Source organism: Opisthorchis viverrini, assembly GCF_000715545.1.
Source record: "Opisthorchis viverrini unplaced genomic scaffold opera_v5_27, whole genome shotgun sequence".
NCBI classification, from domain to species: domain Eukaryota; kingdom Metazoa; phylum Platyhelminthes; class Trematoda; order Opisthorchiida; family Opisthorchiidae; genus Opisthorchis; species Opisthorchis viverrini.
Genome location: NW_008751682.1, coordinates 869,700 through 941,788, shown reverse-complemented (window position 1 = coordinate 941,788; position 72,089 = coordinate 869,700). Strand labels below are relative to the sequence as shown.

At 41.2% G+C, this 72,089-nt stretch overlaps 2 protein-coding genes across 2 annotated transcripts; both read right to left on the bottom strand.

The window, feature by feature from the left end:
• Positions 1-44,653: 44,653 nt before the first annotated feature.
• Positions 44,654-62,309, bottom strand: T265_02203 (hypothetical protein; the record flags this gene model as incomplete). The annotated part of the gene is made up of 4 exons (XM_009166391.1): positions 44,654-44,922; positions 45,009-45,232; positions 45,648-45,861; positions 61,283-62,309. 4 exons carry the CDS (start codon positions 62,307-62,309, stop codon positions 44,654-44,656), a joined length of 1,734 nt encoding a protein of 577 aa, XP_009164655.1.
• Positions 62,310-64,434: 2,125 nt separating this feature from the next.
• On the bottom strand, positions 64,435-65,472 carry T265_02202 (hypothetical protein; the record flags this gene model as incomplete). Its single annotated transcript, XM_009166390.1, has 1 exon — positions 64,435-65,472. One exon carries the CDS (start codon positions 65,470-65,472, stop codon positions 64,435-64,437), a length of 1,038 nt encoding a protein of 345 aa, XP_009164654.1.
• Positions 65,473-72,089: the final 6,617 nt, after the last annotated feature.

The window sequence follows — 72,089 nt, the reverse complement described above, 5'->3', positions numbered from 1 at the left end:
CTGATTGTTCATACAGGTACCTCCTCAGAAATAGAAACTTTGGGTCTCCATAGTTTCGACTTTCGATCCTACAAGAACTGTCCTGTGAACATATGCTTGAGTTCTCTCAATATGCCGGAAACAGAATGAGATCATCACAGACTTCTGGTTTTAACGGCCACATTTTTGAGAGCTCAGGTCGAAAACACCTTAGTCTTCCACTGGTTTTGCACGTCTGAAAAGCAAAACAGCTATGATAATGTCGTAAATCAGGCATGATATGGAACTCGTAGGTTTCCATCCAGTTTGTAAGGAGGAGGAACTTCACCAGTAAGTCTACATAATAATCAGAATTTTACTGGGCACACCATGAGCTACTAGAATATTCCATAGCGATTTAGCAATACTGGGCTAAAAAGCTGAGTGAAATTCAACGCAGCGGGTTGTTTGCATTTAATTAGGATTTCTATGATCCACAGAGCAGCAAAATGGTCGTACACAAAAAACCTCACATGAGAGATGATAAGTTCACTTGGGGTGAGGTTGAGTCGACTGAAATATTCAACACTGGATGCAGACGCCATGCTCAACGGCATTTCCCACCATCATAATGCGAACTGTCCTGATGGAATTCATGTTTAGTTACGGCAGTGTACGATATTCAGCTTGTTTAACAGGATATGCCTCTGTTAGCTTTAGATAACGATACATTGTACTGTGTTATGCAGTCTCTGATGTTAGCAATACAGCTGGTCAGCAGTGACTTATTCTACCTGGATCTTTGAAAAATCCCACTGATAATTCGGACGAAATAACTGCTTTTCTGAGCGTCTTCTTCTCCTAATGCGTACTTTTTGATGTAAGACCACAAAGGGCTCCTTCATTTTTCCGGTTGATAACGTAGTGCAGGTTTGCACACTTTGACAGATACGTAAAATACGGATATTGTTCCTTTCCATCCTGTGTATATTCCAACGCTGTCATCACTGTACTCCTGGTGCCGACTAACCTCCATCCGCTCTCTTCCCTGTCAGTCGAGAACTCCTTGGTCATCATCTATATAACCCATCTGAGTCTACCTGGAAGAAAGAAGCCGTCCGAAACAACCAGGGTTGGGAGATAATAGTGCCATTCCAAACGAATACTAGTAACCGCAGTTACGTTGGTCTGACTCCCATTTTAACAAGAATTCAGGCGTCGTTACTTCATGAGTTTCACAAGGTAGCACACAAAAACATAACCCATGAGTATCAGGGAAGGTTTTTGACCGGGTGCATGCCGCACCTAAAATATCATACATCAGGCATTGGAGCAACGTTGTGTGGACAGATTACCCACAGTCTTGATGTTCCTTGAATTTAAGAATGCATTCGACATTGACCATCACTCAGTAGATCTAATCGCACTTTTCTGCAAGTGGTACCCTTATATATTCGCATATATTCACATATTTTCAGATGTTTTTGAGTACAGTGATGTCTCTCTAAATGTTTCCTTAAAAATTTGTGCCCGGCAGGCATTTTATTAAGCTTTGCCATGGATCAGCTAATGAGGCAAACACTGGAAGGCTTTCAGTACTCTAGTGTTCAAATTCTTCCTACTTGGAAGCCTGTCAACTGGAATATAAAGACGGCAGCATCCCAAGTTCATAAGATGAACACAGCGCAAGTGTGGTTGGATAGACATACCATGCGTGTGCCTTGCACACAAAATAGTGGTTTCGCACATGGAAGCGTGGTCTCTGAACGTATCCCCAAGAAGTCATTGCAACGGATGCTAATGGGAGTTTTGCAAGTTCTGTTGGTGGTATTAGCTTTGACGGAAGTCCCGATGAAGTTAGTGCACGAATCTCTAAAGTCCGAACAAGGTTTGCCAATGTGCATCACCTATGGTGTCAAAAAAGCCATCAAGAATTCTCAGGGGTTGCGTACGCCTAACCACAGTATGAGCTGTGATTTTTTACGACTACGAGACACACGCTCCGTGGGCAGATGAGCTGAGGCATCTTCAGACAATCGATCATCGATGTTACAAAATCAGTCACGGAATTGGATGGCGTTGAAGATTTTGCAACAAAGCAACTAAAAAACGGGAATCTGGTTGTGTAGCGGCTAATTTAGCTGCAAAGAAGCTTCCACTGTCATCATCTACGATAGCCGGACAATGTACAACGCATGACAAATCCTCCACAAAGACAAATATTGCTCTTCGTGCCTCCTCCAAAATGGCATACTGAGAGGTATGCAACATGTGGTTTGGCAGAGACTTGTCAAAGAAATTACGAGGGACTTGATGTAGATGCGCGCTGCCTTCCAGGATGGAGTCCTCATGATTCCTACGCTTGGCTAAAGGCGTTACAAGAAATGGCGGTTAATCGAATTTAGTTGAGTTCGTGCTGTTAGTTTCTATCCATATTTTTTCATCAAACGTTTGAAGGTGTGAGGACCCCAGGATGCTTGAGGTAGGCTAGCTCCGGGTCCTTTGACTTCTGTCCTCTTCTTTTGGTCTTCAGACGTATTCAAATGAAATTTATATTTGTAAGACACTGGAGAATCAGTGTCATTGATGATCCTTCTGTCTCTGATAATGCTAGCAGTAATTTAAGTGCATTTGGGACGCATTCTTGGTTAAAGGATGAGGCGAATTTTGGACCTTGTTCTCATAGACCCATGGTCCTTGTTTCCTGCGCTTCTGTTATTAAAGACTCCACCAAACCCATTTCCATAGATATTGAGGCCATGCAATATTTAATAAGGCCTTTGCAACATTATCACCTGGGAACCTGTTCCATCGGGTGCCATAATTATGCACCTTCGAGTTGGTTCGTGGCCCCGAATTGAGTAGAAATAGGGGCCTTGGCCTCCACCAATCTGAGTGAATGTCTACTGCGTACTGTCATCCCTTTTACCTATTAGATTGTGCAGTAAAACGCGATTTTTAAGACAACTTGTCTGGACATTTGTTGAACTGGTTTGTAGTATTCATTCTTAATGGCTGGGTATGAAACAGACACGGCACCTATTAGCAAATTATCAAGAGTACCTTTAGGACGAGTCACTAAGAACTTTAGAAACATTAGGAGATGTCCGTACCAGTCAAAAGGAAACCTCTGCTACAGTGGTCCGGTACTCGAGCATCCGAGAACCAGGTCATCTTCTCTGTTTAATAAGGTTGCGGGAAGCCAAGAGTAATACTGATATTTCACAGCTTGTTCATCCGTTGTTGTTGGTGCTGCAGTGCGAACGAAAACAAAAGGAGCCAGTAAGATTTCCTGAAGATTTATTATGGGTCACAATCCTGCTTTGCAATACACCGTTTCCATATTGGTTTGGACATATTGGTTTCTACATTTAAGGCGCACCTTGTTCGAGATCAACCTGAAAAACCGGATTTTAGCTGGAGGTTGGGGACTCCGGGTCTTTATTGAAATGTGATAGCAATAAGCCTCTTCCAGGAACACCAGCTGTGCCTCGATTCATGGTCATTGTAGCGTTTTATTACAAAAATTATTTGACAACTGTGGTCAGTACCTCAACTTTGGAAATCGCAAACGATATAATGGCTTTTCGAAGACGATAAGTAATCACCACGAGTCTGCTGGTTAGGCCACTGTTTACTGAGAAATCAAGGTAGATATGCACGGTTTTGCCGGTGTATCCTTCAGTAACTGCAACCTCTATTCTGTCAGGTCCTTCTGCGCATAAATTTGAACGGAGTTTCAAGTGAATTTTAACTGTTGTTTAATAAGCGTGAAACTCAATATTTGGGTAACATATGCCCACTCTGACTATCCTAGTAAGCCCTGAGATTATGGCATCTATTCACATTTGATCGGCTTTACGTCTAGAAGATATATTTGAATTCTCCCATTGAATGTGATCTCCTGTGAGCCTTGTTGAATGGGTAGCGATATTCCAGAATCCGAGGCTACCTTTTGCATAAACCTGAAAGTTCTAGTCGATATACCGTTTGTACGCTCACCATTAACACCATCACTAAAATCACCGTTGACGGTAACACAATCCCAGTGTTGCTCGCAATTACTGGTTACCGCAAACGATGATTTGTTTAAGAAACTTGCTCTAGAAGGAAACAAGAATGAATGTGAGGAGAGCTAGTATCACCGTATTCCAGTTACCTTGATTTGCGCCACCTTAAGACACTCATTCACCTAATGTGCACAGCCCACATTAGAATCGATTAGGGCCCATAGTTTGAAGCATTTCCTACTAAGCTGAATAAGAATATGAGAAACGATTTGCGCTGAAGATTTCTGAAACTTTAGTGGTCAAGTACAAAGCCTTTAGCATGGTCAAAGTTTGGCCACCTTGATCAATCTGTCCCACTCAAAATTTTTTTATGTAAATCAGAGGTGGTTTCGGTAGGCGGTACTCCACCTATATAATGCATGACAGATCCATTGCGGCTTTTGTCATGTGTAAATCGTTCATATGGAGTCTCTGCCAAACACGCGTTTTTTAGTTATTTGGTTGCTTATTCGTTGACACCAGTCTACATGAGCGGTAGTTCGCCCACTTAATTCTTGGATTCCGACGAATACAGTGCCTCGCAACTGTTCAAACAATATCTGCATTACGGTCACTTGTTTACCAAAGCTGTCTGAGAAGATGACTACCCAATCTGTCCCAAACATTTTTCAGTTGATTGAAAGTCGTACCATTTTACTGCAACAAGGTTCCCAGATTACGATATCAGGATTAATGGAGGACGTCACCAGTCACTTCATACTGAGAGCCAAAACAACTGCCATGACATCTGAAACGCCAAAAAGACTTGAGGTAATTTTTATCACTTTCTGGCGCTTTCTTCAGGGACCACAAGTCTACATATATGATCTGTGTAGGTTGGATGCAGAAGACTATAGGAGTTCAGGGATGGGACACAAGAGCACGTGACATTCTGGATTCGCCTGGCCTTTTCTCTTCAGACACACATGAAGATTTCGGTGGTAAATCAAGTACAAGTAAAGAAAATAAGGAAAATAAAGTGAATGAGGTAAATAAAAATAATGTGACTAAACAAAGTGCGAGAACGGAACAACTACCGTATCTCATGATTGCAACGCAGTTCACGACGGTGAACAGTACGTCTAGTTTTGAATCCCTTATGTGAATCTTTGAAGCGCTAAGTTGACAATATCCTGACCACGTGCCAATGCTAAGCTTGATTTGAAATCCGAAGCAGTGACTTTCTGTTCTTCGGTGTTCTGATGCTACACAGAAGTGACGGAACCATTTAAAGATCGTGATTGCGCGAGTAAACATGAACAGTACACTACCTGAATTTCACCAGTTTCGAAAAGCTGCACAACCGAGTAGCACAATTTTGCACAAAATGACACACCTTGGCTGCACTTCTAGTGAATCTGGATATACTCTAAAGTGGTAATCACTAGAAAACACTAAGCTGGCTCACTTCAGCACTGACTTGAACTGAACTTGAATTTCCCATTAATCTTCCGTTCAAAAGGATGGTGAATGCTAGAACATATAAGATAAAATGACGACTACCGTGCTGAGGACATACTGAACAACAAACCCACATTACTCATGAGACAAATCACGTTTCATTGCAACCAGTCGAACTTCGATTAGTACCACCCGCGAGATTTATTTTATTTTAACCTACCATTATTATTGATTTTATTTCATTTATTTTGTATTCTTTATTTTTTTGTTTTCATTATTTATTTATTTATTTATTTATTTATTTATTTATTTCATTAATTTTTCCTACATGAACTTTACCACTGTACGTGTAGGTACACGGCTGTCCACCTAAACTGAAAGTACCAAGCTAGGTGAACAAATAAGATGCACTGACACCAACAAAGCTAAACTGGGTCACGTTCTCCCATACTATTGGTCTCGTCTGTTTCTCGTCATCTATTTGATGGAAAGCGCCTCACTGACTCAGTGGCTGCAACTCATGTTCTGTTCAATACTGCAGACAAGAGAGTTTTGAAACTTGCTGAGGCCTTAACCACACAAATAAAACCTTGGCTTATACGGACAGAAGAAATGCACCACCGTGGTAAAGTGCAGACCAAGCACTTTTCATGGCATTTTTGCTTTTGATTATGTTATTTAGATTGAGAAGTGCAGTGCGCGTCTGACGAGATCCAGTGAAGTAGATATGGATTATAATGCAGACATGCTCAGTTGCATTCCACCACCCTTTTCTGGGAAATGACGCAGTCAGATACCAAAAGGTAATTATTTTTTTCAGTTTTTACAATGGCCCCAGTGTCCTCTTCCACTGTTTGAAAACGAGAACAATCCTATCCATAAAATTCGGGATTTCGTCAGCAACGACGCCCTTGTTTCTCATTGGTAATCAGTGTCAGTTACCACTGTTAAGATGAAACTCAATGACAGCATAACCAGAACCATCACAGTAGAACTGAGTGGAATTTGACCTCCACTTTGAGCTACAATAGTTGATCACGGAAGTGTCGCTTGCAATCAATGTTTGCGAGATCACGCAGGCTAGTTGTGTACTATACTGATGTTAACGACTAGCCCAACATGAGGGATTGTTCAAAGTAGGATACCCTAGAGTCGTTCGGTGACTGAAAACTGTCGTCAGCTGAATTCTGGGATGCCATGAGTAAAATTAACGGTCGTTTTGTGGTGTTCACGAAGCAATGAGTTGTTACTTACAATAAGGAGGTGTCCTGGTCAGACAAGCTCCCCAGGTTTACAAGATTTATAGGTTTGAAATGTTCGGATAAAATTAATTATGACATTGCAAAAGCTGTTCTCACACACACTCCGCTTTGTTTTGATTCTGCTCACTGTAGAAGCCCTCTGTTGCCTTTTGATGTGTTTGGGTCTTTTGTGTCGCGGTATACGGGGGAGTCAATATTTAAAGCAATAACGAACTTCAGCCAAGGCCCAGGGACCCAAATCTGATTTAAGTTTATGAAAATCTTTCAGTCTGTTGAAGAGATCGGTGAAACATTCAGGATAAATTTATTCGCTTATGCACCACCCTCAGGTGTGCATAGTTTTGCCACACACAGCATATCTCGTCGCTCATTAAAACCTTCAGTGCATAACTTTTCATCTTCTTAGGGGGGGGAGGTGCACGAATGCAGGCTTCTGGGATGTTGAAGTTTTCTGGTCGGAGGAACTTTACTTATTTCGTTTTCAGCATCCACAGAAAAAATCACAGGTAATTCATCCGTCAAATGGTATGCCCAGAGGTAACACAGAGTCGTCTTCATGAGGGTTTTTTATGTGAATAACATATACCTACGTTGGATGAACAATCCCTATGACAGAGAACCATCGCATTGATAACCACAGACATCTGGCTGCTTTAACAGTCCTGAAAGTTGGGTATAAAATTTCGCCTCCTGGGTAAGACTTGCCAGGATCCGAGTATTGAAATTGCATTGAATTACAATTGAAATTTCATCTGTGAATTGCGTTCAACTCTTGTCTGGTGTAATCAGAAGGCACCTGATGAAATTGTTTTGATAATCATTCAGTGAAATTCACAATTGTAACGTCCCATTGACTGTAGATGAAGTAGAGGTTGAACGACAAATATATTAAATGTATCTAAACTTTCGCCAACATTTCTACCTCATACATATTCTGTAGTGATTCAAATAAAACATGTAGTTAAAAATATTTTCCTGTCTGTTCAGGAACATGGTGGTGGTGGGCTCAACTACGCAACTGGCTAACAGTTTCCAAAACTGACCAAGATCTATCAAGGTCAAATGTAGGCCCTTATCAGATATCATAACTTCTGGCCCGCTGAATTCCATGACTTAGAGGTGAAATTTTTTAGGTATTCTTAACAGTACGTGAGAGGTCAACACCTGGCTGATCGAAAATAAACCCATACTGATAAGAATGTGCCCCTCGTGTGTCTCTTTGACGACAATTATCTAGATTCCGCTCAATTGTCGCTGTTTAGATATAAATAAGATTCCTATCCAACAATGGGGCTTTTGTCGTGCAGAAACATTCTCCCCATATTTCACCCAGCTGTTTGGTATCACGTGTATTATATCGGCTTCTAGGTTAGTGAGCGGTGGCCTCCAAAGGTGTAAAGTGTGGACCGTAGGGGTTTCAATTGTTCCTGATTTCGCTGCTTTAAGTGCCCCGTAATCACAACCAATCTACTGAAGCCCAGACAACTATCCATGCCTGTGACTGCGGAAATTTTGATCTGCAATGCCATGCTGTACTTATCCACAAACAGAAAAAACAAGATTAAAAGATGTAATCCCACTGAACAGAGTGAGAGAAATGCATGGAAATTTTTTTTCTTTTTACATGCATAAGATTACTGTCTCCTTTTTCGCTTGATTACTATGAGCCAATGGGAATGGCAGTGTAGCAGCATGGGCGAAACTTTTGTTTGGAACGTAATACTGTATAGAATTATGACCATTCACCGGAAATCCCAGTGTTGCGGCTCATTTGAATGAATCTGAATGGTAGTGGCTGCTGATATTCAACCTTTTAGACTAAATGATGGTCCCGTTTTCCGTGGGTTGCCCGTTCACAGGTGCGTAACTTGACTCGTCCAATGCAAATGCCACTGCTACTGAAAAGCCATATTGTACAAACTGGTTCTTTTGAAAAGTTCATTGGAAATCGCTTCTGTTGCGCCTGACTACTATATATATACATATATATATATATGCATATTCTATAGAATGTCACAAACACCAACAAGAAGCACCAATCCTCAACTTTATGGACTTGTTTTGGAATTCATAGTGTGAATGCCTGAAAAGATTTTACTTCCATATTAAACCTCAAAGTGGGGATTCGGTGCATGGAGGATACTGTTGTCATCCTCAGAATGACTGAAAGACAGCAAACAATTCGATTAGAAAACAATGGTTTCAGTGATGTGGACTTTAAATCGAAAGAATAATGATCGGAAGCTGGCATTCTTAGACGTTCCTATCATTAGATCACCCTAAGGACAACTACGCACCGCTGTTCAGAAAAAGCGGATGCGTTCACATGAACCGCCAAAAAAATGCATCTGGACCCTTGTTAGGCAAACTGGCAAGCAATCAGCATTTGGAAGCCAAGGATCGGGGAAGAGAAACAATCGGACAAAGCTTCCCAAAGAGGGGAATACCTGCCACATTCCTCTGGCTAAGCCTCACGTTAATCAACTTAGCAGTACAACCGGAAAGCAAATGGATCAACAGCTTTTCTTAAAGGAGTTCAAGACTGTTAAGGCAGCATATCACAACGCTGGCTCATGAACTTGCGAAAACATTGAGCAACTGCACTGATGAGCGGTACAACGTCATATGCAAGATTTAATGCGAAGGTTGTAAAAACACAATATGCAACAAAGCTAAAGTAATCTTCATACCAGACTGTGCGAACACATATTCGTAATTGAAAGGCCCGGCCAACGTGTCTCCGTCTCCATGCACGAAAATCGGGATGGACACAAACTAGACAGGAACATAGCTCAGGTATTGGCCCGAGACAGAAAAAAGACAGCCTAAAATCACGAAAGTTACCCTACTGCAAAGACTATCAACACATATTGAAAGCAGGTGCATCTAAATCCAAGGCACCTGTCCCTTCACCCGATTTACACACCCACCTCATAGGTTGGAGAACCAAATAAAATACAGACAGAGGGAGGATTTAACAAGGCAGTATAACGAAATAACCAGTCGAAGGACAGTATGACAAGTCAGTGGAGCTCAACTGTATCAGACAACGATTCGGAAGGGGAACTGAACGATCAAACATGATGGCTGCTAAAAATGAGATTCGCCATAATAGTTCACCAGATTATTGAGGGAAGATGATAAAATAATACCAGTTGAGAGCAAGCCTGTCGGAAGGGAGCGCAAAACCCTCCAGAGGTCCCTATTCAGCGAACAAGTGGAATGCAGAAATACAGACCACAAAGCAAAATAAACTATGAATTGACTGAAAAGCTCGCTAAAACGGAACGTACCAACTCACCACAAGCCAGTGAATATTGCATAAAAACCAGCAGGCAATTACAAGGTACGAATTGAACTGCACGTTGATGACGTCTCCACATGTGATGACGCAGAGTGTAAGATAATTGGCAAACTCAACGAGCAGAAAAACGGCCGCCTGAGCAACCACGGTGATATCCATAGTTTACTGAAAATTGTTGGCGCATGTCTATAGCAGTTATACGCAAACTATACCCGGTTTATGTTTACTACCGACAGTTATTGGGAGCAGCAAAGTTCGCTTCTTTGGAAATTTCTGTGGTGCATCATTCAACCTTTGCATTCAAAGCAAGGTCGACCTAGCACCGATTATTAGCTCACTGTAGGCTGAACAGTGAATCTTTGCTTGCACACCAGTATTTTCACTTGGTAAAGCTCGACGCTTAACAATCAACACGTAAAGTAGAGTACCGGATGTAGTAGGCGGAACACAGGTTACATACATTGGTTGTCGAAGAGCTGTTCCTAGAAGTCAGTAAGCATTCCCCGATTTCCCTGGAAATTTCACCACGTGCTACTTTCGAAAGTCAAATTATAGCCCCAACTACTTACGAAATAACTGGTAAACTATTCCAATAAGGATCAATCAAAACTTTGTTTTGTAGCTTACCCAAAGATCACCCCGGAGGTTCAGGTATCATACCCAGTTCAAACCACTTTACCTAAGACATGAACACAGGCACACGTGACACCGGTCAAATTCACTGAAAATTCCATGCTATCTTTGAGGTGTAAAGACAAACTGGACTTTCTAAGGAAATTCAGGTGGAGTGTAAGATTAGAGTTATGTTCAGTGGTGAGTATCTTGTGTACCTAGTAAAGGCGTGATTTAAGTGCGACAAATGTAAAGAACTAATGCAATGCGACACACGGCGTCCAAAACGGCTACAATCTTGGCATGGGTAAAAACAAGTAAAATGTGTTCACCCAAAATACCTAGCGTTTTCTTAGATCTTCTGGATGCCTTACGTTGGGAACGCACTGATATTGGAAAAAATTTAAAAATTTAAAAAAATGAAAGAAGAATAGGAAAAAATCGGAAAATTCGACGTTTTCGTTTTATCCTCTAGTCTCTACTAGTTGTATCACTGTCGCTCATTCGAAATACTCTTTCAACCGTTCCACTGTAACCACTGACTATACATCAATCTCTTCAACAAGTTGAATGACGAAATCGACTACTTCCGCTTGATTCTAATAGCTCACACTGATGAGTCGAAGGACGTAGCCTAAGATGAGGTGGGTTCCCAGCTTTACTTGGTTTCGGGGTGCATGCGATGCATATTCACAAAAGTTCCGGTTCGTATGGGCCAGTAGGCAGATTAGGGTTGAAGAAAATTGAGTGAATTTTGATCGGATTTCACGGTTATATTAGTTCCTAACTGATTGTGTAGTAAAATCAGAATTGCTGGTGACTGCGTGCCACCATAAGTCTCTTTGTTTAATCTAACTCCCCTTTTCATACGTTTGCAAGTTCCATGTCCTTTACTCTTGGAAATCAATCAGAATTATAGCTCGTTCACTTTCTCTGATGAGGTTATTCAGTGGAAATCAAAATGTCGCCCAGACATAAATTAACAGAATTGTTCAACATACCTTTTTCGGATGGTGGCTTCTCTATCGGTATCAAACATTTTCAAAAAAAGCCTTTACTATTTTTCAGTGTCAGCTATTCTAGTTTGCGTAAGACAGGCAAATTGAAGGCGTTGTCCGTTAGGGCTAAGAAGACTTAGAAGCTACCTCCGCTGCAGTTACGTCATGCGAAGGCCGTTTTACCCTGGTTAAAGGTGTTCACAAATTGTCGAGCACACGTTGAGAATGTAGGAGCCAGCAGGTGTAGGAATCTGGTACTAATCCGTAAGTGCAGAATCACAATGAAAGAGAAACCATGATTTCGTACTGTCGTCACAACACAACACTTGAATACAAGCTGATCAATCAGCTTGGTGTAACCCGAAATTTGCACCGAGTTTCTTCCAGACACACAAGGTCTGATGGAAATGAAAAACTTGAGATCATGAAAATTTCAGTGATTTCGTGTTTAGTAATAAATACATTGGTCAGTTTAGCATGATGGATTGTGGCCAAAGAATGTCAGTCAAAGACGTTGATCCGACTGCAAAATGAATGCACAATTTATATAAAAGACCGGTTTTTGACGCTTTGATCAGCAAGAGAAAACAAAATAAAAAAGAAAGCTTAAAATAAACTGCGCATCTAGTAGTGTATTTGCATAATTGTGGATGAAAGCACACACGTTCTGGAATCAAAAGGGAGATAATACAGTGTCGACTCCTCTGACATCCATTGTAAAATTCTGAATTTTCGACTTAAATTATACTAGTGTATCTGCTACTGGAAAGCCGCACTCCGTATCCCGTGTTAGTTCTAATGAAGGGTATTATGACAGTTAGAAACGAGTCCCGTTGACCATTCACCAGTCTTCATCTCTCTTTCTAGTCGATCACAAAGTCAAACCACAGTAGGAATATCTGATAGTTATACCTACAAGGTTTTTCTAGGAAATCGTTTTAGAAGTCCTCTGGTATCATATGCCAGGCGTACACAATCCGAAACTTACAACAAATGCATGATATTTGCATATTTTCTGTACCCAGTGGACAACTTGAAGAGAACGGACGGCTCCACAGATTCAGATGCATCTGAATTTGAGCCAACGCAGAGGAGCACTGAAATTGTGAGAAACTACTGCAAACGACATAATGAAAACATCAAACGCGGCATAAATAACTCCCAGCAACACACATTAGTCGATTTCTTGTTCGTCTGGCTACTTTTGAACTTTCACCTTACGAAACTCATGGAGATCACTGACCAGTATCTAGTTAGAAAAGTTGTTCCTGATAGCCTTCTGCGTTGCACATTTTCTCGCTACAAATTTCCTGTTAGCCAAATAGTTCAGGCAAATTGCTTTGCATCCCTAATCTCGCGAAACAACGCCGGAAATCCAGAATGCCTTCTACAAAGAAATTTACTGTGGAAGATTGATCCACCGAAATCCATTTTAACCGTCAACTGTGTTTGTGTGGTCGAATTCCATCCGGCTAAAGAGGCTCTGGAAAAGTACTTTGGAACGTGAACTTGACAAGGAATTTCCGATAATTTGTGACTGTCACACGATGCTCAACGGTGGAGCTTTTAGTAGCCGTAAGCATCAGTCCTTTCGACTATTACGAACTGTTTTTTATCTCCCTAAACTACGATAAGAGCCACCCTGGTGGTTGATTCTCATATGACTTAGAAAACAACGAGTACAGTTAGGGTCGTTGCAAACATCATTCGGTTTTACGGCCGCGAACTCTTCCGGGCATCTGTGTTGTGCCCCTATACATTGGTAGATTATTGGTTGTAATTTGAAGATAAGGCAACAAGAGGTCAGGGACTTTATTAAATGCCACTTCGGCTGTCTGCTACGCCACCAAATTAGAAACTGAGATGGACCGTTAAGTCAATGGGATTCGATACCAAATTGTCACTATATGTAGAAAGCAGATCTTTTGAAAGTGCACGGCAAACAGAATTGTTCCGAAAACATAACTGATGGTGCAGTAAAAGGAAAAGCATACGACCTTTTATCAGCTACCGTCCTACCATCTAGTTATCAAAGATTGAAAACAAGCGAACCAAATACGCTTAATTATCAAAGGCTGTATATTTGTACAAAGAATGTGCTCAGTAATAAATATTTAAATTAGCTGTGTCAGCTTTCTGTAACAAGTCTGGTTTTACAGAAGATATAGGAAATATCATTGAAACAATTAAATCACTGCCTTGAGTTGACTTGGACATTCTTGCAGAGTCTTCGACCGTGTAATCTGTGTCAACTTCGGAACTCTCCAAAGAGGACGGTTTTGCCGCTGCAGTTGCAACTGGTTGAACTTCCCCGCCTTTAAGGCTAATTTATGATGCCTTTAACCGATATATCCTATAGATAGACTGACGGCATTGCGATGGAATTCACAACACACTTTGTTCTGGTAAGCCTTTGCGTCAGGCAGAGGACAATGGGTCAGTCGAGATCTAGAAACTAAAGCATGTAAATAATATGCTTATTATATCCTTGTGATCACCAAAGACCGCTGAATGAAGCGTCAATCCCATCGACTACGAAAAACAACCCACAATTATCCGCACTTCAAAGTAGAAGTCAAGAAGATGATACCTTTTTCTTTGACATTTCTGTTTCCCTGGTATCTAGCTGAACAGACCTGAAGATGCCGTTATACCTTCTTTTTCCAACTCCATGTCTATCTCTTAATACGATAATAGCCGCGTGACCAGATATGAAGGGATTCCAATGTTATACCATGGAGTGGGTATATATAGTATACGTATCAGAGTAAATCCCAAAACATTTACAGATTTTCACTGGGGACTGTAAACAATTTTATTAGATGTCAACAACGTGGTGGAGTACATCAAGGCTCATAGCACGTTTTTAACACGTGCAAAGACTGAAGTAATTAGCTCATTCCTTAGAAATGTGTGGCCTACTCAGACAGTCATCCATGCTTCATCATGTGTGCATTTTTACAACCTTACATCATGGTTACTGAGTTCTCCTTTCTGACATCACTGAGCTTCCTGGTCTCCTCGGTCTTTTCGGGCTAAATGAAAAATTTCCATGCAATCCTATAAATCACATGCGCAGTCCATGAGACGTAAGTTCCAATCTCGTCGATTTCAGTGTTGAATCAAGCATGCTAAACATGGGTCTTCAGCCAGCTGTGGAATTCAACAAGAGTTTTGACCTGGTAGTTTAGTTCACTGTATTTTGCTTAGTTCATTGCACTGTGATAGTCGTTTTTCAAAATATTCAGCACCAACTGAATGGATGATTGTGGTGTATCCCTGTATCCATCTTAGTTTGATTCAGTCTTGGCTTGGGTTGTGACAAATATGCTTGCTTCATGGCGTGTATGTGCGGAAGAAAAGCTCATACAGGTTCATGTTCCTTGGAGCTGTTGACTAAGACGGAGTCAGGTGAAATATTTCATTATGTGATTCAGTGGCGTAAGACTTAGTCTCTGAGCACCAGATCAAACATGACTAATTTTCCTGTGAGAAAACCCCACAGAACTGGATGCAGGAGTAAATTTGTGGGTTTATCGATGGTTGTGTTTACCATTATTAACTTTCAGAAAGGTCGGGTAATGATGGATCTTTTTCAAACAGCAAACTGTACTACTGTACAGGGCTTAGTTTGGTCTTCTATAGCCTTGGTTTTTTGGGTATGTAGAACCTCAGCTACTCAGGTTGGAAAGTAGCAAGGCAGCATTCTCCGTATAAATATTCTGCATGATTCTAGCCCCGTCACAAATGTATGCCACTGCGAATTCTTAAATCCGTTAGCGTAAGGCAGCTACTATTCAAGCTGAAGAGCCACTGCACACATCTCCAAAATGTCTGTTTTCATTTTGTAGCTTGCGTTATACGCACGACACTGGCACGTAAAAGCCCAACAGCCGCAAATCTACCTGCAGGTTTTTCATCGTTTTGTTCCCATAAGGTTTTCTATATACTCTCCAGGGTTTACAGATGAAAATCTGTTTGAGATCTGTCAGAACACTATTCGTATATCTAGCTTCCTCGCATCTGCTCTCCTTCTTCACAGAATCATCTGAAAATAGACCAGTTTTATAGACCTATCATTCTAGCAGCCTATCATTCTGACACACTCATGGCAGATTTAAACCGGAGTTGTTTGGCAAAGTGGGTCGGTTATCCCACTAGTCTCAAAAGTGTGTGAAACACAGGCTGCTGTGGTAACGACAAAATTAAGATTGTCCTTTATAACATAGTGCACTTCATATCTGAGGAACTTTACTATGTGGCACGTACACTGTAACACTGATGTTGTCATCAAGAGCTAGAAATTGAAAATTGACGTTTACTGACTGCAACTACACTGCTTGCATATATTTGAACCAAAGTTCAAAATCGTAGTCATTAAACTTATACGATTGTGGAAAGCCGTCGCAGGACACGGCAAATACTATGAACCGATTTAATCTGATGAATATGATGAGTTATTTGAAATGAAAATTGTCATTCCATCCTAATCTCCATCAATACTTAGTGATTCAGTATAGCTCCTGCAGTCCGCGCTCCTTGAACTCTTTGTTTATTGCTTGTACCCATTTGGCTATCACTCGACAGTCGATTCATCTAAAAATAGGTCACTACACTATAACGGGGACGAACGCCTCACTTTGAAAACCATGGGCTTGAGAGTGTATAACGGCACGAAATCAGCCAGTTCCAATACCCAACTTTGGATCACTTAGTACTTTTTATCATTCAAGTCTTCTTGCGTTACTTTGGTTGCCCAAAAGGTCGTGCATTAAATCTACTTTTAGCAGTGATTTGAATATCTAGTGTGGGAAGTTGGAAGTGGTCAAATGTACCTATCTATGCTGATTTCATTGGCTAGTTTCGAGCAGGTTGATGAGAGTGTTTTAACATTCCAGCCGATACTGAAAACCCCATAGGAAATAAGCGCAAGGAAGTACTTGTAAAACGCTCGCGTATACTGAGTTGTATTAAGCAAGTATTTGTAAGCTCATTGTCTTGATTACACCTCCTTATATGAACAATGACAAAGTTGCAGTAACTATAAGATAATAGCGAAGCGCCAGCTGTATCTAGGTAACTTGTATGCAAAATTACTCACAACGACTTCCGTCACACATTCGATTAGGACCAAAGCTGGCTCTCCAATTAAATATCTTGCTTTAGTCCGTAGTTCCGATTCGCATTGAAGGGTACAGCTGTTTAGCTGTGTGTTCGGCCCAATACGGTTAGAAACGAAACTTAACCAGAATGCTTAAACAACTCAACATTCCATGCAAAGTTTGCAGAGGTTGCTCTTTCACCACTACATCAAAGCATATACCTATATCTTTTTGGCATCGCTGTGAAAATTCACCTCTCTGTTGCTTGAGGAACTTTGTGATATTAAGAGGCGCAGTGTGTGAATTGGCAACAATCTTGCCAGGAATTCCAAAAAGTTCCTTCATTGATTGTACGGCTAATGTCTAAATAAGAAGCGTACGGTAATTGCACTATCTGAGCTCACTTATTAACAGACGGATTAGATGATAGGTTTTTCCATTTGAAAATTATTTCACTCAGAATTTGCGGAATTTGAATGGTTTTGGACGCAAGGGTGCACAGAGATATTTGATTACAATGATTGGACTTCTATCTTGCTAAATGTAGTCTATTTAATGTGAAAGAAACCTGCCGAGAGTAAAAAAGATCTTTGGGCTAAAACCTGTGACAAATTCCGTCACCAGAATTTCTAGAGTCATTTGTCGCATCATTCTTACTTTGTCATCAAGTTTTATCTTAACAAAAGGGTGTTTCGAGGAAACGAAACTAAATATTCATTTGCTGCGAAACAAATGTTGCAAGGTTTTCTGAAACTCTCCATCATCTCATGGTTGTTCTCTTCTCCAAAACTCCAGCTGACCTGTTTGTCCTTTGATTGGTGTCAGAAATCTACAGTTGCACGTAGTTCTTGATTATGTAACCTAGAGTTGCCTTCATGTTTTCGTGCAAAATCTCGTCTAAACTGCGCCTTTATATTGCTGAGTTAGTTAGCCTAATAGTGGTCTTCCATATTTAGACAGTACTACCTAAAGCCTTAACGTGGAACCACAATCACCCTTTTCCGTCATCCGGTGGCTGATGCGCTGATGAACGTGCTAATTTCAGGACAAATCATTTGAAAATGATCGCCACTAGATTGAGATGGTGCCCACGTCGAAAGCCGGATTTTGCAAAACAAGTGCCAAACTGTCTTAATGAACAAACCATTGGTGCACACAAACTCGCTTTACTCAGTAAATCGGACCAAAGTTGCGTTCAATGGTTGGTACAAAAACGACCGATGAGCTCACGTAGGCTTGGTTTGAAAAAGTTTACCTCGCTCACACACGTATAAAGGGTTTTTAAGCCATTAACCCTTCGTCGGTGCGACCAATGTACAAAAGTTTCGACTACAGCCTGTACAAATCGATTCAGTAAAAATGGATTAAACCTAAACTACTCACGAAAACATTTCTCACAACTGGCAGTATGTCGCGAAGTCCAATGAGAAGGTTGACCAAACTGTACTCATTCGTGTGGCAAACGTTAACCGTTAGTTTGAATTGAAGGGGTAAACAGTGGATTGAAAATTATCGGTCCCCGCTTTTTAATTCTGGAGATCGATTTGTGGGTTCGTGATGGAATGTATACAACTTGCGCTGACGAAGCGGATTTCTATTTCTAGCTTAACGGAGTGACGCCAAACAAAAAGACAGGTTTATAAAGCTTCATAAACCTTTAACAGGCAACTCTTCTTGGGATCACATATTAGGTTGCTGAGTGTTGAAGACACTCGAGAAATCCCTGTGGGACTGTATCCAGAGGTTTTAATCAGCATAAAAGCCCACACATGTTTTATCATCGAGCATATTCACCCCCCAAAAAGCTCGCCCTTAATCTCTTCCCAATTCCTAGTGTTGCTTGCGAAGAAAAATACCATCAGACCTTGATTCACCCCGGAAACGTTTGTGAAATGCATGCGGCCGAATCACTCCGGAAGCTAGCTTTCACTTGAAACTGGATGAGATCACACACCAATTAGGGTTCCATGTTGGAATACCACACTTTAACATGTAATGAGTAGGCAAGTAGGGTGCTCTAAAGTAAGAGTCTCTGGAGTCCAGATGTCTGTCACAATCAAAAGATAGATTCAAAAGGCGAATTAGTTATGTCTGTCGTGGCTTTCTTCAAGTCACAAAAACGCTACCCTTAAAACGAAATTAAACGTGATGAAGCATCACTAAAACACTAGAATGAACGTAAGTTTTTTTGGGAAAGGGGTTTTTTTTCATAACTCTCTTACGTTTTGTTTATTATATGTAATCTACCTGGCCAGAATATGTCAGTGGACAGAGCCTTTATCGATTACTGAATGTGCTGTTGTTACAGGTGAGACGAGTTAGAAGTGCTCCAGAGATAATTGCGTGCATAACAGTTCCCAGGAAGCGTGCACCTTTTTGGATGTTGAATTAGTTTACAAACTTGTTGGTGGAATACTAACCAGTCGATGAATGGAAAGAATACACAGTATTTACTAATCGGCATGAATATAACCACCTGAACCATCGAGGAGCTAAGGAAGTTGTGAATTAAACCGTGAATCAGGAGGCCACTAGAAGACCTCTTCTCTTCATATGAAGATTGCCCCTACGAGAAACAGCTTTTTTGACACCTCGGTATAGTTGGTAAAAGAAGCTACACAAACATTGAGGAAACTTTTGACAACGGCTTCAAATTCCCAGGATGATTTCTAGAACCCAGACCAAAGCTTTTATCAAACACAAAAACAAATGGCCATGGATTTTGGAATCTTGCTAACTTGATGGCATAACTGTGCACGCATCAATTACTTTTAATTACAACTAACTAATCACAAAGCAATTACAATTAACTATAACTTTATGAACTCAAATATTCGGAAAATACGACGGATAAATTAGCTGCCGTTGCTCCAAAACTACTTGTTATGTTGGCCGTAGCATTTCGCCACTTTTCTGACAATATTTTAGTTGTATCTTAGAGCAAGTTTCTCATAAGTTCTTTTTACGCAAATTTGGTGCAGTTCTTTGAGGGTCGTTGCAATAACACCCCAAGCCTGCGGACTAAGATCCCAAATTTAGTCTCTGTTCATCTTCAGGATGACCATCATTTTTCTCGATAAATGTGTTCTCCTGAGAAAGGTTGTTAAATAAGGTGGAAACTATGCACTTTTTTACTTAAAAATATCAATTTACGCTGTAAATCTCCGTTAGTAATGGCAAACCGTTTTGTAGCTCAATCACTTCGATACAATTGGGCGGGTTCTCCTGGTCTACTCTGCAAAAAGTAGTTGATCCTATTTGTGACTAATGACGTTGTTACCCTTAAGATGCCAATGTCTGGTGTGTAGTCATTAGAAAAGATAAAAATTTACCTGCACTCGAGAAGGTCCCTTTTATCAGGTGGAATGGTGGGTAAGCCGGAGACGTCGCAAGTTTGATCCTCCCTAAGGCACGTGCCCCATTCCACACGGTCAATCTTCTGGCTTCTAACTGCCAAGCGTCGCATCTCAATCTTCTCACGTGTCCACATTTGGGTGGTTTCATGACGTTCTGTTTAACAAAAGGTCATCCCGTTACTTAAAATACAAGTTACGTCCTCTCAAAATTAAATGAAGTTTTTCACAATAGCGTGCTTTTATGAGCCCCTGAATTCGAACTTCATTATTCATCAAATCGTAGATAAGTTGTTTTCGAATGCTAGTTTTGACGAATCACTTTAGCTTACCTAACCGGATATGCTGCTCTCTCATCATACCACCCTCTACTCCAGCAGTTTTTCCACTTGAATTGCTTACACGTCACAGACTCGGCCATTCTGTTTGATTCGCAGACGGTGCAAATGCTGTCCGTCAGGAATCCACACATCTTGGACCGGATCATGGTGTTTTACAGTAGTGAAGAAAATACAACAGCCCGGTACACTATGTGCTCAAGTGATTTCTGTTTCGAGATGCTCAGATATCATGCTGGCTTTTGTACTTTGTGCATTCATTTCAACACAGTTTACCGGGTCTGTGGATAGTATACCGCAAGGCACCCAGAAGTGTGTGAAGCGCACTACTGTAAAATCATTTAGCTAAATACTTGATGTTTCATGTTTTATTTCAATGGCATACTGATGATAAAGTACAAGCATTTTAGAAGCAAGATGTCGCTGAGCAAAATGCTTCAGTCAGTCGCTGTATGTCACTTTCTGACCCAGTCGTTTGCACGCAGCAATTTACGGACATTGAATTCGACCAGCTTCGTTTTGGGTAGGAAACCAACCCGGCGGAAAGGATGACCCCCACTTGCTTGCCAGTCAGTCTACAACCTTCGCAATGGCGGAACTCCCGTATACATATAAGTGTTAAATACAGATTAAAGATTTGAATCAACGATACAGTTCCAATTTACCCCGTTGTCCATTTCTAACTCATCCAATTTAGTCTCGCTACTACGTCCCTTGAGCTTCCATTCCACCACGAAAGACCTTCAGCAAATTGACACAATTTTGGACGATCAAGCACCTTTTTGCTGATGGAACAAAGGCTTTTGTGAACTCCGCAAACGAGCCGTAGATAGAATAATTCCGTTCTCAACATTTCTGCTGGATTCGTCTTGTGTAAAATTTAAGTCCACCCTTCTACGGCGCTTTGAAACTTACTACGCTCCTCGGGAACATTTTGTTTCATAAAGCCATCGACTAGCATTCTGACAGAATACTGGTCCGAATATTGTCTGTTATGTAGGAGGACAGTTGTGCATAACCATCCGTCTTTTGTTGAGTTCTTTTTCTATTGTACGCTCTAATTACGCCAGCACCCCCAAAATCTCAGGGGGGCCCTTTTCTCTCTCCCAATTTCTACATCAGAGGTGCAGAAATTCGTTCTGCATTATCGGTCCTCCTAGCTTCACAGGTTGCGACGGCAAGAATTCTGATCCCGTCAGTCTCCCAATGTGCGGTTGATTTATGGCTTTTACGGTATGTCAGACAAGAGTAGTTAATCTATTTTGGGGAAGGTGTGTCATGTGGCTCAAAGTAGCATTTCCGGGCTGGTCAAGTAGTTTTAACACCTGGTGTTTCCGAGATAACAGGATTTGTTCGGGCCTATTAGGCTTTCCGCTGGTTTGTTCGTTTTCGATCAGCTAAAAATACTGGACTTTATATCTTTAAGTTTCTTCCTCCGGGTAAAAAATTCCTTGCGTACCGTCGATCGCCATATGACTGGAGATCTTTACTCCCTTCTGACAATTTTTGGAGTGGGTATCTGAGAGGCTTAGTTATGGTGATTCTAGTATGTTATTAGGACTTTGTTCTTCGGATCCTGGATCTTTTTCAGAAACGCCAAATTCTTTTTTAAAATGGAAGTGTATCTCCACCAGTTGTTCTCACTGAACCAAGCTGGTCTTCGTTCTTGTTTTATATATACTGACAGCAACTCACATCCTCTTCGGGCTCACTGTCTTTCAGTGTGTTAAATACTCGACCACCTGTCATCCTCTGCTTTAAAACAAAGCACATTTCAATGCAGTTTCCTCAGTCTCCAGCTTTCTGCCATTTGACCTGGTCCAGAATATTACAGTTATCCAAACGCGATACATATATACTTCAAAAGATGTTCCATATTACATTCAGCTCTGTGGATTACTTTTGTGATCAGTACACAACGTTGATCTCTTTGCAGCTCAGTGGCATAATCTCCTAAGCTTCCATGGATGGATCTACGCAGCAGCTATGTCCGCTCCATACTGAACCACGTGTAGGTTGCTTAGGTTTGGAACGTCACACACACCAACACTAGACTTTGACCGTTATCGTCCAATGATACGATCCCAAATGGATTCATTCTTATCTTCCGACAGGAGTACCAAAGCCATGGGACGGGAATAAGAAGTCGATTGCGACTGTACATCTAGCCAAGTTTGGAGGCACATGTAGAATTTTATTTTCTTATCTGAGTTTTAACACTTTGGGGGACCGGTAAACGTGATACTCTAGAGAGCCGGAGTAGGATGGTTGTTAATCATAAGGTGGTGCAGTCGACCAAGCTATTATTTAGTGATTCATATGGTCGGCAACAGTGTGCTCGTATTAGGTTTATTGCGTTTTTCTACGCCAGTAGAAGATAACTTCATTCTGCTCCTCATAGATTCCGTCAGCCATCCGGGTTTCATTAGCAACATCCAGGTCTATCCTGAAAATTTTTTATTTTTTAGCATGGACGACAGTTTTTGGGCCTGAATCCCTCATTCTAATCAGACATCAGTTGTTCCAGGTCCCAAATCATACAACAAGTGCCTTTTAAGCCACTGACTCTTGAATTTTAGAAGTATTCCCTCCATATTTTATCATTCACCGGAGACTACGGTGAGTCCTCTGATGATCTATATGTGCTGGTTTTACAACCGACGTTTCCCGACCGAACCCTGATTGGAGAAAAAAGCGGCATTGGCACTTTCAAAAATATGTAGGTGTTGGTCACCGGCGAGGAGCACCTCAATGTTCTCACACTCTTGTCTTATCTACCGGAATGATACCAACCTTAGAAAACCAAGTAACGCACTTTCCCATGGTGTGCGGCCACGTCGCTCGGCTTTCATTTCGCCTTTCTGGGAACTGAGTTGCCTTTTGAAACTGATTTCCACCCACCGGAGGACTACACCACTGAAGCTCAATCATAAAGCTCATCAAGAAAAGGTTGCTGGGCCGGGAAGTAGCTTTATTCAACTGGTCAGCTATACCCACGTCAATCGCACCACCTTAGTAATTCATCATTGTCTTAGATATCTTTTTTGATCTCACTTGATCGTGCATTAAAGATATATGCCCCTTGTTCTGGGCATGGGCTGCCACTTGTTTTAACACTTCCAAACTTTAATATTTTATTATCATGGTAGCTCAATCTAAATCTTTTCGGTGGAACCGCGACATATTCTAATCTCACCACACTTCCTTTGTAGTTGCTATTTACTTATATACGCAGATTGTTTCATTTGAGGGCACAGTGGGCAATTTGAACGCCTTGAAGTACTTCACTGATGCTCAGTCTTTTTCATGACTACGTAATCAGCTTACTTTATTCCAATATTTGTCCTGATTCACTGACTTAAGGATTATTCAAAACCCTGCTATTTTTACCTTGGCTAAATAAAGCACTTCTGAATCCTTTACCCCTCTGACAAAAAGTGGAACTCAATTGTTAGGAAATCGTCGAGATGAAATTGGAGCAATTCGTTGTGCAAATAATTGCCATCACACCTATTGCGCATTCGGTTTTGTGTTTTTGGACTGGTGTTTCCGTAGGGTCCGATTTATAAGTAAATATCAAAGGTGAAAACAGCAACCTCGACTAGTAATTTTAGTTTGATAGATCAACTGGAGTTCATAGTACAGCTAAACTTCTAAGGAGTGACCACTCACGGGAACGCCCAACAAAGTCATCAACAAGATACAACCTACCATGTACAGAGGGCTTCCATTATGGATATGAGTAGTATGAATTTAATGTGAAACTATAGTCACCATGATACAATCTTCAACAAATCCACGTATCTGTTGCCTTCATTTCAGTTCCCAAATTTTTCTTGAAACAATATTATTATGTTAGCCCAACGAATGGGCTGGTCTTGACTCACTTGATGTGTTCAAAAATGCCGAAGTAACTGAAGTTAAGATATCTTAGAACAACCATTCGACTTCTAGGCAGTTGGCAATCATGGAAATTTCGTGAAGAAATGATTAGTTGGTTAGATGAGCATTACTAGCATATAATATATGAAGAACCTGACTACTAGGAATTTCGGCCGTGCGGTTTGCTACGTTTAGTCTACACTGTCGTCTGCATTCAGCGTAGGTTAGGTAAGCATATACATACTAGCCAAATTTCGCATTTCCGGTTGGTTAAAAATCAGTAAAATATGAATCAAAATGCCTGCTAGTATAAGAGGAAAAAAAGCTACAACCCATGTGCCAGTCCCAGATGAGGACTCTTTACCAACAGATTTCAGGCCATCGGTCACACATTTTAAATGATAGCTTCGAATACTCTTGTGTAAATTGCTTGCTGGTCACAGGCGCTTCAGGTCTATTTATCTCTCTATATCTTTCGTATGATAAAGAAAGTGTTTGACAAAGACCTTGAAATAAATATGACCAAGTGATATCAAAAAAAGAACCCCATTAACTTGTATGCGAAATTGGCATCATATCACCGTTCCTAGGTATAACCGACGAATGATTTTAGGGCCATTCCTGCATGAACAAAATGGACAAAAAAACAAATTTTTGCAAGTGGAGGACACAAGGCACACCCTGAAGCATATTGTTTCGCGAACTGGCCATTCCGGCAAAAGAATCAGAAGTAAACGCTGTACACTGGTGGTGGAAAAAGCTGCGAACGAAATCAAGCAACAGCCACTCCCAGACATCGCACAGAATTCAGCAACTTCTGGAAAGATCTTGGTGTGGCTTTAACTGTTTGGGATTCGGATGACATACAACAATTTTTTCTGAATACAATACACCGACAGGCGTGAAATCCGGTTCTCGAGGTTCCCAGTGTAGTTTAATCACGGGGAAATCTATTGAAGGACGCGACTTACGAACTGTGCCTCACCACGAATTGCTCCCAACCGTTTCCGTGTTTGGATAAGGCACCCATGTTTTAGTGGAATGTGATATCAGCCGGTCAGCTCAGGGCTACATTTTCAGAAGTCTTCAAAGAGCCGTCGGTTAAAGGACCATTCGGGTTTGAAACAGAACTACTGAATAGGAGCCCATCAAGCGGATTTTGGAGAGGGCGTATTTGTCGAAATGGCATAGTTCAATTCGGTATTCTTGGTACAGTGCACAAGCGCACTTAAGAGCTGAGTGAAATCGACATCTTACATGTATTTTGGGGGGCATTACACCAAATTGGTATTAACTTTAGCAAGTTTTTGTTCGCTACAATATTACTATCTTATATAATTTCTCGCCTGTGGAAAGGTGGTATGGATTATTGGAATTCGTGTTTAGCAGACGATGATTTCCTGACAGTCAGCTTAACGTTTGTCTTATCAGTATACAAAAGCCTAGATATGAGTATGTTCTTTAATGCCTCTTGTTGGAGGCATAAGCAGGTACTTTCGTCATTGTTTGAATAGTTGCTGAGCGCCGATAGGTTAGCTTATTATTCATGGACGAGCCCCCTTAGACCGGGTCCTCTCTGTTAGATTCTTTTGTGGGAATAATCCTTTCGCACATGTTGAGTGGCTACATAAACGTTTAATAATTTATTTTTTCAGATGCTGTGCGTTCTTGCGACCTCAAAAACCAACACTGGTTCGGTCGCTTTCCTTTATGAATTTCCCTGAGGATTTCATATTTGCGCTACATGAACAACTTCTTCGGCAATTTCTCACATAATCTCAAGTGATGTAAAGAGGAAGAGGAAAAACGGATGACAAGCGGTGGTGTAATACATGTATGCATCAAGTTGTTAGCTAGGCTCTTGAAGTTGTGAACATCCTTTTGATTAGAATAGATCATGTTTTCATCTGAAATCGGATGGCCGCTTAAAAAATGTATGAACAAGCTCAGCCATGAATATCCAATTTATCTAATCAGCTCTGCTATCTTTTGGATTTTTTTCGGCTTCTGCCGATTCACACCACAGATGCTGATAAATTCAACTGAATGCACAATAAGTTATGTAAAACCCGAGTTATATTCAAAAACGTCTATTGATGTAGCAGCATACTAAAATAACCCGTTGGGCCTTTAGTGAGATCAGTCATTTCACTGATAATGTCAACCAATTAAACAAAACAAACATAGGGTAGGCCACGGTAGTGATATGTTTCATTCGGATGGGGGTAGAGTAAGTATGATATCTAGGGACTAGGAAGTTCTTTTATAGTTTAATGAACATAATCTCGGTGGCTTTCTCAAGGATACATCATGTCGCGTCTGTATGCATGAGCAGGTTTCATCTCCCTTTCCAATAATCATTGGAGATTGTCAAGGGAGTCTCTATTCTCCCTTTCCTTTCATCTTTATTCTGGAAAATATCTTAAAATAAATTTTAGCCAGGAAGATGTTCCTAGAGTACCGTGTTCCTCAAGAAGTGGGATCTTCATATTCTCCATTAGGTCCTCAGACAATTGAGACTATTCTGGATACACTGTCTGGGGAATTTCTTAACGTTTACTATTGCTGACAAACCAAACTTTTCCTAGCCTCACGAGTATAGTTTGCTCCCATCAAAATAGTGCTTATGCTAAGCTATAAAGGCCTATCATTTTGCGCAGACCGTAAACAAACAGTATCCATATTTAACTTCTGCTGTTTATGGAGCTCCGTCAGAGTTCGCTAGCATCAGCACATTAGCACAGAAGAGGTACGACATCTCGGCTAGCTTGACAGAAAGGAGTCAAAACTGTTCTGTTAGATTCCCTGTGCTTGAATTGGCTGGAATGAATCCCTCCAAAATGTGCAGCAGCTGCCAAGGAACATTCCACTCAGTTGCCTGTGTCCTCATTCGACTTTATCTTCTAAAATTTAGAAAGCGTCGTGCATTCCAAACAACAATTTAGGAATTCGCTACACCCAACTGGTTGACTGAAACCAAAGAGATGATCACCGTCTGAATTAAGACATATGCAACATGATATGTCCCATTGACGTGCTTGTTGTCTTCCACAACCGCGAAAATGCAGCGTTTTCAAAACGGTTTGTAATTTTTCCATCTTTTGTTTATCACCTATCAAGTACTGATGCATCTGATGTATACCTGGTATGATGAGCTTTGTGGGTTGAATGTACATTCAAAATCACGTAACTAATATCGCAGGAGTTAGAATAATCAAAAATGACGCAGCGAAAAATCAGCCACGGTAGTTTTCTTCTCCGGCGTTGCTTTCGCTTATTGGACGTCCGCTTTGTGGTCACACTTCATTCGCATCCTCGTTTAACTAGAATTATAACGCCGGGTCAAAATAGGACTACTGAGAATAGCAGAGATTCATCTCCTCTGGCTCCCTGAAAAGTGTTTTGGATTAGAAATTGGGAGACGTCGTTATTTCAAACTCTAGTGAGGACTGCTAAGCTGGCTGTTTTACTCCTCATGCATAACTAGAAAGATGGTCAGTTCGTGAATAGGGTTAAAAGTAGTAGTCCTGAGAATTTCAGGCTCATTGAAAGGTTTAGGATTTGTGACTGAAATGATAGCGTATCTAGTATCCGACCTCCTTCCTTTTAGGCAATGTTAGAAATAAGTAGAAATAGTTGATACCAAATTTTGCAAAACGCGCACTAAAGTATGCATTGAAAACGTAAACATATCCAGTTTTTTTTCTGTTGTCAGCGGAATAATTTTAAAGGGATTTCTTTTTTCAGAAATTTTTGTACTCATTCTTTTCTCTGATAATGAAAGCAAAAGATAAAATACCATTTTTGCACTGTGGATTGTGTGGGGTTACTTTTCTCGTAGAATGTGCATGTTTCCTTCAAATATGTCATCTCAAGAAATTTCACTATACTATAAAACTATTGGATTAACATGGGTTATTTCATTGTGTCCCATTTTCCAAGGTTTTGTTTGTAGTTTTCAGTGGTATATAATAAGTTCCATGCACCATTCTCTGCTCAATAGTTGAACTTTAATGGACATTTGAATATGTGGATCCAATGAAAAAACACTGAAAAAGATTTCCTCACTGGATTTGAAAATTTAACGATTCATCCGGTTTAGAGAAAGCGTAATTATATGCAGCCTACAAAACCTTATTAATGAGGAACGAATCTGAATAAAAACACTCGAGTTAGTTGCGGATAATTCCTTTTTCCGATACGTTTTAGACGTACAAATAGCGCTTCTTCCGCAGTGACACGAACGAATTAACCTTAATCTGCCAAGTATATTCGTTGATATCTAAATCACAACCCTTAGCGAAAGAATTCGTTCGGTAAGTAAAATAATCGGTATAAGCTCAAGACTGGCAATTGCAGTTTGTAAAAGCTATCCCTAGTCTTCTTTTCAAGAACTAGAAGAGTGGAATTCGCTGGACAACCAAAGAGTGGTACGATGCGAATTGAGCACTGTTTACGCGCGTTTCCACTTTTCTGTAAATTGTTTTTCTTTCTTATGATGTTGAAAGTAGGTAATTGATTGACAAAGCACAATTTGATATTTGAAAATTACAAACGGAAAACAAATTAGCGAGTAATTATAGAAGACGAACTGCAGTGTGACTTATATCATATCGAAAAAAATGCAATGAACGCACCGATTACCTTACTGTACACAGTGACTGAGGCATACACGAGCGCTCTGGGTAAACCTCAGAAAGGCTGATTTCCTATATAAAAAACGCCTGTACCAGTACTTTTAATTTCCCGTAGCTCTGAAGATAATTACCAAAATATTCATCATTCCGTAGTTAAACTCCTGGCTCGACCAAATGTTTCTTCTAAATACATCCTGTCATACGTTGACCTATTGAGTTGTTTTTCGAAGATACCAGTTCATTATACCCTGGTGCATTTGTAATTTGAAGACAATCTGCTAATCAGTTTCAAGACATTTGTGAACGAATCCAATATACGCTTATCTTTACCACAGTATAAATTTGCACGAATTTTCAGGTATCCACTGGGAATCTTTTTCTTACCTTCGAACTAATATTTCAACGTCCATAAACATGTGTCATGAATGATAATGCTAATAACAATATTGACGATAAAGGTAATAAAAATAAATCCATCCCTTAAATAAAGCTCATCGTGTGATGTTCACCTGCTTATGAAGACTGCTTTTTAAGTATAAAAATATGCTTATTGAAGCATTAAGTACCCCCTCAGACAAATATTATCAGATTACGAAAGTGTCGTTCCAGTGAAAAGGAAAATTTATATTAGGTATAACCTACCTCAGCCGTATTATTTTTTCATGGTTCCGTAACACCTGAACCCGTACCCCCGTATTTTGTTACTTTTTATGGACTTCAATTTAAGTCTGGAGCTTGTGATATTCAAACATATGCACCCAATATCATGTGTAAGTCGGTAAGATTTTCTTTTTATTTGATTCCCTTCATCGCTCCTGCTTATCACTGTTAAGAGATGATTCTTGTCATCTTATGCGACGCATGGTGGCAATTTTGTGTCTTGACAGCCAGGTAGGCCCCATCGGCCCTTCAAACAAGTGAGTTCATTCAAACTATATACTGTGTCATAGTCAGGCGCCCTCTTCAAAGCTGCAACCGCAGCCAGAAAGAAAGAGACTTCGGAAATGCGTATCAGGTAGGGACGGATTAGGAGCATGGTAATCGAGCCATGCCGGATGGCAAAGTATTCGATGTGAAGCTTTGAAGAATATCATGAACATGAGGTTCATTCGAATCTCTTAGTATTAATGGGGTAAGTTTAGGATGAGTGTATTTTAATAGTTTGTTCAGCTACTAAGCATATTTACACTTCAGCAAACGGTACCGGAGGTGCTCAGTGCGGTTTCTGTGACAGTTGAAATAATCGCGACCTACAATCAATGCAAACTCCTGTAGTTGTGTACCCATGTATGTTGTGATGCAGGGCCATCCATGTCCAACTCTGCTCCTTCTGGAATATTTTAATGAATTAACAAATTCGTCTGCTTATTTTTGTAACGGCTCTCCATCTCGATCTATGGAGTCTGATCACACTCATGATTGCACTCATCCGAGAAATAACTGATTCGTTTGCCACCGATAAATATAGAAGGTTATGATTCAGCATTTCCGATTTAGTTTCCAGTGCACAAAATGGTATCTGAACAGAGGCTAAATTCATTTGCTACCTTGTTAGGAAATATCAAAATACGTACGCACGTCATATGAACTAACGAATACCCAGCAATGGAAGGATAGTTACCGAAAATACCGTAAGCGTGAAACGAAAAATATTTACTTCGCGCATAAATAAACATTTCGTATTTGTAGAGTCCACTGACATTAAGTCTATTGCATGTCAAGTATATGCTACTTAGTGGGGCTCAAGTAGCTGGAACTAACTTTAGCTGTTGCTTGTGGAAAACAACGATGATCATTCCGAATCTATTCATGAAAAGTTTGTTGCCAAACTCAGATTTGTATGAGGTGCAGCTCGGTAAGGTTACCACGTCGATTGAATTCTCTGAGGGCACACTTTAAGACAGTTATCCTGGTAGCTGTGTTGAACATTATTTCATGAGTTCAGGAAACAAAGTTTTAGATACCGACTTTTCAAACTTAATAATACTCCCTGTTAGCGATACATGCGGTATAGTAATTTCTGTTGAACACGGTATACACCCTACCTTAGAATGACTAATATTTGCTCATTAAGCATCCATCAAACGAACATAGGCTGCAACATTCCAGCGGCTGGATGTGCGTAGCAGGAGCTCCTCAAAACCATTAAAATATGATGTAATGTCTCCACCGCCTGATAGCGGTGCTTCCAGGTTTTAGCAATGATGTCCATCTAGCAAACTTATTAGGACTATTGTCACTGATGAACACCGCTTTGGTCCTAAAAGCAAAGTACTGATTTCGTTCCAATGAAAGTGTAAAATTTACGAAGGAAGCGGGACAAATGCGTCTGGCTTCAAGATCGTCTTCTTTAGTTTGACTAAATTTCTTAGCACTACACTGTATGATATAGGTTATACATGTGGTTGCTCATAAACCTTCGGGTTATGTTATTTTCATTGTCCTCTGGCTGTTCATTGTATTGCACTTACGGGCAACAACATTTAAACAGCTGTCATTTTCTAATACCACAGATATGACTGGAGATCCTCATCAATGCCAGATACTTCCACCGTACTGAAGAACGTGATTATACATGAAAAGACTGAATTAAATTGGCCCACGGCCTCCTAATGGTTCTCCTGATCCATTCAAATTGCGCGTTCTTTTACCGTTTTGCCTCATATCATAAGCGTTCTGACCTTTATTGACTGAGCTAGATGTAGAAAAACAAATGGACTGGGACAAATCACTCAAAATTTCGATTCTTCTCCCAGTTTCGTTCGTAGTTATTCGCTGTTGGATAAAGTTTGATTTTTAACGCAAAATGCGATACTTAAGTGCGTTTTGAATGAATGAATATCGTTTTGGTATCCATAATGGTTCGTTCTGCCTTTAGTCCGGAATAAAGACTAATAAAATATGACTGCACATACGAGCACTGCACAAACTCTGGAGCTAATTGTCTTCAATTAGGCAGTCTAGTCGTAGCTGGTATTCACCACTCGATCTCATTGGAACACCTTAAAAACGAAAAACTTGCGCCCACCCGCGAAGTGCCCCAGATCGGATCCAATAACTCAGTTCCTTAGAAGCTCTTCTGAATCAATCATTTTAGGCTGAAGCGCATTGTTGTTGCTTTCATTGAAGATAAAATATAAGATTATAAATATAAACTGAGAAAACTTTAGACATTGCAGGCATACAAGCTAACCCTAATTGAACTGACCAGGTTCTCATCCATCAGATGCTCCCTGCTCCACACACGACATGCCAGTGTTAATTTTCCACTTAGTTCATTTACGCCTCGTATTTTACAAGAGGGTTAAAATCCAATACCTTCGTCATACCATATCAGTAGAAGATATTGCAGTTCACACACATTACTAACTGTTTAACAATAGTAAATTTCCTCGGTAGGATTTTAAATTCATACTATTTCCTGAATACCCCAGCTGATCCGTTTTATTATGGTTTTTTAATGTTTGGTAGCTTATGTACACAGTTCATCTCTGTATCTGCTTAGGCAGCTATCCCTCAAATGCGCAGAATTCAACCTTTTCTTCCAGAGCATTTGAGAATTTACGGAGGCGTACTGATGCAAAGTTCTAGCTACCAGAAACAATTGAATGGTTTCTGACAACGTTGTAGCACTTTCAAAGTGACATCATGGAGATTTTATCGTTAGAGTTTTCCGGTACTGAGCACCGATTTAACTCGGATTAGATTAGAGGAAATAGGGTATTGTAAAAAGTAAGCTTCTGGGCTTGACAATTCTTTTGCTCCACTTGTGGTGCCCCTAAGTGGTACAGCTACTACGCATACACAAAAAGGTTTGTTTTTGTGTGCCCCGAGAAATATTTATTGAACGACTAACGTAATTCAGACATCATCATTTTTAGTTCAAATGGATTCAACGGTAATATATTTGATTCATTTTTGTCCTGTCTCCTAAGGGTGATCACATCTGTCAGCAGCAGAATCTTCCCCATTCGGCTTGTTAGCAAACACGGCTTCAATTAATAGAGACACTTTATCAGAACCAATAAAAAAGACTGTTATGAGTGAACCATGTCATCTCAAATATAAAGTGGTTAAACCAGTTGCTGGCTAGTGTTAAATGATAAGAATCGAAGGTGAATCGAAGTTATCGGATCTCCCAGGAATTCAAGTGCTCAATAAACGCACCAGGCGACGAATGACTCGCTTTACATGATTACTTACACAAAAAAGCAAGCCCGAGTTATTCAGTTCCTCGAATAGCAATTAAAAAGGGCATAGGGTTTATAAATGTAATCTCGATTTGGATGTCGTATGGATCTTATTATATCATTAACCACTAACTTCACTGCTGGCACATGTTCGCTGAAGTCACTAGAATGACGCATAGCATCACGTCGGAATTTTGGCAGCTACGCTGCAAATGACGGAAACGTACGTAGGCTCGTCTCTTTTTGGTCAAGCTGTGACACGGCGAGCAGATCTGGTTTCAATAAACACTGAAGTATTATTCTGCAGAACCTCAGTGTGCAATGTCTGTCCGAAAGTTTCCCTGATAACCTCCTTCCAATCTGTCCACTCAGAGGAATAAGCTGGGTTCTTGCAGTTAGAGTCTGACTCACTTAGAACAGACGATTCAAATCTCCCGGTTCTTTGGCTGGCTTTGTTGCTAAAAATGAGAAAAGCATTTCTTTAGAAATCCCATATATTGTTGGACAAGATTTCGAAATTGGATGCCAGCTTAACATCGTTTGGCAACCGCACTACTGACACACTGCTGATCTTTAATGGATTTGTGCTGCGCAGCAGTTCAGAATGAGTGCGAACACCAATAATTAAAACATGTTACAATTACCACGGAAAGAACTGAAGAATTTGATGAATGGAATATAGAAGCATGAAAAAGCGCAATAACCGTTAGTCCTTATTTGGTTTGGTATTTTTGTTTTCCTTGTAACTTCAGTACATCCATGATTAGCTATTTTGCTCTTCAGTGACTACTGGCAGCAAATTTGTTCCCACAAAAAATGGCTCGTTAAGCTATAAACGCGACTTGCATAGATGGAAACGTTGGCTCATGTATTTAGTGAAATTTAACTTTACATTCATCAAAGCTGAATAATATCCATATTGAGATTTTGGTTTACTTCATCAGGTGAAACATTCATGTACTAACCTCTTACTAGTCATAACCCTCAGGTCAAACTTCTCTGCTTGAGGGGACACTTAGACGGGAGGAGAAGGAAATTACGTGCCCAAGGACACCATTTTGCTAAATTCTTGAAGTTCGCACTGGCTTAATTTGACCGCTTCCACATTTTTCTGCAAGATGTCCTCCAGAAAAAACACTAGCTGTGGATGAGAAGCCTAAAGAGTATCCTTTAGATGAACCAACTAGAACTCCGGAGGCCCACCGACACTTCAAGTAAGCAGGTTGTCAGTAAAAATGTTTCAAAGAGGCCGCAGTGGATCACCGTTTCAAAACCCCATTTTTCGTCGATGAAAAGGTGCAAGAACTGTAAAATGATAATGGTTCTTTTTAGATTTCTCGTTATTGGTGAAGTTCAAGTGAACAGACACAGAAGGCATTTTAACGCGCAGCTAGGAAATCAGCAACCATCTCTACAAACCAAGGCACCAACGCTCTGATCGTTTCAGGACAACACAATAAATCGGTCCTCTGATTGCTCAATACGCTGATCGGTTTAATTGTGAGCGTTTCATCACCAATCGCGATGTAATTAGCAGCACGTTGTTGGGTGCGGATGGAGCGTATCAGAGCCTGTGCTTTAAGAAGTGGTGCGTCTGTCGTATGGCTCGACCGTTCTGTTGGTTGGTATGTTAGCTGGCATCCAGATTGAGTAGAAGCTATTGGAGAATCCGATCACTGCTGACTACTCCCTGAGCGAAGCAACCAAAATCATGTACGTTACCTAAGCAACCAGAAGCTCTTCAATAACTAAGAAAAGGAAGTGTAAAACGGTAACTGTTAATCATGAGAATCTACAACTCACATAAATCTTAGCATACAGCAGGGCACTTTCTTTACTATTTCCACTTGTTCTTCCCCAGCATAAAGAAATTGTGCGAGAAAAATACATCAAGTACGCCGCCACTTTCTCTGCCCTTTAACTCAACTTATGTAATTAAAACAAGTTAGCTTTTAAATGTTCTGGGGATTTAGCGCGAAATTATTAAAGTCAGTGAACAAACACCAATACTGAAGCATAACATTGTAGTAACAGTCTTAAATCGTGTACATAGATGGCCTGTTGCACCACAAACTGAGTGCATATCGTTGAGTTCTTTGGCTGTGCGCTACGGAACAATGTCAGAAAAATAAATAAAAAAGAACAAGAATCTAAGTTTAATTGGCCAGCAATATATGGTTAACGATCAGAAATATACCCTCCTTTTACCAAGTTCTGGTTTCCGCCATCTGATCCTGGGAGATTCACCAACAAGTACCGCCAGTAAGCAGTACAGAATGCAGCTGACGGATAATCAGAATGCTTTTCTTTAAGTAAGCGACCAGCCATTGTTGAAGTCCGTATAAATTATGCACCTGGATTTGGATTTAATATCGGTGCGGCGGATTGATTTACATGCATCTGTATCCGGTTGGAAATATGCCCCACGTTGTCTCAAGTTAACTCTCAGTTCTGTCGGGAGAGGTAGCCAAGCACGCAGACTTAAAAGGACAGGCAAAATTAGAGTTGTGCAGATGTAGCGGGACTTCGACCACAGTCCCGGGATTACTTTGAAACGAAACAGTTCCACGCGCAGAACACTTGTCAAACATATGACTGGTTTTTTTCTTTCCTTGACATTATCCTGCGTTATAACTCTGCTTTGAATCAAAGTGAGCCATGAAAAAAAGCTGGCTAACGGCCTCACCAAAGTCAGCTTAGCCAAAACTCAGTGTACAATCTAGTTTGTTTAAAAATAAGCATCTGTTACTCATGAGACTGTTTAACCATCTGACTCAACAAAGGGACGCATTCTCGATCCAATTCAATGAACTTGTAAAACCTTAGATAATAACTGTAATGCATTAGCATCATAGGGCTCATAGTATCATGCCCAAATTTGCTGTAAGTTCCCCTCATATGCTATCTCAAATGGCTAATACCTCCTCATATTGTCTACCCGATCAATGTCACAAAACAGACATAGATGCAAAGGATGGATCTTAAACAAACAGGATTTGTAATCATCCAATCGCAAAATCGCTGTGGAATGACAGTATACTGCATCGCTTTGCTATGAAATAAAATTGTAAATAATTGTTCTGAGCAACGTGTTTTGCTCATTTTTTTCTCTAATAAGGCTAATTTATCGATCCTTCATAGGCTTTCATCACGACACAACGACAACCCACATAGCCGTTGAAAAGTAGTTTGTAGAACTTCAGACGTGTTTCCATATTAAACATCCTTACACATGTTGGAATTCATCTTGTCTCACTGCAATTGTTGGTTGCACGGCTTCTCTTTTAACTTAATTCTCCTCTGTGGCTGTTCTTCATCCATTGCTTGCAGTTACTTTTTATGTTTGTCGTCATGCGCATTTGAGCTGGCCTTACAACACAAGATCCACATGGCCTCCCTCGAGATTCACTGGAATCTACTTCGACGTGATACGTGGAAGATTACGGACGTTTGGTAATTCGATGACCTCACTCCCATAAAGACCTTGTTGAGCTTTGTTCCAGATGCACCAGTTTTGTCTGGATGAAGTGATTGCTACCACTTTCGCAAAATTTGTATCTGAAGGCGGGAAGGGAAGAGAGGGGTGTGACGCCACCAGACAAATCCTGTCACTTTTGGAAAAACAGAATGCACGTTTTAGCCATAGATTATTTGTTTGGGAAATGCGCTGAAGCACTGCTAACCTATATTCAAGATAGCACAACAGTCACGTCAATAATATTTAACGAGTCTAAGGCCGGAAAGGCCAAAGGTTTTATATTCCGACAAACCTCTCAGGTTTGACAGCGGGCTTCTGATTAGACCACATATTCATTAATTAACTTCCTCGGTTCGCTTATCAGCTAATACCGTATGTGTTATTGAGATAACTTTCCAATTCAGCTCTTGATGGCCTACGAAGCTACTGTTTCTGAAGGGCTCACTTTCTGATAACCATCCATAGGACTAAAAATAGAACATGCCTCCCTATAGGGGTGAATTAGTGACGACATATGCAGCTACCACCAATAGCTATGAATTTGTACACCAAGCCATCAAACGTCCAACACCGTTCTCATGGTCTCCACGGGGGTTATTGGCATGAAACTCAACGCCAGCCAAATCAGCGTTTTGTTTGAAAAATCAGGTACCGACCTATATCCACAGGATGCGGCGTAAGATTCCCACCTGTTGCAGCCATCTTAACATCCGGTCTAACTCCTCGGTCGTGTATGTGATCGGAGATACTGGCATCTCAGTATGTTGCTAATGCTGCATTACAAACAAAATCATTTAACCCACCTTTCAAAAATCTTTCGATCCCGCCAACAAACCGTATGCACTCTGCCAATCTCACAGGAGAAGGGATCGTAAAAATTCGATAGCACTGGGAGTAACGGCCGCTAAGAATTGGTGCAATGTAACACAGTCCACTATCACACACCAAGCCAGTGAAGTTTTTACTACATCGGTCGCAGGCCTTTTATTTGGAGGCCTACACTGACTAAGGATTTTTAATGCTGGCCATCCAATCTGCCTACTTCCGCCTTGGTAGAAATGAACCATACCGTTAGTTATACGGATAGCCACTTCAACAAAAAGCGCATTCTACGCTTGGTTCTTGTCTACAAAGCACTCTACATCCAAATCAAGTATTGCGCATGCGAATAAGTTCCAAAATGACTCGCACGGACCAAGGAGTACCCTAGATGATATTCTGTGCATGGTGGGCAGGCGTACTGGATGCCAGTCAGTACCCATTGCTGTAAATTATGATGAATACTGTTTCAAACCATGAGCTTTCGTGTCTGACGTAAGCAGTATATGTTGTACATCCATCTATCTTCGGAACACCGGGCATGGGGCTTTCACAGCGTGTTATCAAGTGAAGGCTGTACGCACTAACATTTCATGTCATAAAATCTATGGTACTCCGCCGTACACATCTGTGCCCAACACACCGGTTTCGCGCACGCAATGTTGAAGTACAGTCCTGTTCTTGATAAACCGTATCTAATACACGTTCTGCTTCACAGATAAGCCTGAAGTGTACCGAAGTACCACAGGCGGCAGTTCGTAACAGACACTTGTTTGTTTAATGATGTACCAAAATGTGCCAGATTAATTTAGGATCTTTGAGTTGAAAGCTTTGCCTGCATTGGATGACGCTTGGCCATCTATAAATGTGCGCATTTCTGAGTAGGACGGAACAAGTGAGAAGGTATGGTAAAAGAATGTTCAGCGACGTCTGACGTCCAGCAGGAAATAAATGTAATAAAAACGAAAATCGCATCCGCTTCAGTTCATTTGGAGACACTTCAAAAATTGCTAAATGAATAACATTCGTTTAGCTGGAAATGACTTCCCATCTGATCCGAACTACTCTAGGAAAGCGACACACCATATGCTTAATCTCCCCTCAATGCAGTCAGCCAAACAAAAGGACCCTATATTTTCTATTTATGTTCACTGTACTGAAAGTTCAACTCGACCTTATCGCATTGTTGTGGGAAACTATTCTTGTTTGCACACTGTGCTAAGTTTTACAAACCTGCAAAATGAAATTGATTTTTTCAACTACTGTCAGATCACGTGACTCCTTAAAGCGTTACGCAGATTTGCCAGGCACCATTACATGCGCGTTCGGTAGGGGTACGCGAACTGCATGCGCGCATCACCAGATATCATTTGACTCACTTGACTGACATTCTACCGGCGATGCATATGAATGCATATGCATATATATGCATATGAATATGTATGTTCCAGAGGAATGCAAATCAATACGAACGAATAGTCTACTGTGTGAATAACTGTTTGGCCGAACTAGGTGCATGCATACAACTCCTGGGTTCCAAATACTGACTCCAGAGAAATGTGTGGTGCACAGAACGTTAGCGTGCTCTTTATACTCTGCATCTGTTTGATAGTTTGGACCACAAGGAATAGTGGACGTGTCGAAATATTTAAATGTTTATAGCTTTGGATTTTCGGACTCCTAATTCTCATCCAATTTGGTTTCGGCTATCAGTACACAAACTGGATGATGGGATCACGTCATTTCAATCGCCCAGCTTCGATGGAATTATTTTGCCAAATAAATGTAAACCAAAAATATTTATCAACACTTTGGCCACCATGATACCCATCAGCAGGACAACAATGTAAAGTGCCAAAGAATCCTGTTAGCGCTGCAATACTCCCTTCGTAGAGGATCAGACTATGGCGCAAAAATGAATCCGAAAAGGTGCGAACTAGTTTTCTGTCGCTGTATTCTGAGAAACGAATTCAAATGGATTTTCTGGCTGATTCCAAGTTGAAACCGCGACCTCAAAATATGGGGTGTATTCCTACCCAAAATTGACGTTAAAAATATTAGCAGAAAGGTTTTCTCAAAGAATGCTTTAGTTCACAGATTCCAAAAGATTAGTTAGTAAGCCAAAAACAGTTTGGAGGTTTCCCTCAGTGAAGAAGAACTCAGTTGTTCGAAAAAATAAAAATTTTCTGAGGTCGGCTTTTATCGTTTAACACTGCAAGAGAGCATTATGCCACAGATACACGTGGCTACTTAGCAGAATCCTGATTTAAACCTTGCACACATTCGTGTCAAATTTGATACATTATGGTTTGTTTAATCCCCGCAGAGTTTCGTCAAAAAATTTCAGAACTTAAGGCACTAACGAAAATTTAGACAGCATGAAGTTCTGTGATGACAGTTACTTAAGGAGGGGGCCGGCTTTGATTTAGCACCCCTTCATCCCACTAAGAATTAGACCCTAGCGATTGTGACAGCCTTGTACTCTCTTGTAGGATATCGCGATACCTCCATTCAAGGCTATAATCCACAACGTGAAAACCGCCATTACTCCAGTGTCATGTCTTGGTTCACATAGAATGAATCCATTGTGACGGGAAACTTCACTTCGGTGGGCTAACTTACCGTCAGAACTTTCTTTCAGGTTAAATACTGTGAAAGTGCTCCGTTGAACTCCAAATGAAGTGTGCAAAAACCAGAAAATTATTAATATGCCATTATTTGCCACCGAGGCACTTGCAGTGCTCATTTTTAATCAGTAGAAGCGTTCCGTAGCCCCGTAACTTCTGAGAGTGAAATTTGATTGTTGATTGAATGTTATTCTTTGTGAAGTATAGCCTGTCAGATGTAAGGAAGCACCCTATTCAGCAAACTGTAATATAGGGAGCGTCTGGATGCTCGGTAGTACTTAGGAACTCATTCTTAGTAGAGGATTGAAATGTACCCCTGCTGAATCAAGTACCTGCATTAAACTTACTCTGGTTTGGATCTAATTACTCAAAGTGCCTGGATCGTTGGTTTTCAAAATTCATCAAAGTTGAGAGAGATTATTAACCATGGGGTTTTAAAAAACCTTTGTAGCAGGTATCTACACATTCATACAAGTGATTTTCATTTGTTTAGAGAGATTTCCTCATTGAAGTTTTTGTTGTTATTGCGTTCTTAATGTACTTGAGGTGATACATGTAAGAATGAATTTTCACCCTTCTGAATTCAGGCGCAGTTTAGCGAATTGTTTTATTGTGATGGAATTTTCTTCCCCACATTTTACTTCTTATCACCCATGTGGTGAATGTGTTATCGCTAAGCTCGAATAAACGGTATAAATTATAGAACACTAGTTCCTAAGGAAGGATCATCCCAAATAATGACGGTACTTGCCATCTCCTGTTGGATGATCTCACCTTAGCTAGACCATCACTGAGGAAAACTCTTGTTCAGTCTCCCCGCTAGATCTATTTATTCGAAAGTGTAGTGCAACTCACCAGAATTAGCTTGTACATATCAAGTTTTTTTTACATTCCTGTAATCTGAGGTCTAGAGCTTTATTATACTTATTCTTCATTGAGCTGTGGCATATTCCAGATACTCCTTATTTACTCAAATCCTGATTTGGACTTCCGGCCACATCAAGGCAAGTCCACTTCTTCGAAAAAAGATTGCACCTATCTTGTTAATAGGGTGGGTTATCTGAACTAAAATACCATTGGGAAATCTTACTCAACGTTACATGGTAGTTTTATTCTAATTTTTTTTCTCGTGGAGTTAAAATATCCTTGAGAAAATATCTGGGCCCTCCTATTTGGCTCTACAGTCAAATTAAGGGGATTCTAATGCAGAACTATTCGATTCTGCCAAAACAAGCTCTCGGCACGGGCGTTTCTTTTGACGAGCTCTTTACATGGAATGAACTGTACATGCGGTGTAGCTTGAAAAACTTCACCGCAAGCAGCGTGGCAGAAGAGTGTGGATATCAAACAAGTGGGACATCAACTCATCATACTTCGTGCAGCAATGAATATGGAGTTTACAACCAAAAGACACTCCATGGTATTATGCTGGATTTTCGCTAAAGTTATGGCTCTATCAACTCGTGAGTATGCTTGATATAGGCCAGCACTACGTCTCCTCCCTCATACACGTTTTTCTCTTCTCTTCACTGGAGGACTTTGAATACAATTATATATATATATATATATATATATATACTAGCTTCCCATCGCACCTCTGGTTTTGATCAAGGGAAAATTCCGAGTGAAAAAATAGATATTACCGGTGAATTTGATACAAACTTGGAGCACATACTATAGAACTTTGAAGCAAAACTGTCATAAAGTATGCCAAATAATGAATGTTATCAACCTTGTTCTATTGAATTTGTGAGTTTAAGCTCTTTGGATCACCATAGAAATCCCGTGACGGAAGGTTGACTTGAGTGGACCAGCTGACACACATGACTGCCTTCTGCCTGGGAGAAATTTTATTCCTGAGAAAAGTTATAGTGCCAAATGAGGTGCGCACACAGTGAAAACCAAAAGCAGTGTTCACGTTTAGTATGCCCAATGAGTAACTTTTTACCGGACTCTCAAGCTCTTTCTTATCTTGCACGTCCCTCAATCATCAAATGTAATTCCAGTGGATACAGGGGATAAGTATACACCAGTGCTTCAAATATACCCCATTCGTTTTCATCTTCACTTCTTGAAGATGTGTGTGTGGGTTTGTCTTACATCTCCGTATGACTCTATGGATATAAGGGTTGGCATATCTGCTGGCAGGGTAAAAGACAACAAAAACCGCAGCATGCAGTGATGACTCCCACAAGTCCAGTGCCATGTTCCAGTGTCTAGTAAATCGTTTTTAATATAAAAAACTCGGTAACAAAATCTGGTGTTATCGAACGTCGATTATTCCGGGTAGTGTGACTCACCACTTGTCAATGGATTTCGATAATCTGGATATCATTAACTTGAGTCATGAGCTTTTGTGAAGTCCGATGTTGTTTATGGCTAGTTATGGAGCTCGCTCTAAGCAAGAATATCTTGGAAAAACATTGGTTGTAAATGTCAACAATACACTTTGAATAACAAAACTGAAAAAGTGCTTTTGTCTTGCCGCACGCGGTAAATGTTTTGGATTTTGAAGTAATCGGTGAAAACATGCGAATTAGTTCTCTGATTTGGTGTTTGGTTTATGCTTGTGAAGACATACAGTTGCCATGTTTGAAGCTTTTTATGCGAGTATACACCCGACCGTACACTGATGATGTCTACCCGTATGATAACGAAACGTTTGCAAGTCAGTTGCCAAGCCCGGCGTACCAATCAACAGCCACCTGAGCAACTACCAGTAAGCTCACCAAAGCTACCATTATTTCGACACAATGCACACTTTTTCTTGTCACCTGTCGTACCGCCGCATCCCCACAGGTTTCACTTCTTTCAATGGAGGGTGAAATTCAGCAACAGTGCACGTTGACGCCATTGAGAACCGTGGAATTAGTCTAGGAAGACCCGGTACATTATAATATCCGACCCATTCGAAAAATATGGACTACTTTCCCAAAGTAACTCTGATGAATACAAATTGGTGAGCCTCCTTTGAAAGCATGTGTAAAGAACGAAACAAATCTTAAAGTGAACTTGGCGAGCCAACAGCTGTTCCAATACCGCAGAAGAAGATGATCCAATTGTGTAATCAGGAAATAAACCTCCTACAAGTGACCAATTTAATCGGGTTTTAAGGTCGTTCATGTTTTAAGAGAAGCAAAACGAACGTTTATTTTTTAAGGGCATGGTCATAGACATAAAAAGTAAATGCGGGCGATGAATGTGGAAGGGTTACAGGAGAATATCAGATAAAAAGAGAGAAGCGTCTCATTCGAAGTCATCTCATCAACATTTTCAGTCAGACAAGACTAACCCCGACGTATGTAAGAATGTTTGCTATGAGAACGCGCGTGAGGAGACCAACAACCGGGGAAAGGACAAACAATGCTGAATGCTCTTCAAGGCGCGGTTAGCACAGTCAAGATTCGCACATCAGGCACGGATGGTCCGACATACTGGATCTGGTATGAGATTCAATGGGAAGAATGTATCACGCATGCAAGTATCGTAAGTACGCACACAGCCCACAATGGCAAGCAAACACAAGTCACTGACCGTGACCTTTGGGAGTCCCGTTCCGGACTTGGCGGACTGAGAAAAGCATTTCCCTTAATAAAAATGATCTTCGGTCGGTGGACCAAAAAATCGATATCACAACTGATTGCACGTAGGACTGAGATGATAGTGACGGGATATCCATCATCACCATACTTCTGCTTCTTCTTATTCCACGCAATCAATCCGCGCCCATCCGAGACTATGCTTACGTCTGCTAGAGTAGCCCGGGCTACCAGACTGCGATTAGGTCAGGCTTGATGAAAGGCACTCTCAGCCACTCGAAGACGGTGTATCCCAGGCAACGGATGTTTTGTGATTTCCATTGCAATCCCCTTTGACGGGCACATCCCCAGTGATTCGGCAGGAGTGGAAAAATGCATCAAACTCTCCGACTGACCATGGTCTACATGACAGAAGATCAACTGGCCACAATGGCTACGTCGAGCACTTCTAACTCTCGTCCTAGGCAGGTTGCATCGGAGCTGCATACCGCGGATGAACATCCGAGTAAACTCGTTCTAGAAAGGGCTGAAGCGATCATCTCTCGTAAGCTGCGGTTGTCAACGCCGTTTTGCAGATTATCACCTCAAGTAGCCACCAGCTCTTCTTTGGTGTTCACGCATGCCCGATGGACTCGGATTGGAAGACTGAGATCCCGAAAAATCTTTCCAAGTGCGGAATTGTTAACCACATTGCGTAGTGCTCGGTACTGGGTAGTAAGAATTTCTTCGGTACGCGTTGTTTGCCCATCGGGATTGTTCACGCATGCCCGATGGACTCGGATTGGAAGACTGAGATCCCGAAAAATCTTTCCAAGTGCGGAATTGTTAACCACATTGCGTAGTGCTCGGCACTAGGTAGAAAGAATTTTTCGGTACGCGTTCTTTGCCGCATCGAGATTGTTGCACTCAGACTTGGGATACCAAATCCCACTTGTCGTTTATCGCCACAGATGTTTCTGGTCGGGGTGCCCTTCAGTAGACGTAGCCAGTCACAAATAGATTGCCTGGTGTAATTGTTCAACCTTTTAAGCGTGTGTTGGTGGACTTGGCCGGGTACGGGCGGATATGTCAGCCTCGTTATTAGGTAGTTCCTCGTGATCTCCATTATTTGATGCGCTTCAACAGGGTACGCGTCATCTCATTGAGCAGTATGAGCCAATTCCGTCGATGGTTGAAGACCCTTATTTCCTTGAAAGTACAGGGAATGCCCAAATGTGTTACGGTGTCCGTCGGACCCAAAAGAGTGATGAGCTCCTCGGCGAAGGTGTCGTCCAATGTTTTCTGTCCCCACAAATCACCGTCGTTTTTGTCTTTTGGACGTTTGTCTTCATAGCAGTTCTTCCAAACTCGACCGCAGGAGCGAGTCTGACTTTCTGCACACTCGACCTAGTCGTCAGCAAAATCATCCACAAAGGTGTCTTGGAACTGGTAACCTAGTTGCGGCATCTAAAAACCTCACCTATTGTCATGATGAACAACAATAGGAAGAGTGCACCTCCTTCCCTTCGCTTCTGTGGCAGTGAACCTGGGAATTTGGGGAAAACCGCCACTGCATTCGCATAGGACTGTGCGATGTATCGAACCAGGGGTGATGGTATCCCAAACGCTTTGGCAGATCTGAAGATTGAGTTACGTGAAGCCGAATCAAACGCTTTCGAGATATCAACAAACGCCGAGCTGAGGCTAGAAGCCGTCGATGGAGATTGATGAATCACGGCAAATAACAGCTATGTGGCTTTCAAATAACCATCTCGATATAAAAATGAAAACTGGAGTGAGGTAAGTTGTAATTTACGGCTCCATCGATCATCAACCACTTTATGCAGCCATCGGACAAGAGTGGAGATTGGTCTCAATTGGTCTAGTGAGGTCGGATTTGGGACCTTCGGAACTAGGTTAATACGAGCACGCCACAGATGTGGGGGACAACCCCCAGATAAAAAGAATAAGTTGAAATACTCAGCGTGTGAATTAGCATTGAACTGGCATGAGCTCATCCAGACCTAGGGACGAATTGCCCATAACACGGATCGTACGGCCGAATTTCTCCCCTGTAAATGGCTCGATCAGACTCGATTCGGCTCCTTCAATGACCCACCGATCACAGTAGACGCTGCGTCTTTTCGTCTTTGGTGGTATAGGGTCTGGATGGCGGTGTAGTTGGCTCGGCGGCTCCACTTTCGGTTGATCGGGATCCAATGGGCTAAATGACGGCGGCGTCGATTTACTACAGTTTTTCAAGTGTGTGGAAGTGTCCTGTAGGTGTGGAGGTCCAGAAGCGACAGGACTTGCTCCGGTGTCATGATGCCAGACTGCAACCCTCGGGCAAATGCCAGAAGGTCAACACTAGCGAGCGAACGGTCAGTATGGGATTCCAAGAGTGACACGGTGCAATCCACGGTTTGTTTAAACCAGACGCTGTAGTCATCGGTTTCTGACTAGTCGGCCGTCACTTGACCGATAGTTTGGTCAGGTTCACCAGATGATGATTCGTACTGTTGTGTTTGCCAGTTAAACACCCTTAACCTGGTTTTGATGCTGATAGCCGATCGACCACGAAAACACTGCCACACTCTCGTGAACAGCTCGATTTGCGTGCCACAAGATGGATATAAATTGTTAGCCAGGCGTGACAGCGATTGGGGCTCTTGCCGGGACCAGCGGGTACCGGAATAATTCACTGAGACAAGCTTATCTGCATTATGCTGGGTGGGATGTGCGTGCCAGCGATGTTGACTTGGGTCAATCTTCGTCGGAAAAAGGCGGGAACAACCAGCGCAGGCCAATTGGGAAACCATGTTCGTACCAACACTTTCATTGTCGTGAACTAGATGGTGGGCTACCAAGCCAGCTTTCAATTTGCAGCACTTGCCACATTCCTCACACGTGAACCCAACGAGTCTCTCCTGTGTATTGGTTGGAACTGGTGCGGAGGCGCCAGATGATTTGTAGCATACATTGTCGAAAGTAACCAGCACATTGAAACCAAACGGGGTGGTTAGACCTGTCTGGAGTTGCTGAACTCTTAGCTCACCCAGGCTGACATCCAGGCTACCCGGTCGGCACTACGAGGAGGTGGTTCAGCGTGCCGACTCCTTGCTAAACCTAAGATGTCGGCTAAAGGTAAACGTTTCGGTTTTATTTGATCGTCTGTCACCCGAGGACTAAACTTTCGGTTCAATACAGCTCTTATATTTAAATGATAGACATCGAAATCAATAAATATGAACAGCTACTCATTAGGAATTTCGGTACACGGCCGCTTGTCATAGAAGGAGCCATTCTAATATGTCATTATTATGCTCGTATTATGCTCGTATGCGGACCACAATTAAAACCTCCCCGATGTTTTAGTCCTGAAACGAGAACATTATTGCGTTTCAAGTCGCCACATGGATTCATGGTGGTATGGCACCACTCATGCTAATAATAAAAGCTTACCAAAACTTTTGCTTTTTGTGGCTCATCAGGTAGACCCAGTATCCGCATTCTTACCAGCACGAACCAAATATGCAAATCAGTATTGTGTTCCGTACATGCGTCTGCTTGCTCAGTCACTGTGTATTGAATGTTGCAACTTTTTGTCCCCCTGCTGAATCACCTTTCTGCACTGTAACCATGCTATTTCAGGCTTACGTGTGCATAGCCTTTCCATCATCCGTTGGCGACAGCTCACATGTACGCGCTAACTTATGGTGAGAATGGCGATAGTATACGCATACAAGCGTAAGTATAGGTAGAAAAATTCCAGCTGCTAAACATGCGCCTGCAGAGTGAGTACATTAGAATGTCAAAAGATTACTGACTCTCCCGTACAACTTTCAGTTGCAAACTTTCAGTTTCAAACTTTCAAGTACTTTGTACACTAAAAATACGCAAGACCGAATATCATTGCGTTAGGTTGCCATGTTCGTAAATTCCTTTATGGTGAGAGAACGCATCCAATAGACTCAACTAGAGGCCAATTGCCGATTGTCGGACATCTTGGTGGATTCAAATGTGGACCGTGCAAAGGCTGCTGCACACTGTCATCTACATATCCAATTCAACCTTGTATAAAGCTCACAGTACAACGACTGTTGATATCAAAATTTTACCATATAACCAAACTTATCAAACTCACTCCAAAAATTTGCCATCAGTAGGTGTTGAATAATAGCAGTCACAAGAGCCCCTCTCAGGACCACCAACATGAATTCCGTTGTAACTGCAACTTAAGTAACCTGTACAACGAGCAATGGATAGGTCTACAGGCGAGTATGCTGGTAGTATATTCCAGCGTGATCAGTATTCTGAATTGCTGCAGAAAAATGGAGGCATATCTGACTTGGTGCTTACTGAATACTGAAAACTAATGGCTTCGGATGATAAGGCAGTCCAGTGCGAGGTTTCATTATCCAGGTCCAATCACTCATGGAGGCTTCATGAATGATCCTTTGCCTCAGTAAGTTTGATCCCTTAAGATGACAGTCTCACAGCTTTTAACAGTTCTCAACTTTCAACTGCTGCTGATTTTAGGCGTGGTTAGCTCGTTCCGTCGTGCACCATATAAATGGCCATCAGAACGCCGTCAGCTATTGACAAGTGGAACAGCGAAATACAGCCTGATTCGTAATTCCGGGCCAAAACATCCAAACACGAACGATATTCACCCGGAAAGCAGTCTTAATCACTTCTATATCATACTCGTTCGTTAACGCAAATTAAACGGAATAATCCGTATCAAAATTTCACGCAAAATTTCGCTGACGTCAAGTGAAGACATCCATTTCAAATTACAATGATTCTCCGTCAAAAATATGGGTGCCAGTAAACTGATGTTTCAGGCACCTTAATAGATCAGTCAAAAACATTCCTCGCACATCAGGTGATAAGCTAAATAGTATACGATGCCATACAGAGTAATGCATTCACTTCAGCTACTTACTCAGGTCGAGAGAAACAACCAATCGTGATATCCCATACTGCCTCGGATAAGAAAATCTGGTGGCTACAGCAATGTCGTATGACATTTCTCGAAAAAAGTGCAATTTTCCCATTTATTTAAAGCGTATCGTAATGAAGCGGTCCATCGTGCTGAGAAAAGCTTGTTAAAAACCCAAACATTACTGAAGGCCACTAATCAAGTACAGAGTTTACGGCTGAAAATGAATACTAATGGTCCCCTCAAAAATAATATCGCTTTCAGTAAACCTGTTGCAACCCTCGAAATGTCTTACATGATAAAGGCTACCCTAAACATCAAAGGCTAATCCTTAACTCAAAAGAAATGAGTCTAAACAAGAAGGCTACAAACAACTTAGTTGAAAATATAACGTATGAATAATAGGTGATAATACCCTTCAAGCTATAAAACATACACTACTCACTGCCATAAGTCGAAGATTTGAGACACTAGGCCCGAAATGGTTTCTCTTTCCCACAAACTGTACTCCTACATTTAAGTGACAAAACAAATTAGTCAGTAACCGCGTTCTGTATACGGAGTGCTATGTAATCCGAAGGGGGACGTGCCTGTTCGTGTGTAAATACGATCAGTGCCGATGCTGGAGGAATCTGAGCCTAAACCAACTGGTCAAGTCATCACAACCAGGCTCAAGCTCTGGAGACATTTTCACATGTGATACATCTTCGAAACATTTTTCAAAGCTTATGAGACTCGACTTCTACACAAGCACTGTAGATAGCACAGCCATTAGATCACTTAATAATCATACAGATAACCTTACCCAACCTTATGAACCTTATGAAGAGGATCTTTAGCTGTTTGCCTCCATAAAAATCATTCTGTCTGTCTTATTGCCTCTAAAGTCTAGGGATTAAATCAGACATGACATCCATCGTATCACTCTGAGGGGATCAACAATTTCCTACTTACTCAGAAAGGTGCTGCAATTCGTCTCGAACCGAACATTTTGACTGCGTTAGATAACAACATGAGTTCAAGCAGAAAAACGGGTTTCGTTGACGAATGCCGTTAATACGAATTAAATACGCTGCTCTAGAAAGTAGTGTCCGCGCTAGTTTGTCATACGATGTCAAACTGTGTCAAACGGTGTCCAACGTGCTTATGCTATATGTTTCGCAGCCGCATTTGCCTAGACTTGCGATCCAAAGAATGCGTTCGCTACTGATGACGTCAGAATTATTGCCACTTTTGCTTCACCTAGCCCCCTTTGCTTGGAATTTTGTGGCAAGCAGTTGTGTACAAGCTCCAACTGCTAATGTACTAACGTATGCATGATTCAGGTTGGTTGCGGGCACACCTATAATTTGTTAGCTGAAGAGACGTGGGTTCAAATTTTGAACAAAAAACTGAAAGTTAGTTAATTTTTCCCGGTTTTTTATTAAGAGGGCACACCACGGATAATTGCAGCTGAATTTCAACCCACTGGGAAGATGGTTTCCCAGACAGTTCGATTTTTGTTTGACCACACAGATGGCTACATGGCTGAATACATCAGTTATTCACACATACATATTTAGCCTGTATTCATGACGAAGGGGGAAAGTGCCAATGTGTAGAATGCTTATTTGTTACTCCAAGTCAAAAATCATATATACTGCACCTCTATTGCGATGCTTGAGTGAACACAGCAAATTACACCTACGAGTTTATCCAAGTTGATGGTTAATTCTGTCAAAATTCGAAGACATATGTACAAATGAATTCGTTGGGACAAATACGCTGTTCGTAAGAGATTCCAATGTTCCATTGTTTCCCGACGTAATAATGAATAGGACAGTAGTGTGATCAATACTCGCAAGCCCTGCAATGGCCGACCAAATGTTCGCGCGTAACTTGGGTTGTACCAAGGATAGTGGAAACAGATTAGTAATGTAATAATATAGGCATATCCATACATCTTATCGCAGTTACCAATCCATCTCTCTAATTACATAACTTCAATTATTTAGTTCCAAAGGACAGTTCTGATTGGCGTGGTTCAAGAAGCTCAAAAAGTGTTTTAGCCGAATAATAGAGGTACAATATTCTGGCCAAACGGATTATTCTTCTCCGCTCGCTTTTTTGTCAAATCATCACATCACTTTAAACTGCGGGTGGTATCATTCCGCACGAAAGAACGTGACGCAAGCAATTGCCACCTCATAACTATGGCACCTGCAAATATTTCTCGGGAAAGCGGATCAATATAAACTGTTTTTGAGATTTCCCCATAGGAGCGTTCTTTAAAGTACTAGGACTCAATTACACAGCTTTTTGTACAAAGTTTACTTGCAGGAATCGACAAGACTCTTAGTTGAGGCCTAGTCGCCTTAGTAATGGAGAGGAAACTGTGCACGTATACACCGTTAATATCGCCACTTCATACAACAATAAATTGGAGTAGTCCTTCTTTTATGTTTTCAATACAAATATTATACATTGCTTTTGGTGGAAGCTACTCACGTACATTTACAGGTTATCTTTTGCTGCGAGAGATGTCGCTCTTTTGAAACAACCACAACAAACACACGTTCATTTGTGAGGTGCTACTTGGTTGATTTTCTCGATTTTATCAAGCCCAATATCACAGACACCACAGGAGCAGTTTTCCATGCACAATAGTGAAAAACTGGGTGTAAAAGAAACTAATTTGAATACACATGCCAAGACCTACGCATAAATTAGCAATTCTAGACGTCATGATTGTGGACAAGACCACAATGCTACCAAACACTAGCTCTGTACAGCGAAGTGTCAGGCCTCTTCTATTGTAGCTCTAAGTCGTCATTGGCATTATACGGTTTGCGCCCACAAAACACTTCAGTAAATCGTTTCGTCTTTTTCATTTATCCAACTGTCTAGAATAACAACGTGTTGTCGGACCATAACCATTAACAGAAAGGTTAGTACTTACCCGTTTTTCGTTTCTTGTGTGGCAAGTGAAGAGGTCACTATGATCAAATGAACTGAATACAACTGACATTCGAAGTAAAAGACTGTTGAATGACGACACTCAGTGGTCTCAATAACCTCCAGAAAACGCGTGTTTAATACCAAAGACAGACCTCAATACAAAAGTTCTGCTTCTGCAGCCAAATGTCTATCACTTTAAAAAAAAACATACAAACGCGACACCACTTTCTGGTTCTTGAAACGGGCCCGATTAAAATATTGGCTCACCAAAAAAGCAAGCAAGCGATCTTTCTGATGCCAGCAGCATGCACCCTTTCTGCTCCACTGGGGTCTAACAAGTGAGGAGTTGAAACGCATGGATGAACCCCCGTCGTGTGACTTAGAGATCAGAGATTAAGACGTAAAATTTCCTCAAAGGGAATAACGGAGTATCAACAAACAACCGTGTTGTCAGTACCTTTAAACAGGGAATTTTCGAGCAGTCTGTAGAATAGCCCATTATTAACTACGACTAATCACCACGATAGTTGTCGCCGTTCAGGCTTTTGCTACCTGGTCTGCCACACCAAACAACATCATCTAATTTCCACCCGCAATTTTGCACTAACAAATGCGATTGACTCTGGAACATAGCAGACAACCACGGGTGCAAAGCACTATGGACCTTAACTTGGAGAAAGGGATACATACTATGATTGTGTGAAATGTGTCAATTATCTCAACTATCGCGAGCCGGTTTACTGTTGAACACACTAACACCCAAATACGTAACCAAAAGATCAATCTACCTTGGAAAATTGTGTGCTATGCGATTCCAACGATGGATCTAATTACAATTAGGAACAAACCTTATTTCAATCATATTATCATAACCTTTCGTCAGCAAGTGTAGAAGATTGCACATTAAATAATTTGCTTAGGTACACAAATAATGGAATCATTTAGTTCAAATGAGAAACGTTCCCAAAACTAAGCCTTTATTGGTTGTAGTTAGCATAATGATTTATTTCACTAAAAGTCACAAGAGCTTATATTCTGGTACAGCTGTGAACTTCACACTGGCTCCTTTGGGCAGGTTACCGTTGCTCCGCAAAGCTTTTCGTGTGGTAAGGAAGGTATCGAACTAATCCAGAGTCAAGTCCGTCAAGTGGCGATTACTCTGGATACTTGAATTCAGATGCCTGAGGGAGCACACGGTTATTCCCTTCCATTCAGCTAGCTGCATACAATATATTCTCTTCCATTCAGCTAGCTGCATACAATATATCAGAGTTCGTTCACAATAACCCACAAGCAAAGTTTTTCCACCTTCTTGTTGGAAATTCAAATGCAATTTATACGGGGTAATGTGTGAATGTACCGTTGATGCCATTCTAAGTTGCTTGCCTAACGGCTATGCCATCAAAGCGTACTGTTTAACCTGGGAGCCGTTTAACTTTCCACTAAATGTATCACAGCCTTCCTACAATTCGCGCAGAGTAGCCAACCTAACTAATACGCCAGCTGACTATTAATCATCGCGTTGCAAGTTTTCGAGGGCAATATAATGGTGTCATGATGAATTTTTAGCATGTAACTTTCCTCTACATTTGGAACTCTAGTGCTGGTGGTCTTCCAGCAAAATATTCGCAGTCTACCGTGTACCTCGAAGACATCCTCTTTAAACTGACTTTGTACACATAACTTAGAGCTAAGTACATGTAACGGTGTCTGCGAGGTGAATACTTGCAGTGACTCAAGACAGACAATACCTCCGTGAAGAGTAGCTCCAGCAAAACTCGCTATTGCACCCCGTTCAATATGTGAGTGTATGCCGCATTTTTTTTGCAAAATCGCGCGCACGTATGTCTGCGAGAGTAATTCCAATTAGCAAGCTTATCGTTTTACCATTTTCATTAAATCCATAAAAATAAGATATTTAAGAACAGGTAAGTACTACACACGATGTTGCAATAAGCAGTACGACATCTGCCTTGATGGTTGTTCCGAAAATTCTCAACGGTGACTTCATAGTATAGTAAATATGAATTCAGGAAACATTTTACGGAGTACCAAACTACGGTAAAAAAAACATCATCCGCGAAGTTCAGTAGAGTATGTAAGGGAAATACTTGTAACTCTTACTGCAGAATAGCGTTCTGATAGCCTGTACAAACGACTTGAGGTTGTTCTTTCTTACATTGACTCAATTTGAGTGGAATTGATGGAAAACAGTTTCACAATTAATTGCAGTTAACCAACCCTGATTACTCAATCTCTAACACAGTTTGTTAGAAGCAGCATTGTCTATCATATTCAATCAGACTGCCAAAACAAAACCGGATGGCATTATCCTGTTAAGCAAGCTGGACGCAGCAAATAGTTCAAAAATAAATACCATCGGTTCATAACAATAGAAAAAGTTGAACGTCATTTTCGGATTACAGGAATAAGTCTTGTCCTTACGCAGCACGCGAGAAAACAGTAAGAAAAATTAGGAAATATTCATTCTGACAGTCATCATACGGAGATCAGCTAAAATCACTGCCAACTAATCTTGAATTGATCAAGCCAACGCAACCACATAAGTCTCCGGTCACGAACAGGGAACCACAAAGTTTTTAAGCCGAGTAAAATTTTGCTGGATGACAGAAGTAACTAGATAGACTGTAAGAAAACGTTCAGGGTGATCTTTGTATCAGTGGTAAACTAGGATACGAAATATTTTAGTCCATACATGACACTCTAAACATGACCGGGGTATTTTTAAAATTCCGTATTGAATAATCTATGCTAAATTTATTGCATCCAGATTGGTCCACCTATTGCTGCATCGAAGGTCTCTCAAGGTGAAATTTTAGTGACAACGAGGCAACTAAATTCATTCAACGCCATTCAGTATTACTGAGACTAGATTAATTAAACAAGCCAGGGTATTTCTCCCACTCGAATAGAAATCGAAGTTTCCATAGTTGAGCCAAAGTGAAAGCAGCTAGCTACATAGGGTTAGTTTTCAGATTGTCCTTTGTGTTCAGGCAACATTGGACGCTTAAGTGTAGCTCCGATTTCGGAGACATCGCCAAAACAAGCAATACATCACTGCATCCGACCACTTGGTCTCTAACTAATGTGTTTCTGCGTTTCATATAGTCTTTTAAGGTGGCTTTCTTAACACATAGAGGTCACCTAAAGAAAGCACGGCCTTCTCTCAGGACCGCTTGAAACATTCATAAAAACAATAATAAGAACCCAAAGCTCAAGAGGGATTTTGATGCAAGTTGCTTATTCTCTTCGATAGCTTAATGGTTAATGAAGTTAGGAGGAATAAAAGTGGCAAACTGTCCCAAGAATATAATGGTATTGGGAAATCCAAAGGAAAGGAGAGTATAATTGTAGAGCTGAAAGGGTTTGTCCAGATCAAGAGGGGTTCGTTTTCTAGAAAAAAGACAAAGAATGGAAAAACATTGATCTCTAATAAAGGGATGGCGTTAATATAATGCACGTTCTGGTATCTTTCAATGGTACAAATCTTCCACTTGGTATAGGATTTTCAATAAGGCTCGCAGCATCACCGTAACCGGTATAAAGAAAAGATAATCGAAAAACAGTTCCACTCAAAAAAATGACAGGAAAATTTTAAATTAAAAAAACCAAAGATTTATGAAGCCAAAAGATCTCTTCCATGTCAGATATTTTGGCTCTTGAATAAGAACACAAAACTTTCTTGATGCTTACGTCTCGTGAGAGGTTCGCGTTGAGCCTCCGGAGGACAAGAAGAGTGAACAAATAGAATTTGCATGATTTTTTGTCATAGTACACGTTTTGCCCAATAATTTGACCCTGGTTATTTCATATGAAAAAAATTAGCATGAAGCAGATAACAGATGGGTTCATTAGGTCCAGTTCCGTGTGTTACAATATTATTTGGAGGGGAGACTGAGTGATCCAGAACAATAATGGCTTTGGAAAAAACAAAATTCTGCTTTCATTACGTCTGAAACAGGCAGATAACTAAAAGAAATAAAATAGCTCGTTGATTCACATTTAGAGATAGATATTTCGGAGCTGTCATAGTTAGCACAGCTTCTGCTGCCCATACATAATTGTTACTCTTGGAGTCATCTTTCTTCTGGGGATTCACTGATGAAGATAACATCCCTGCTGTTTTTGACGCTCCGGGCGCCACCTGTCTAAGAAGGAGAAAGATTTTAGTAAGCTTTTCTCAGGTTGAATTAGCCACCTGCCTCCAGCCCCTCTGGAATACTTTCTCAACTTTTGTATAGATGCTGCATTAACTTCGCAAATACTTAAGGCACAATACCAACACGTAGCAAGAAGTACCTAATAAACAAGACAATCTTCTGAGTTTCAGCTGGGCCTCCTGTGACAAACAAATCTGTATGCCGACGAGTGTATTTGCCTAGAGTGTATCATTTTGTACTTTTATTTTGGAACAAGCCTAGCCACTTCAACCGCCATGTTTGTTTTTCTGCTGTGTAAACAGTATGTATATGTATGGATAGTAAATTACGAAAATTGTTGATTTTTCCACTTAAAAGATAAACTGTGTTTCGCGAACATCTGATGTCTTTTCACCAGGAAGCTCACTTTGTGAGTAATTCTAAAGTTTTCTAACAACTCAATTGTGTCAACCATGATGATGAGATAACTGAAGTTACCTGGCATATACCTGGAGTGATGACCTTGAAAGTTAGCAAACGTCATACTGTTGGGAAATATTTTACTAAAGCTAGGATTCAAAAAGCATTTTCATGGGTAATAAGATAGAAAGATACTTGGGTGGATGACCTACAATCAATAAGGCGCCAGCTGCAGGCCACTTAACAGTTCAATTCAAAAACTTTTCACATAGGAATCTGCTCAGCCCTGTTAATTCGAAGTGTCAGAAGCTGGTCACGTGCCAATAAGATACAAGTTGGTTATTCAACGCCAAGCTATGGATTCATAGGGTGACGTATCATATTTCATTTACAAACGTTGGATATTGGTAATCACTGTGGAAAGAAACACTTTCGTACCCCCAAATCAAATCAGCTGAATTATGCAGCTGTTACTACCTTTCACAAGACCCGATGATCTGTAAGTTATTTAAAAATCCCCAATTTGTAATTTGCTCGTTTGTGAATGTTTTATGTCCGGTAATAAATACGGTTCACAAATTTTCCAGTTTTTTATAGGCTTTTCTCGCGCAAACCACAGCCCAAAATAAATAGACTTCTACATGATCAGATACAAGCATTTAACACAGTTTTGACTCTCATATATTTGGAGTTGCATTGAGACGTTTCAATTCTGGAATGCCAAGTGTCTAGTCATTAGCTACAATGTGCATGCCTGTTTAAATTATTCTTGCCCACGTTGGACAAATTATCCACAATTCCCTTTAGATTTTACGTTTATGAACACAGAAACAGAATACATACAGCTTGTACTGCACCAAAAGGCGGGTGTTCCTAATACATAAGCCTCTCTACCATCCGTTTTTCTGCCTGGAACAGTGGTTCTGCTTTGACTAAGCACAGTACACCGGCCTCCGAGACCACGAAGTCGAGCTCTCAATATCCTGCTGATGTGGGTGGAAACTCTAATGCGTGGCACGCGGTCCTACGAAGTGTCTGACATTCCAGTTACGCCACATCTACTGAATTACAACAGACCTGAGTATCATAGGTCATGTACATCCACATGTGACAACACAAACATTCGGGTACAGGGTTTCAATTCCAAATTTACAGCCGCGTTTGGAATGAGCGTGCGTTTGCAGCATCCAAAATCACACGAAAAATTTGGGGACTCGAAAAACATGACTCACTATCGCTTAGTTACCAAATTAAGTGGACTCCAACAGTCATAGCTTTTTGACTCTGCAGCTGCTCATATAAATGCGGTGACCATAATAGCTTTCCACAATTCTTCTGCTATCCCGTGAAAGCCAACGCTCCATCAAGAGCTGTGGAATTAATTTGCATTAAGACTAACCAGAGGGCACACGGTAACAAGCGTTTCCGCAACCGCTATTTGGTGTGATATACTTGATCCAGTTACCATCAACACATACGAGCTAACCGCAGTTATTGTGGGAACGGGAATTTTTTCAAAATTTGTACACTTATACCAATAGATGTCAGTGTCAGTTAGCATCTTGCTAACAGAAGGATATAGAAGCACGTGTTTTAAGTCCTTCATCTTAATTCCGGTCACAAGCCAAGGGAAACTAAAATAGAGAACATACAGCGGGAGGAGAGTTTTCTTGGCTCAAAATATCCAGGTCCATGATGAAGGTCGCTCTGTCGAGCTCCATTTTGACTACAGACTCTTTAATTATAAAACTTTTAGCTACTCAGGCTAAACATTTATGTTGAAATCAATGGTTTCAACATTATCTTCGAATAAAGCTAACGAGACACTGTCAGATTTGGCCGGTTAAAAGATACTTATTGCCATCATTTGTGAATTAGGAAACATAAGAAAAACTTTAGAACTCCATAGATCTTGAGCATTTCACGCGGGTGTTAAATGCCTACAGTATTTTAGAAACTAGATATCATCTTTCTTAATCTTGTCATCTATGTTGTTAAATGAACCAGTCTAGGAAAGCAGCTCAGTTGTCTTCAGAGTATGACAGATTCATCGTATTTCCGGAACGAGTTGCCATGTTCATGCCAATAATAAACAAAAACACTGGTATAAATGTGCGCAAAATATGCCACAGTATGTCGGAAAAACTTCCTACCTCTAGATTATCGAAAATGATGATGCATCAGCATCTATGCATCACTTGGATACACCAGTTGAAATCAACTCAAGATAGTTACCAGCATTCTTTTTGGATTATTTATGTACAAAGGCGGTAAAGCCTGTGTTAAAATCAAGCGATTTTTTAAGATTTTAGCAGTTTTCTCTCAAGATGAGTGCTTCTTAATTCGTCTCATCCATACTTCTCTCAAACAATTGCCATGTTTGCCAATTCTTACCTCCACCAGTGGATTGCGTGACTACCCACTGTTTTTTATGCCTAATGTTTTATTGGTCCCATCTGCGGCGCACATAGTGTGCTCTTGCTCTTGTTCTTGTTTATTTTTTATTTTACGGTTTAATGTTGACTTGTTATTTATAACTATTTCGACTGCCCTTTCACTCAAGGCCTGTTGCACGGAGAGAGTCTATCCTGACCTTTCTCACAGAAATAACCTCGCTCCAAACATCTCCACTATAACAAACGAAGGCAATGTTCTTAGAATTTCCGCATTTTGTCAGTGTTTTACACAATGGTCATCAAAACAACCTTAAATTAACCTCCGAGTGTATTGTCAAATGTGCTGGCTACGGGTAAAAGTGCAATTTTCCTCTAAATCAAGTAAATTGCTCGAGCCACCGAAGCCTTCCAAATAACGTGCTACTTCCAGGAGTACTGAAGATTTGAATTTTAAGGTCACACAATCCAAGGGGTTCTACTTCTCGGTATGCTCAACTAATTTTCACGATGACTTTTGCTTTCAACCACCTTTTAGTAATCACTAGATAAACATCCTTGTAGTGACAAAAAACAAAATTGTGTCCTTTCTGTCAGAATGATACTGCGGCTATTGCAGTCAAGTCCTTAAAACTGCGCCTCTCATTGAAAGCCGACTTATATTCAAAACAACTTATTACAAGGACAAATTTTATATAAGGTGTGCCAGAAACCACAGTACGGATGAATAATTATGCCTCCTAATATTGTTTTACCCCAAACCTATTGGTAAATGATATCCCAGTCGTATGCAATAGATTAACTAAGCACTGAAGCAAAAAACAGACAGTCTAATTTGTTATGGCACTGCTAACCATATTCAACCATAGAAGTGTGGCAGAATGTTGCGACGGTTGGAATGAGCCATCTGGCCATGATCTAGTTACCTGTGGGCGCATTTAGAATAATTGCTTACAAAATACTGGGTAGTATTATATTACACCACGAATGAATCTTACAAAGTCCCGATTAAACTCGGATAATGGAGGTACCCAAACGTTCACCAAACGAACCCAAATTTCTGAGCAAGAATAGGACAGATAACTAATATTGACTGTTTCACGTTGTCTACGAAGGAGCTCAAAACGAAAGTCAATGTCTGACCGCAGGGTTGGACTTTGGTGCCCTGGTGTGAAAATTTATCGTAAGCGTGTAATGAAGTGTGCATTATGTGGATTCATTATAACCCTACAAGACAGCACAGACGAGATCATCAGGACAGTACACAACAACCAGTTGTGGTGAGTTTATGCAAGGTTAATCAGAATGGTCCTTAAGATGTGCAAAAATTGTGATGCTTAATTTGAACGCGAAGGACAGTCTGTCCACCTACCAGCTTGTTTGTCTACCAGCGCCCACGGAGAACTAGATTTTTTATTTTTTCGTTCTAAAATTTCACACGCACGTTTATTAAATGAATCCAGAACAGGCCACATATGCCCTAATACTCTTGAAAGCCAGTAAAGTATGTTCTACTTTTGGACAGCCAAGCTGATCATCTAAGGCTACATTTTCGTTTTCCATCGTCCGCCTAATAGGCAACATCAGACTAAAACTATTTAAGCAGATAAACAAATACCGTTTCAGTTGTCTTCAACAACCTGTGTTGAATATATTGAATGTGGCATCACAATTTTGTTGGAGGCCCCCGTTTTGCAAACCTTGTAAGCAGTCCAAAGATAGTTTTCATCATCGTTTATATGTAGACCCTATAAATGTTCAGAAGGAAGATTGAAAAAATAGGATGAGTAGAATAAGCTGAGAACTTTCTCAAAGAAAATCTAGCTAAATACCTGTCTTTTTAAAGACCTTACTCTCGTCATGCATTCTATATCCTAAAACCCGCGACTGCTAAATAGCGTTCAAAAATCCATCCCCGGTTTTGCTTCGATGACCGTGCAGTGTCCCATTCCATTGATTTTTAAAATTGTAATTGTAAACTTGTANCATTCCATTGATTTTTAAAATTGTAATTGCAAACCTGTAATAACAGAAGTAGCTAGACCTCAGTTTATATTTTAATATTCCACGTTCGCACCAAAACTGCGCGTAATAGCTGTTTTTGCTTGACAATCCAGGGCATAAAATTAAAGCCGGTGAACGAAAATCGGACGTCTAATAGGCTGTCACTGATTTTCTGATGTTCTACGGTGATCGCCTGAAGTCAAAGCCGTTCTGGACCTGAAATCCCTGTGGGTCTCTACGCGAGTTGTTGTAGCTTATAAAACAGCGCGCAAAATGTAATCGGAAGGAAGGGAACTGTAGCGAATTTACTCTTCCGCTAAAGATCAAAAGTTTGGTTCAACTAAATCCACTGCTCCAGTGGTTACTCAGTAATAGCATATTTGTGGCTCCATAATCCAAATGGAGGGCAAAAGTAGATGCTCTGTGTTTTGACAAGAATGTAAAACATTATGCAGTAAAATTACACGGCTTTTCGTTGATAAATATCCCTCATCATACTGGACTTAAAAGTTTGAAAAATAGTTTTTAAAGTTATCTTCTTCCAGACAGCCAAGACAATCAGCTGCACGACACCAAAAGCACTTAATGTTAAACTGTGGAGATGGTTGAAGAACTTCACCCATCGTTATAATTTGGTAAGAATCTAGACAAGACAAATGAGAAAGGAGTAAACATTAAGGTGAAATAAGGTATACTGCACTGTATTAACAACTAAACAGAGGCTCCAAATAATTAGCAAGTAAACTTGAGAGTTTTACATCAAGGATGTTGAGACGTCAGAATGCGATACGCACCAGACTTGTGCTGGAAGTGTGAGGTACTCGAAAGCAGGCAGGTGAGGAGGCACATTATACAGGAGAAGTTGAAAAAGACGGCTTTGTTCATCATAAACTACCAGTTCTCGGATTCACTTGTTGAGCAACGTACATGTATACCGATCCAGTAGAAGTCACGTAGCTTCCTTTCGTAGGGTGGTTAGAAATGTATGTTATATTCTCCATCCATGCATTCTGTGGAGCCGGTACTGACGAATCGCTTTCGTGATCCGTTTTTTTCGGACTTAATTTTGGACTGTAGTCACACTCCGTATCATCATTATAATATCCTATTGATATACGTTCGTCAATATCATCCGGAATCTTCGGTCGCAGCGGAGACATAACGTCATCCCAATCATATTCAATATCGCTGCTTATTATTCCTGGAAACTTAGTTGGAGTACGTATGCCACATTTCGGTGAATTCCACGTAGAATGCCTATTGAAACCGTTTTGCATTGGTGAATCTGTTGGAGTTGAGGAGATATTCCTTCGTTCCTCGAGACCCCTATCCGATTTGCCTTTAGAATTCCAGGACTTTGGCGACACAGAACTGGAGTCCGATTTTTGTAACTTATTGATCATGGAAGAATTTTCATGAAGAAACTGATCGAAATAATTCACACTTTTTGATACGGAATACGTTGGAGATGGCGCAATGTTGGAACTTTCTCCTACAGACGGTGAGTGTGTCTCTCCTAACAGAGAAGTGATTTCGTGGGCCTTCCGAACAGAGCTCAGTTCTATTCCGTACAAGTTAATATTTCTCGTAGATTCTTCCTGTACCACAAGCACCAACCTCGTCTCGTAATTCGGCGCCAGGAAGAAACCGATTATGTTTTTGTGAGGTATGCTTTGACGATGATAAATGTTGTCAATATAAAGTGGTGGGGAAAAGACGATATTATCATGGAGGCATATAAGCCTTAATGAGGCACTTGTCTTCCTATCGTTTGTGTGCATCAGAGATGCTGCACTAGATCGAATCGCGTATTCCTGATTGTTGCATACCCTGAATCCAGTAAGCTTTATCTTGTCTTCAAAATGAGCGACGTTGTTGATGATTCTCTTCGTTTCCCCAACCATATAATCACGTGTCTCCATTCGAGAAAGAGGACATTTACATGAAGCGGGGCTTATTACATTTGACCTTGAATCCTAGAAGTTACTCAAACACTTCTAGGTTCAGGGCGGAAAAGGCTTCAACATATAGTCGCCTCAACTGAAATTCCGATGCCAGTGACAGATAAAGAAGTGTCGCAGGGTAAATAATAGATAAAGTATGAGATGAGCTGTGCGCGTTTTTCGAGTCGAAGATGCCCTCTGTCAGAGTGCATTTTCTCTCTCAGATGAGTGGGAAAAGGTTTGGATGATTTGTCGTCAGTCCAGTGCTTAAATCAGGCGGAAGAAAAATGCAACTAATTTGCCAGTGCGAAAATCGCGGAAAAATCACTACTCTCGGCTTACAAGTTTATCTGGAAGTGAATTAATTTCAAACAACAGCCTGTACGATTCTTCCCTAAGTCGATCCTGAGTAGTCTCCATTACACTAGAGCTGTGGATGGTTCATGTATTTCGCGGATTCGTGGGCTGATACACAATATGGAGGCATTCGCTTAAGCTTCCTCAGCTGGATTAGTTCCTATCGTTAAGCGCCTTTCGTTCAACTGAAAGGCACTAGCGAAAACGCCGCAGTGTTGACCTTCAAATACATAATGCGTGCAGGAAGCCCGCTACAAGGCTCACAGCAAGAGACATATAAAAGTTCTCTGAACTAAAAACTTGATGCAGCAACTTTCCTAAACGAGGAAGACAGCCGCCCAATAAAAATTTGCACTCTGAGCTCGAAAATTCTCTAACTGCACCCTCCCTCTGAGCGTCAGATGCGTCAACATTAAAAAAACTTGCCAGCAACACCTTTTCATACGGGGCGCCGGTAATAGGTCTCCCCAGAGATGACGTTATTCCAAAAGGAAGAGATCAACCACGGTGAATCGCCCTCCATAATCAACGGAGTCATGGCAGCACACCATTTTGCGGCAGCTCGTTGGACACGTTCAATGAGGGTTACCTTCTTTTTGCGAGTAGATAAGGGGTAGTCTGCTGAAAACCCTATAGGGTACTCGAAAGTCGATGCAAGTGACACGGGAGAAGATGTGCCTGATCATTCATAGAACAACAAATGCCTTTCGAGCCGATTTTTTCCGGTGAAATGATAAGGAAAATTTGCAATAAGGCCGGAAACCCGAATATCTTCAGCTGTTGATTCTCGTAATGTCATCTGGTCCATCCCCACAAGACGCAACAACGACCTTAATGCAGGATCCTTTGAATGGCACAGAGACACACTTTTCACCACCCGGAGGTGGTGAAAAGTTGCCAGTCCACTGGAAACTGATTGGCAGCGTCGATTGGAAGACGCTGGATTTGGTAACCCGGCATTTCAAGTCTTCCTTGAAAGTGGTCGTGGACCTGACGGAACGTCTGAAAGGCAATAGACGTAGACCATAAACAATTTGTCCCACACTCGCAGCCCAGAGGAAATCCAATGGAGCTTAGCGCAGAAAATCGAGAGGTTAAGCCTACTTTCATTCGGAAAGTTTTATCTGATAAAAACATTTTATTCCAGCTTGTAAATTCTCTTCAACTCCATGAGTTTCGAGTCTGATGAGCAGTGAGACTTAGCGAATGCTATTAAAAGGTAGAAAAATATGGTGTCTGCTATGAGTTCTTCGTCCTTAGCCTGGATAAATCTGCCCCATCCTCTCATTTATACCAGGCCGTCCGTGGGAACGATTTGGGAAGATTCTGTGTATCACTGACAATGCAAAGTGGCTTGTTCTTTTGTGAAATAAGATGGCCCGCTTGAAAAGGCGTTTAATCATCGTGCACGGTATACTAGTGAGGACTACCTGCCGGTAGCTACCGGCCATTATTTGGTCTACATTTTCGTAGACTGACGTGAAATTTGCCACCCCCAAGGCAGAGGGAAGGCGGTCTTCATTGAGCAACNTAAACATTAGGGTGAAATAAGGTATACTGCACTGGATTAACAACTAAACAGAGGCTCCAATTAATTAGCAAGTAAGCTTGAGAGTTTTACATCAAGGATGTTGAGACGTCAGAATGCGATACGCACCAGACTTGTGCTGGAAGTGTGAGGTACTCGAAAGCAGGCAGGTGAGGAGGCACATTATACAGGAGAAGTTGAAAAAGACGGCTTTGTTCATCATAAACTACCAGTTCTCGGATTCACTTGTTGAGCAACGTACATGTATACCGATCCAGTAGAAGTCACGTAGCTTCCTTTCGTAGGGTGGTTAGAAATGTATGTTATATTCTCCATCCATGCATTCTGTGGAGCCGGTACTGACGAATCGCTTTCGTGATCCGTTTTTTTCGGACTTAATTTTGGACTGTAGTCACACTCCGTATCATCATTATAATATCCTATTGATATACGTTCGTCAATATCGTCCGGAATCTTCGGTCGCAGCGGAGACATAACGTCATCCCAATCATATTCAATATCGCTGCTTATTATTCCTGGAAACTTAGTTGGAGTACGTATGCCACATTTCGGTGAATTCCACGTAGAATGCCTATTGAAACCGTTTTGCATTGGTGAATCTGTTGGAGTTGAGGAGATATTCCTTCGTTCCTCGAGACCCCTATCCGATTTGCCTTTAGAATTCCAGGACTTTGGCGACACAGAACTGGAGTCCGATTTTTGTAACTTATTGATCATGGAAGAATTTTCATGAAGAAACTGATCGAAATAATTCACACTTTTTGATACGGAATACGTTGGAGATGGCGCAATGTTGGAACTTTCTCCTACAGACGGTGAGTGTGTCTCTCCTAACAGAGAAGTGATTTCGTGGGCCTTCCGAACAGAGCTCAGTTCTATTCCGTACAAGTTAATATTTCTCGTAGATTCTTCCTGTACCACAAGCACCAACCTCGTCTCGTAATTCGGCGCCAGGAAGAAACCGATTATGTTTTTGTGAGGTATGCTTTGACGATGATAAATGTTATCAATATAAAGTGGTGGGGAAAAGACGATATTATCATGGAGGCATATAAGCCTTAATGAGGCACTTGTCTTCCTATCGTTTGTGTGCATCAGAGATGCTGCACTGGATCGAATCGCGTATTCCTGATTGTTGCACACCCTGAATCCAGTAAGCTTTATCTTGTCTTCAAAATGAGCGACGTTGTTGATGATTCTCTTCGTTTCCCCAACCATATAATCACGTGTCTCCATTCGAGAAAGAGGACATTTACATGAAGCGGGGCTTATTACATTTGACCTTGAATCCTAGAAGTTACTCAAACACTTCTAGGTTCAGGGCGGAAAAGGCTTCAANAACAAAATGAAGGGTCTTGTCTTGTGTGAGAGTTAAAATAAGCCCTCTTTCTTGATGGCCTTTCGCTCTTACGTTCTGACAAGGTTGAATATGACGAGGTCTCTGGGTTTGAATGTAGGTCCGCTTAGTCTTCTCTGTAGTCTTGGAATACTACTACTGGGTCACTCAAGTTTCCCGTTTTTATCCTCCGTTTATTCGGCGATGTCTTATATACTTAAATGGCGCATTTTCGTTATTCCGGGCAACCTACAGCGTCGTGACATATTTTCATATGTGCCACCGACGGATTTTATGGATCTCAGCTCACCTTCTATGTCACCTGCAGTTATCTTTTTGAGAGACAGTTCTGACCTCGTTCACAGAAGACGCCAAATCCTTCTGCGCAGCTTTTGACCACTTTAGCCTCCGGAATTTTCTGAACAATGGTCCTGTACATCTACTCTAGCTAGGCTGGCTCCATTTTGAGTTTCTCAAAGAATTTCGCATTTCTGCGAGGTCTGCACGGAGGAAATTTCGATTCCATGTTTGGGGTTCCGAATTTCTTGTCCAGTATCAGATAAAATCAAAGGTTGTTACACCCTTTCTATTGTGTTTCAGTGGTCACACACGTTAAGCTGTTCCATACCAACCCGGACAAATTATTCTACACGCTTACTGGCAGCAACTCAGACGTCAACGCAGGTCACATGAATGAAACTTTATACAAAAGGACTGAGTACGATGACGTCAGAAAAATGATCTTGAACACGATCAAACGATAATGCCATACTAATCGGGCTTGTTCTGGTCGCTCACGGAGGAAGAGTTGGACCAGAATGGACATTTTCTGCGGAGTGTCTTGAGTACCGGTAAGGGCTGATGAGTATCAGGTCCAGGGACTGGATAAACGCGTATGAATAATAGCAATTCGGCGCAGCAGGCAGACCTTATTTAGAAGTCACAAAAGAAAGTTTCGGTCAAGATAACCGCCAAGAATAAATAGGTGGAGCAACGTTTGGCGTTTTTTGCCGAGAGATTCCCGAGATATTTCCGTCGCGTCTACACCAGGCTCTCCAAACTCGTAGTGTTCTAGAAAGGCAGACCTGGTGCTGGCACCGTTCCATGAAGCATTTACAGCCAAAGTGTGTGTAGTGCGCATATGATGAGCAACCTGTCCGATTTTGCTCCAGGTACGTGCTACTGAAGAGCAGATTGAGGTTTGGGAGCCATAAACCTACAATGGTCTGCAAAAAGGGTTGTGATATTGGTCACTCAATCCGGAACCGCATACGGCTGAAAACGACCATCCCGAATATCATATACTCACTTTTGTCGTCGCGGATTTGGCAAATTTTTCAGGGAACTCAAGGTGTCTGGGCACCAGTAATCTCCGAGTGGATACCACCCTGCGTCATGAAGACACCTGCACGCAGTTGCGTTAAGCACACTATGAAACGTAGAGAATATCAGGGATTGTTGATATTGGTGAAAGGAAAAAGCCAATTGCATAGTGTCAGGAAATTCAGCAAAAGTCCCCAAAAGCGTCAAACACAGAGCCGCTCACTCAAACTCGAGATATCAGGTTGGTGAGGAGGCTGATAATCAGTAATTAAGGATTGCAGTGACGCCATATTTTACGAACTCTGGATGAGGTGTTCTGCGGAATTCTGTCAAATGATCCAACGGCAGTCAGGATGTAGTCATTAATTGGCCGCAGTAATCCGAGCTACGTTCTTCATAAATCAAGGTAAATCAAGGTAAATCAAGGTTATATTGGTCTAAAAAGCATTTTACTTTACAATGACCAAAGGATGTTGGTGTGTGTGTATGTATACAGATAAACGGAATGATATAACATATATGTTCTATTGTTTGTAATCTGCATGTCAAATGTTGATGAGGGAAGTTGGGTGAGATCTTATGTATTCGTCAAGCGAATGTTTGAAAGTCTCGAGGTTACCACAATCCACAACAGATGTTGGTAGTTTNGGGGTGTTCTGCGGAATTCTGTCAAATGATCCAACAGCAGTCAAGATGTAGTCATTAATTGGCCGCAGTAATCCGAGCTACGTTCTTCATAAATAGGAAAGATGATAGCTCTTTTCAGGGATGTGCAAAGATGCTGGTCATTAACGATGAATTGGGGACGATTTGGTCCCGAGGACCGTGGTTGTGAATTTATTCTTCCAGGATCTTAGAGGGCACACTTTCTGAGCCGGAGAACACTTATGGATTGTACCCAATTAGGGGTGGCTATCCTTCTGGAAGTAACAAATTACTAGGTTATAATGGGGAAAATTTAGTGACATCAGGCATAAATTTAATTTTGCCGGCATGGTGTATTGAAATATTTGATCCATGACTCGCCTTTCCTATTCAGGATGTCAAACTAAGTCGGGTTGCCGTCGCGGCAACTAATGGGATCGGGCGGAACAAGTGTCCGAAAATGTTGCAGTCGTAGAGGATCACTGACCCCCCTTGAAGGTCAGTCCAATGTTTCGCAACAACCGGTACATCTCCCAGTGCCACGAGATTAACTTGATGAGAGTTTTAATATCCGATGATATTCCAGCACAATGGTGCGTGGACACTCGCCTCAGAATGTGATGTATTCCTAGATACTATCTAGTGTGGACTTTCTGAGCCGGAGAACACTTATGGATTGTACCCAATTAGGGGTGGCTATCCTTCTGGAAGTAACAAATTACTAGGTTATAATGGGGAAAATTTAGTGACATCAGGCATAAATTTAATTTTGCCGGCATGGTGTATTGAAATATTTAATCCATGACTCGCCTATCCTATTCAGGATGTCAAACTAAGTCGGGTTGCCGTCGCGGCAACTAATGGGATCGGGCGGAACAAGTGTCCGAAAATGTTGCAGTCGTAGAGGATCACTGACCCCCCTTGAAGGTCAGTCCAATGTTTCGCAACAACCGGTACATCTCCCAGTGCCACGAGATTAACTTGATGAGAGTTTTAATATCCGATGATATTCCAGCACAATGTTGCGTGGACACTCGTCTCAGAATGTGATGTAGTCCTAGATACTATCTAGTGTGGAGACTAATTGGTGCAGACGTGGTCCAGAAGGTATGGTTGTTGCTTGCTGCGGAAACAAGTTGCTTCGGCAGTGTGTTTATGCTATTCTTTAAGATTAGATCTTTGTAGAGGGAAAACGGCAAAACCTAAGTGATTAGATGTCAAACCCTTCCAGCATGTGGATATTGCCTTCAACGATGGGAAGGCGAATTGAGTGGCCGACAGTTAGTGGAAGACGATTTCTGCAATAATGTCCGCGTTAACATAAATTAGACCAGAATGCGTCAACAACTGCGAGCTTTAGAGAGTAATAAGTGTCACCTTTATGTATGAGGAGTGCTGAGTAATTTTGCATTCGCCCTCACTGTACTTTTAGCAGGAGCGGTGGTAAGTGTAGGCTGAGTTCGCACTTTCTTTATTGGCATATCTAGAGCAAAGTGAGATGCAGCAGATCATTCCAGTGAAGAGACAGCAGTAGTCTTAAATATTGAACCCCGAAAGAATATTACGCACACCGGTGCCGTTTGCGATGACGAGCTTTGGCGAACCTGAATGGCTGGGAGAAAACCGGTCGTAGATAGACTGATGTATGATGTTCGTAGAAAAATAATAGACAGCATTTAATACTTAGTAAGGGATGACAGTAGTGAATGAACCCTGTGGAGAATGCTGAATGGCAAAGGCAGAACCGGGAAATGGGTGTGTACATAGTCTAGAAAAGGGAACTGAAATACAATCAATCTTGGTTGCTCGGTCGAGAATTATACGAATAACCAACAAGCGGACTTCTGCGTGATTATTTGCGTTAACAATTTTTCACATTTGGTTTCGTCCATCCTGGACTGGAAAGTTAAATCCTGATTGCTTTGTCGGTGAGATCCGTGTGCACTGGGCACTGCTAGTTTCCGTTGTTGCGGAGTTGAGTCGGTTATTTGTGAAGCAGCTGATAGCTTAAAGTAGATGGTCCTCCGTAATAAAATCGACCGAAGACCAAAACCAGTGAGACTGAAGGCTACGGGCGTTTCGCGAGAAATTTTTGTCTGGCGTGTAGTTGGATGACTCGGAGAATCTTAAAAGGATGCAACCACGTATGGAAAAGGGCTGCTGTGGCTCTGTGAACCTGACAAAACTGCATCATTGGAAGGCGCGGTCTTAGATTTCGGATGGCAGGAACTCCTAAGATACATGAAAATTTTTAACCAAATTTCATAACACGCCAAGCTTAGCTGACGCCCTTTATCTCCGCAGCTTACTTGGTGATGATCAAAGATGGTTAGGGTTGCCTTTCCTCCAGAATTATATTTGCTGTTTGCTCCCGTGTGGAGAAGTGTAGATGCAAGTCGTCAAAAGAAATTTATTTTTTCTATTTTAGCTCATGTACACAAATCCAGTTGTCCCATGTGATAAGATTTTTTGACCTGGCCGCTGCGCAACCACACGAGGACAGTTTCTTCGGTAAAAAATGGTGTAATGTGCCTTTCTTCCCAAATTAATCCAAGAGCTGTAATTATTATTCACGTACCTTTGATCTTCGCCGTACAACTGATGACGGTAGCTCAAACGTCCACAAAGGAAAAGCCGGTAGAGGATTCTTTTTGCTCCGACAGCCGTGTCAATTGACCTTGACTCTTTTCGCGAAATATTCCAATCAGCCTCCACATTGTGTATCATTATTATGCTCTGCTGCGAGTCTTTTTGGTGCTGTACAGGAGATTTATCGGCACTATCAGGATGTTTTTGAAAAAACAGAGTAGTAAACGCGGTGTTCCAGGGAATGAGCTCAGTTCTGAAATTTACCAGATGCCCCTCCGGACTTAATTGGTTAAGTCCTTTGTTGAAACCATTTGGACCGCCGAAAGAATTTCTCTGTAATTAAAGTGCGCCCGTGCGGCTAAACGAGATATAAAAGAGGAAGCTTACAGGACATAAACACCCGGCAACAAGCTGGCGAAAATTTCGTGAGGTGCAAAAAATGCACGTGGTCTAAACGTACTGCGTTTAGATCACCATACCTTCTATCCAGACTACCACCGTTCCTCGTTGCGAATAGTAACCCAATCCGATTGTCATATCTGTTCTGGATCACAAGAAATCACGCACGCTGACCCTTGGCCGGCAGATGCTCTCTTCTGCAAAAACCTTTGTGGGCCAGGTGAGAAATTTTCTGTAGAATGTTCCATTTCGCTACGTGACTGCTCAGTGGAAGAGCACACTTGTTTGCCTTAATTTTGTTGCAGTTGTTTTTTATTCTCTCCTGAATGATTGGCGCACACTAGATCTGAAAATTGTCACGACATGGCTTCAGATACGGTTTTATTGCGTTTTAAAAATCGTGTCTGTTTGGCTGTAGTTCGTTACGGCGTTTGAGGTGTTGACAGAATACATAGAGGATAACCTGAGAGTACTTGTTCGTGCAACGGGTAATCTGAAGACCAGCGCTATTGTGCGTCACAAGCCAAAGTACTGCAGAATCAGGAGGCTTCCAGCAGAACCAGTAGAATGTCGATGAATCCGAAAATGCCGGTAAGTTGTGGGCATTTGATAATAACGAATTGTAAGCAAAGCGCTGGTTATTCAGCTCGCTTTTGTCTACTGCTACACTGAATTAGTCTTAAATTTAAATCCTAAACAAAATCAAAACGTTCCAAAATTTTTCAAAACCGAACTACTATAGATCGGGCGTTGGGCTCTTACATTGTTGAAAACAACTCTGTCAAATCGCACTGATCCATTGAAGGTTTCACGGATCCTGCTGTAGGCCAAAGGGCTCGTTTTTTGGCCCGATTTTGATGCATGATTACAAGACAGACGAGAAATGTGGATAGTGGATGCAGGTGGGTTACACCTTGGAGGAATAATTAAACAGAAGGGTGGTCATTACAAATGGCTACTTATGCGTCCTTCACGATTTTCAAGAACTTGTGGCGTCAGTGTTTTGGAACTAACAGTGTAAGGCGAATCTACGTTGACAAACCTATAATGTCTTGTGTAGACACTGAGGTACTCCCAGACGGTCTGCACATGTGCTGATAAATGTTAGTCGCGTGTCGTCTAGGTTCGTGAAGCTGCCCTGTATGCTCAGCGTAGACAAAATCTAGCCAGTTGATTGCATTTCGTAAACTCTTAGCCACATGTTTGCCCTGCACCCAGCTAGGTTCCTTTTCTGTGACGGTGGATCTGTTACTGTATTTTGCAAATAACGGTGGTCTTTAGGGCAACTTCAAATGAGACTTGCGGGATTCTCCATCGGTTAGGGTGGCAGTCAATGACTGGCTTCATAGTAAGCGGCACAGCATGTACACCTTTGACCGCCAACGGAACATACGAAAACAAGCCACCATTCTGGACCTCGCTCGAAAAAACAAAAACATACTGTTCACGTACATGAGACGTCGCCGCAGAAACAAGCCATCCGCGTTCTCCTTGAGGGACAGAAACGGAGAACCGACAAATGACCCAACAGTGGGATCTGAGGCTTACAGAGAACACTATG